General features: G+C 33.5%; 6 protein-coding genes and 1 pseudogene across 6 annotated transcripts; all 7 read left to right on the top strand.

Annotated features, from left to right (window-relative positions):
* The first annotated feature begins 6,028 nt into the window (after nt 1-6,028).
* LOC133293804 (sugar transport protein 13-like) lies at nt 6,029-8,520 on the top strand (annotated as a pseudogene).
* A 2,773-nt stretch (nt 8,521-11,293) lies between these two features.
* LOC133293805 (uncharacterized) lies at nt 11,294-15,498 on the top strand. The gene is made up of 7 exons (XM_061492405.1): nt 11,294-11,665; nt 12,576-12,686; nt 12,800-12,898; nt 13,011-13,121; nt 13,205-13,508; nt 14,439-14,578; nt 14,691-15,498. The coding sequence occupies exons 1-7, from the start codon at nt 11,528-11,530 to the stop codon at nt 15,225-15,227; spliced, it is 1,440 nt and encodes a 479-aa protein (XP_061348389.1). The 5' UTR covers nt 11,294-11,527; the 3' UTR covers nt 15,228-15,498.
* A 10,705-nt stretch (nt 15,499-26,203) lies between these two features.
* LOC133293798 (uncharacterized) lies at nt 26,204-29,344 on the top strand. Its single transcript, XM_061492399.1, has 5 exons — nt 26,204-26,598; nt 26,714-26,751; nt 27,733-28,003; nt 28,267-28,550; nt 28,798-29,344. The coding sequence occupies exons 1-5, from the start codon at nt 26,239-26,241 to the stop codon at nt 29,237-29,239; spliced, it is 1,395 nt and encodes a 464-aa protein (XP_061348383.1). The 5' UTR covers nt 26,204-26,238; the 3' UTR covers nt 29,240-29,344.
* A 5,999-nt stretch (nt 29,345-35,343) lies between these two features.
* Nucleotides 35,344-37,143, top strand: LOC133293803 (probable polyol transporter 6). The gene is made up of 2 exons (XM_061492404.1): nt 35,344-35,605; nt 35,816-37,143. Exons 1-2 carry the CDS (start codon nt 35,344-35,346, stop codon nt 37,141-37,143), a joined length of 1,590 nt encoding a protein of 529 aa, XP_061348388.1.
* Nucleotides 37,144-46,310: 9,167 nt separating this feature from the next.
* On the top strand, nt 46,311-48,073 carry LOC133293802 (uncharacterized). Its single transcript, XM_061492403.1, has 2 exons — nt 46,311-47,410; nt 47,494-48,073. The coding sequence occupies exons 1-2, from the start codon at nt 46,311-46,313 to the stop codon at nt 48,071-48,073; spliced, it is 1,680 nt and encodes a 559-aa protein (XP_061348387.1).
* Nucleotides 48,074-51,368: 3,295 nt separating this feature from the next.
* Nucleotides 51,369-53,146, top strand: LOC133293801 (probable polyol transporter 6). Its single transcript, XM_061492402.1, has 2 exons — nt 51,369-51,615; nt 51,816-53,146. Exons 1-2 carry the CDS (start codon nt 51,369-51,371, stop codon nt 53,144-53,146), a joined length of 1,578 nt encoding a protein of 525 aa, XP_061348386.1.
* Nucleotides 53,147-55,799: 2,653 nt separating this feature from the next.
* LOC133293800 (uncharacterized) lies at nt 55,800-56,504 on the top strand. Its single transcript, XM_061492401.1, has one exon. The coding sequence runs from the start codon at nt 55,800-55,802 to the stop codon at nt 56,502-56,504; it is 705 nt and encodes a 234-aa protein (XP_061348385.1).
* The last annotated feature ends 9,696 nt before the right edge of the window (nt 56,505-66,200 follow it).

Raw genomic sequence — 66,200 nt, 5'->3', positions numbered from 1 at the left:
CGTTTTGTATTTATGTAATTAAATAATGTAATTCGTTAACACGTGATAACTACGTAATTTATCACAGATAGATACATTTTTAATTAGTGCTCTGGTCGAGAGGTGGAGACCAGAGACACATACCTTTCACATGACCCAAGGTGAGATGACGATCACCTTACAAGATGTGGCAGGCATCTTGGGCTTGCCGACCGACGGTACTGTCGTCATCGGATCGACCTCTGAGGATTGGCATGCTGCTTGTGCTGGTGTTTTTGGACATGTTCCAGAGGCCGGTGAGTTCCATCATTCTGGCGACCTCCGCATCTCATTCTTGGATCGACATTATACCCGGTGGACTGATCATGAAGGGAATCATGCTGCCGAGATCTACTTCACAAAAGCTCACATTGCGCGGATGTTGGGGACTTGGTTGCTGGCGGACAAGTCTGGAGGTAGCAATTTTGGTTGTTGGCTTGTCCCGTTGCTAAGTGGAGGATTTGAGGACATTGGCCGATTCAGCTGGGGATCTGCAGTTTTGACACACTTGTTCAGGAATTTGTGTGAAGTGACAGATGCCCGTCGAAGCGACATGGGTGGTTGCCATATTCTCCTTTAAATTTGGGCATGGATACGATTCCCACCCATTGCTCCACCCCTTCCTCCTCATCCACAGCCGGGCACACATTATGGATGCCGGTATGATTTATTTACTTCATTTGATTTCGATAATGTATGGTTAATACTGTATGTACTAACTGTATACTTCTTGACTTTGGACGATTATGTATGGTTGATAATGTTTTTGATTAACAGGTTTAATGTTGTACAAAAGTTTAAACCTCATGAGGTCACCCATTATCGGGCAACATTGGACACACTCTGTAGAGATGAGGTTTAGTGTTAGATACGTACGGTGTTGTTATTTGTCTATGGGTTTATTTTTTTTTTGTAACTCTATATATTGTTTCACATTTTGTTTGTAGGTGGTGTGGCAGCCGTATATACAATATGAGTGGCTTGACGTGACTCCAGAGCAGCAGTATCTGTGGCTAGCTCCCACACCTATTATCTACTTCCACACAGTTGAGGCATGTCAACCGGATAGGTGCATGCGATAGTTTGGTCTTAATCAACCCATCCCAGAAAAATCTAGAAAATTGAGAGGAATACATGATCATACTCTATGGGGGAAGGTTGAAGAGAACTGGAGACGTAAGCTCAGGGCTCACATTGATCGATGGAATACTAGGATTCAACATATTGTACTGCCACCTCCATTATATGGTTTGATGTCACCTAATCATGAGTACATGGAGTGGTTCAGAGAGAGGGGAAAGCGCTACATATCACAGAGGGCGGCAAAGATAGGGCGCATGGTGAGTTTTGTACTTATTTTACATTTGTTTCAAATTACAACTAACATTTTTTCGTAATATTCAGATTGACGGTCTTGAAATGCTGTATCATGCAACAACGGCGGAGGAGTTTCCTCGATTTGGACTACAGTATATCCACGAGGAGATAGGCCGAACTATTGGGATGTTTCGTGAGAGTTCACGAGTTGATGAGCCTGGACCTGAGGCACCCCCGTGCAGACTCAGCCTGATCCTCAGTTGATCGTGGATGTTCCTCGTAATAGACGGGAGGGACGGGGATTAGGACGTACACGTGAGAGAGTTGCTGCTGAGCCTGTCCCGATTATAGCACCTAGACCAGTGGTCGAGACTCAGGGATGGTTTAGACCTCCAGCATTTGGTCCTACTTACGGGTCACAACCGATTTATCATCACAGATCGCAGTATGAGGCAAGTCCTAGTTAGGCGGCGTCTGAGCACCCTTACATGAGCGGGCAGGAGCCAGTTTTCCAGGCTAGTCCGATGGCTATGGCAGGAGCGGATCCGGCATCCTCACAGCCTGATTTCCAGCCCTTTTCACAGGGACTTGATGCCGATTACCCCTTTTGGTCTGCAGAGGACACGATGGAGTTGTATCGCTCTGTAGGCCTTGTTGCAGAGCCATGACAGTGGGGAGACTCTAGCCACGGATTCTCACAGTCAGGGACACACCCCTTTTGATGTGCCGGGCAGCAGTGCAGGACCATCAGATGATTTCATCCGTGCGGCGATGGATGACTTCCACACTCCACCTCCACAGGACCATCAGGGGAACCCAGTCTGGGACAGACGTATACTACCAGATAGGGATGCACGACATAGGCCATGGCCACCGTGGTCCTAGTTTCATTGACATTTTGTTTATTCATTATGTTGTGGACTGTTTCATATTGTTATTATTTTGTTCTTTTGTATATGTCATATAAGTGTAGCATGTTGTTATATTGTGGACGCTACATTATTATATTATTTGGACTATTCACTATGTTTTGGTTATCGTTCTTTGCGGATTTATATTACGGTAACTAACAGCATCAGCTAATTAATAATTCAAGCTTAAAAACATACATAAACGGAAAGTAAAAAGTCCAACATAACGGACATTACAATTCATGCAATAACATAACCAACAGCAACAATATGAACATAATATGCAAATCATTCGTTTCTCCCACGACTTGGACATCGCCGACGATTATGGCCGCGTTCCTTGCAAAGTCCACACCTGATACGGCTCTGGCTTGTCTCAACTTCATCCATCTCGTTGCGGATGCGAGTTGACTTTGGACGACCTTTTGCACGCAACATAGTACAATCAGGAATAATCTTTGCACCACTAATTTCAGGTATTGCTTCCTCGTTTCTGATTGGCTCCCACGGAAAAGAATAAGCCTCGACCAAGTTATTTATCAAGAAGACGTCGTCAACGTAAGTGAACGCACTCTGCCTAACACTTAACGCAGCAGCAACATCGTGACTACATGGATACTTAAAGGCCTTAAACTTTCCACACTGACAGTATCTCTGTGGGAGGTTGACAGAATATGAACGTTCCCAACCTGCGTCAACCTCGAATACAGTATGTTCAACATTGTATGCACGAACGTGGTGGCCTGTTGCATCTACCTGGTTCTTCTTGACCAATTCAACAACATGTTTGGAGTGACGATGAGCTGATTGAAGTTGTGCAAGAGCATTTGTTCCTCTCTCAACAAAATATGCAACCAATCTGCTATATGTATGCTTAACCAATGCTGTTATAGGCATATTTCTGGCCCCCTTCAAAACCCTATTGACAGATTCAGCCAAATTTGTTGTCATATGACCGTACCTCCATCCTTCAATATCGTAGGCACGCAACCACTTTTCCTTAGGAATCGCATCTATCCACTCAGCAATTTGAGGACTACTTTCACGGAAACTCGCAAGATTCCTTTCAAAATCAACCATTGCTGGAGTATAACCTGCACAAATTGGACATAAACGAATTAAACATAAATTGACAGTCATAATGGAAAGAAATAATTAAGCATTCAGTCAATGAGTATACCTAAATTCTTTAACATCCGCTTCAAATCTTCATTTCGAAACTTTTGATTGAAGTTGCTTGCAATATGACGAATACAGAATACGTGATACGCATTTGGCGGCTGCCAAGTAGGGTTATTTTCCACAGCAGATATTATGCTTCGATGCCGATCGAATATTAAACATATGTTTGACATCGTAGTCACATGAGCACGAATATTAACGAGAAAATAATCTCATGCTTCCAAAGTTTTGCCTTCTACGATGGCAAATGCGATCGGTAAACATTCATTATTACCATCTTGGGTTGTGGCCACCAACAATTTCCCTTTGTACTTTCCATATAAATGTGTTCCATCAATTTGGATGACGGGTTTGGCAAATTTGAACGCCTCACAACACTGTCTAAACGTCCAAAAAATGCGATGAAAAACCTTTTTTCCAGAACCTAAGCTCTGCTCGGCATAAAGATCATTAGTTTGTATATGATAAAATGAACCTGGAGAAAAGCGAAGCATGTATTCGCACCACCTTGGTAAAAAAGCATACGATTCCTCCCAATCACCGTACAAAATTGCCATCGCTTTCTGCTTCGCATACCATGCCTTTATGTACGAAACTTGAAAGCCATATTTAGCAGTTATCCTTTCTTGCACCAAAGAGATTGACACAGATGGTTCAGACTTTATCATCCCTGCATTGAAGAGGATATCAGTGCCTCGATAACATCGAACGAATTTAATTACACATTTGTGGTCAATCACACATTTAAAATACAAAAAGGTACCTATCACGAGATCTGCAATAACGTCCGCATCAAGCTGTCTATGACCCTGGGAAATGTGCTCATTCACACATTCGTGTTTTCCACCCCATCTCGTTATTTTCCAATTTTCACGAAACACCGGTTTGATCGCCCTTACGCGCCACGGACAACCTTGATCGTACGCACAACATTTCATGGACAACTTTGCAGGCGTGCTCTCAATTACAATGGCTTCTTGATGCTCCCTAATAAGGTTGTGCTTAAGTGCCATTTGGACATCTTTTTTGTCGCAAATTCTTGATTGACAAATAACATGTCACCCAGTTGCCACAGACCTTGTATTGAAGCCGATCCAGACACCGAACCATCAGTACATGATTCTTGTTCGCTCTGATAACTCCAATCAATGTAAGAATAATGCGGAATTCCTTCCCAAAAAGGAATAACATCTGTGTCACCTGCAATTGCGGGTTATAATTTTTTAATACGAACTTACTACTAATTCAGGCAACATTAAATCAGTTATTTATTCACGCAGTATACAAATGGGAACAATTACCTTCTTGTGGAATACCAAACGGAGCAGACGCAACGTCATTCAACTGCGGCATTTGTGCGACGACTGGTTGATGGAATATTGGAATTTCAGACGCACCCATCTCACGAGATTCATCTCCTTCTGAAGCACTAGCATCCTCCGCCAGAAGATGTTCTTCCATTGCCATATTTTCATCGTCATCTTCGTCGTGCATTTCCCAAGTCGGATCATTTTCATCTCCCTCAGAAAAGATACCAACTGGAGACGCATGAGCGGCAGGAGAAGCTGGAAGACGGGGAGAATTTAAATAAACTTACCTCACCGGTATGCGAGCATTCTCCGTTGCAACGATGTCGACATACAACTCTAGAAAATCTGTCCTTGACTGGTTGCAAAATTCTTCCATTGTCATCTCCAAGTCTTCATCGTCAAGCACTTTCAAACTAATGTATTTATCACCTTGCCACACCCTTGTCGTGATCTCAGTGATACATTGGTTGTCTTGAAGACTTAACTTCTGCCGAATTCTCTGATGCAATTCGCCAATGGTTGTGTTGCGTTGGATACGTGTCGGCCTTTTTTCACCTTCGAATATGACACCTCGTCGACCTTCTACCTTCCTACCATTGTAATATAACACAACACGAACAGAATCAGGATTTGAACTCATTTTTAAATAGAATTACAACTAAAATTCAAATACTAAATTAAAGATAAAGGAATGTTGGTGGAGAAGAGAGATATGAAGAGTGAGAGAAGATGTGTGAATTGAATGGAGGGGGTGAGGAAATATATAGAGCACACATGTGACGCCAGTTTTGGGCGTCACATGTGACGCCCAAAACTGGCGTCACATTGTGCAGTAGATGTGTAATTTTTTACGAAACAACATTAAATGCGTAATTATTTTATTTAAATACAATATTTTAATTTTTTTGCCAACTTATTGGATATTACAGTTTTACATTAGATATAACCGGTGGAAATTTTTGACCGAATCCAAACTGATCTAAAGATAACGATATCCACTCTGTTATCAACTTGTTGACCTTACCTCGTGTGGCACCTTTACAGCCCCTGTATATATATATATATTGATTGCGTCATATTGTTACAAAAACTTCATCAGAACAGAACCTTTTCGATCTTAATTACAATTCTTAGTTACACACACAATAGCTTTATCTCATCGCCTTTAAGTACGTACTCTCCCTGTTAAAAAAGACAAAGACAGGTCAAGCTACAAAAACCAATTAAGCTGCTACAAAGACATTAGACAGACAATCATTGTAAATTGGGCAAGACATTTAGCTAGCAATCATGGCGGGCGGAGGATTTACATCTGCTGGGAACACCGAATTCGAAGCGAAGATCACATTTGTTGTCATCATTTCTTGCATAATGGCCGCCACCGGTGGTCTTATGTTCGGTTATGATATTGGAATTTCAGGTGCATATATATATATATATATATATATATATATATATATATATATATATATATATATATATATAAGTAAGATTCTTTGACACCAGTGTCAAATTTTAAATTTTGACATTTCATCTGAGAGCTGTTAGATCAAAAAAGATCAACGACTCTGATTTGCAAGCATGTGACACCATTGATCTTTTTTGATCTAACGGCTCTCAGATGAGGTGTCAAATTTAAAATTTGACACTGGTGGATCCTACCTCATATATATATATATATATATATATATATATATATATATATATATATATAACTTAATAACATTCCATATGCAGAGAAGAGATATTCTCACTACCAAAATTTTCACTACCAATTTACTATCTATCTAATCATCATTAAATTAACATTTTTTCTCTCTTCAAAAACTTTTTAACATTCTCTCTCTTTGATCCAATGGTGATGTGATAGGTAGTAAGCCACTGGCAAGAATTTTTGGTAGTTAGAATATCATCACTCTCATATATATTAGATTAAATTAAATCATAAACAAAATCATATAATTTAATGTGTGAAAATTAATTGTGAATTGTATAATTATGTGAATACATGCAGACGGTGTCACATCAATGCCTTCTGCAAAAGTTTTTCCCAGAAGTATACATAAGGACACAGGACGAGCACGAGATTGATAGTAACTACTGCAAATATGACAATCAAAACCTTCAATTGTTCACATCCTCTCTCTACCTTGCAGCTTTGGTTGCAACCGTATTTGCCTCTAGAGTCACCAGAAAACTAGGCCGCAAGCAAACTATGTTGATTTCTGGGATTTTCTTCATTGTTGGAACTGTCTTCAATGCAGTGGCAAATACCCTTCCCCTCCTCATTATAGGCAGGATCATACTTGGTTGCGGTGTTGGTTTCGCCAATCAGGTCCTTATCTATTCTCCTTTTCACTCTACTTTTTGGCGTACAATTTCATACATTATCTTAATTTCTCATTCAATATTTGCTCATTCTTGATGAATTACAATTTTCACGACAGGTTGTACCAGTTTTTCTTTCTGAGATTGCACCCACAAGAATTCGTGGAGCACATAACATCATGTTCCAGCTTAACATCACCATCGGAATTCTCATAGCAAACATTGTCAACTGGTTTACTGCAAAGTAAGTTTAATAATTAATCCTTATATAATTAATAGAAATAATTGATAGGCACAAAGACTATATAATTTTATTTTGATTAACTGAAATTTTGGTATTAGACTCTAATTGTGTAAATTGGAGAATAGGATTGAAGGTGGATATGGGTGGAGGATATAAGTGGCGTTGGCAGGCATTCCAGCTCTGATGCTAACAGTGGGGGCCCTCATAGTGGATGACACTCCCAATAGTCTTATTGAGAGGGGTTTTGAGGATGAAGGAAAGGCTGTGCTCAAGAAGATTCGTGGTGTAGAAAATGTTGACCCTGAATTTGAAGATATTGTTAAAGCCAGTAAAGTGGCTAAAGAGGTCAAGAACCCCTTCACCAACCTCTTCAAGCGCCACAATCGTCCTCCTCTGATCATTGCCATCTTGTTGCAGATCACTGCTTATTTTTCATATTTGTCATTAATCGTAAACCAAAAAATATTATTTTGACTCATATACGAGCATATAAATTGTTAGGTGCTGAACTGGCAGAGATAAGAATTTGTTAATTAGTGTCTTGATCAATTTTTTTATTTTGAATTTCCTATTGATACAGGTCTTCCAACAAATGATTGGCATCAATGCGATCATGTTCTATGCTCCAGTGTTGTTCAACACATTGGGATTTTAGCATGATGCTTCACTGTACTCAGCAGTGATCACAGGAGCTGAGAATGTTCTCTCCACATTGGTTTCTGTGTTCTTAGTTGACAAAGCAGGGAGAAGGGTGCTCCTGTTGGAAGCTGGTGTTCAAATGTTTGTGTCTCAAATGGTGATCGGAATAATACATGGGTTAAAGGTACAAGACTACTCAGATAGCTTGAGCAAGGGAATTGCCATGTTGGTGGTGGTCATGGTTTGCACATTTGTGTCATCTTTTGCATGGTCTTGGGGCCCACTTGGGTGGCTAATTCCCAGTGAGACATTCCCACTAGAGGCTGGATCAGCCGGGCAAAGTGTGGCTGTGTTCACAAACATGCTCTTCACCTTTATCATTGCACAGGATTTCTTGTCCATGTTGTGCCACCTCAAGTTTGGGATCTTCTTATTTTTCTCGGCTTGGGTGCTTGCCATGTCATTATTCACAGTCTTCCTAATTCCAGAGACAAAGAATATCCCAATTGAAGAGATGACTGAGAAAGTATGGAGACAACACTGGTTCTGGAAGAGATTTATGGATTATTAAATTCGAGGCCATATACGCGTAGAAGTACATTACTTCGAATATTATTTCATGGTTACTTGCAGCCACGTAATCGACCCCACATCCTACAAAAGTTCAAGTTAGTCTTGGCTTGTACGGGATAAGGCGATATGATATTTACCCAATTTTTTTTTCTTTTGTCCAAAAAAAAAATCTCCACATCAAAATTCTTTCACCATACTTTACACTTTAATTCTTTAGGATAAAACAATAAAAATAATGTATGTTTTTATTGTTTTATTATCTTAAATTTTTTGCGTATATAACATTATATAATCATTTTATTTCTATAATTCCGTACATAATCAAAGAATGAAAAAGATTCTACTAGAGTCTCAAGTCCTAAAAGTGAATTACTACTATTATCCTCGTCATCATTAATTATAATATTTTTTATATCATTATTATCATCTTCATCATCATCATTGAATTCATATAAAAAAATTAAAAGCAAATATTTCAACTATTTAATTATGCTCGAAAGAATCATTACCTTTCTTTCTTGTTTTTCAACTTGAGCGAAAAAAGAGATAGACAGAGAGAGAAACATGTTGTGCTGCCTGTCGCAACAGAGGTGGATTCGCCACCAAAGTTTTTTTAGGAAAACATTGGAAAAATTATTTTTTGTTTGGGAAAATTAGTCTTTGGAAACAGAGGTGGATTCTCGAGTCGATTATGTGTAGGGAATATGTTAGCACCCTACACTATCCATTAAAAGAACGGTTACCTTGTATTAAATGTGCAAATTGTTGGAAAATTTTTAAATATTTGTTTCACTCTAAAAAAATTAAGATTGGTTATTGAAAAAGAAACTAACATTTAAAAATTTATTTTTGAACTTGACGGGAAGGGTTCCGCTCCGACGTATCCCTCGGTGCAATAGGGAACTCAAAGCTTACATTGTTCTGTAGAAAATATTTATGTGTTGATTGATTTTAATTTTAAAAATAGTTAAAGAAAAACATTTAGAAGTTGGGATTTGATGGTTTTGGACTATCAAGTTGTCGCAGTTAAAATAATCTGAAATGATAATTGTACGATTAACAAGCTATCTCAAAACAGCTAATCCTATTAAAATAAATTTCATGTTATTATTTTCATTATTATAAATTTTACGATAAATTTAAATGAATTTTTTAAACATCAAGTCATCACGGCTAAAATGAACCAAAATAAAATACGTGAGGTTAACAAACCGTCATGGCTAATTTGGTTTAATTAATTTTGCCAACAAAATTTCAATATTAATAGTCGTCATTTAAGATTAGTCACCTATATGTTATCCAAGTTGGGCATTTCAAATATGCATGCTCCAACTTGAGAGGGAGTATTAGAGAAACAAATATTGTTTTGGAAATATTCTGCATTTAATGCATACATAATTATAAGTATAAAATTAGTTTTAGCATAATTAGCTAATCTTACCACCCTGTTATTACAAGAAGGAGGACCCAAAAGCAATGTTTAATAGTAATAGGACCACACCAAAAAAAATAAAAAATAGTTATAGGACCCAAAAGTGCATAACAAAACTCACATGTTCATCTATTAAAACCATATCGATATTGTCTCCCATCTCAGGTCGATGAAAGTTGGGCTGTCTCCAGAGTCTGATAATCCTAATGTTGATCCTCCATTGCTCTTTAGATGGTGTCAGATCACGGATGAGATCAAATCTCGTAGTCATTTCAACAGATATCGAAACACAAAGTATGACCAGCGAATAGATGGATTTTTCCTATTTAATAAATAAGAATGAGTTAGCCATGAGTCTAGCCCATATCATGAGCCCAACTTGGGAAGGAAAACTTCAGCTATTGCTGACTCATTTAGTTTCTGTTGTTTATTTAGTTTTCGTTTTTCATTTAGCTTCGTTTTCTCATTTAGCTTCCATTTTTCATTTAGCTTCTATTTTCATTTAATTTTTGTTTTTCATTTAGTTTTCGTTGTTCATTTAGCTTCCGCTTTTCATTTAGCTTATGTTTTTCATTTATTTTTCAATTAATTTATGTTTTCATTTAGTTTATATTTTTCATTTAGCTCCTATTAAGGGTATATATTACTATTATTCTTATTAATTTATTATTGCTATTGTTATTATACGATTAAGTGTGAAAAGAAATTTGATTCGTGCATTTTTATCCTCTTGTGACATAATCTTTTCTAATAATAAAGATTATTTTAGCGCATAAAGAACAACATATTAAAAACTTTTTAGTAAATAAATTGTTTAGATTATTGAGATTAGAAATATGTTTGATTTGATGATACATTTTTATTTTTTTTTGGTTTCCCAAGTATCTTCCAGCCGACAGCTGAAGACTAATCCTTTTAAGGCGGGAGATCACATTAAGTGGGTAAACCTCTCCCAACAAAGCTTTTTCCATACATACGGTCAAGAATCAAACCCTGTCAGCATGCTTAAGGAACCCAGCTATCTACCAACTACGCTGGGCTTTGTTGGTTGATTATACATATTTTTTCAAATGCAATTGGCAATTACTAAAGTTTGTTCAAGCAATTAAGCTAGGAGGTAGGAGGAAATATATTTAGATTATTGATATTAGACCATGTTTGGATGTATTTTTTTTCTAATAAAACCTTTGATTATAAATTATACTAAATATAAAATAAGTTAATCTAAGAATACATTAAAAAGATAAATCATTACATTATTAGGGAAGAAAATATTAGGGAAGAAAGATAAAGGAAGAAGGGAAGAAACGAATGGAAAAAGCAAAGCACTAAAGAGCAGTGAAAAGAGAAAGAAAGAAGATTGAGGAGGCGCAAGAGTAGGAAGCGGGGAATGCTGAACGCCAAAGACTCAAGCCGAATATTTAGCTGAAAAAATAAAAAAACACACTTTCTTTCTCTCTCTTCTTTGTCTCCACACTTCAATTCAATCTTGAATTGAACCATTACTCTCTTCCCATTTTTATTTTTTATTTTTTTTCTTGTACCCTTCTCTTTCTTTTCCTTGGAATTCAGCATGAACAGGTCCCAAGATCAACGGTCAAGACCTACCAAGCCAGCCACCATTCATGGTTGTGCCCTTTCTGGGGACCTTGTTGGACTCCAAAGGCTACTTCGAGATAACCCTTCTCTTCTCAATGAGAGAAACCCTGTTGTAAGATCTCATTTATTTTTTATTTCTACCAACTGGGCATCTTAAAAAATATGATCTTTTTTTTATTGGTGGTGTCTGATCTTCTCTAACTTTGAAATATGGATCTTTTATTTTGTTGTGTTTGAGGAAAGTTTATGTTTTTGTTAGTGGGTTGATGTTATTTTTTAATTCTCACTTTCTTGTGAATTGAGGGTTTGGAATTATGTGCATGACATTCAGATCTACTTGGTCAAGACTCGTGATTTGATGGAAGGTTTGTCGATTATCTTATGAAAGAATAGGCTTAGTGGGGTTGTAGGAAAAGATGACAACTTTAGATTAGCTTGATTATTAGTCTAGCTAAATCCTCATTTTTTAGCTATAGTAGTACCTTTTCTCTGTTCAAAATGCAAGCTACAATAAGAGTCAAAAGAAAATTTTGATACAAGCATAGTGCCTTGGGTGTTGAATATGCTAGTCCCAACGGAGATTTCTCCGGAGGGTAAAGCTTACTGGCAAAAAACTTTCGCCCTTTTTTTGGTCTAATTTGGTTGAAGAGGAATTGGGTAGATTTTCAGGGTGAAGACTATATCTTTAGACTTGCACGGGAAAGAATTATTTTTATGGCTTCTCTTTGCTGATCATTTGTATTTGTATTTTTATTTTTTTTGCTTGAAGTTTATGTGACAAATATGTCAGGGGATTGGATGGCATTAATATTATTGTATTGATGATCTTTTTCTCCAATTGCTTACTTCTGGGTTTCTAGTAATAACGTTTTAAAAAAGTGGTGTGTACTTCATTAGTGGGTTTATTGCATGGCTTGGATATATCCTGGCATTTTAATTTCGTATTTTATAGGATTTCGTATGATTTTTATGAAATTTTATTTATGTTATACGCCTGAAGATCTAAGTTGTTTTAAATGCAGATGGCGCAGACACCACTTCATGTTTCTGCTGGTCACAATAGGGCTGAGATAGTTAATTTTCTTCTTGGATGGCAAGGACCAGATAGTGTTGAGATGGAGGCCAAGAATATGGTAGGTACTCCGCAATCTTTTGCTGAAGTTATTGTTTGAGTGTAAACATGTATGATCTATATTCTAGTAAGTGTCTTGTAATCCCAAAAGGTTTCTTTGTATCATTGTTGCAGTATGGAGAAACTCCGTTGCACATGGCAGCAAAGAATGGGTGCAATGAAGCTGCACAGTTACTTCTCGCTAATGGTGCTTTTGTTGAAGCTAGAGCAAATGTGAACTTTCTTGTTACTTCATCTGTCATTTAATTTAGTGTAAACCAAGAAAAGATTCGTTTTTATGCATCATCATCCATGTGAATGTTTGTTCCCGACCTTTTACTTGCAGAATGGTATGACACCTTTACACCTTGCTGTTTGGTACTCACTACGAGCAGAAGAATTCTTAACTGTGAAATCATTGCTTGAATACAATGCAGATTGCAGTGCCAAGGACAATGTAGTAAATTTAATTTCCTGTTTTTATGTTATTTTAACATTTTCAGTGAAATCATAATAAATGCTCAAACCTATGAATTGCAGGAGGGAATGACTCCTTTAAATCATCTTTCCCAAGGCCCTGGAACTGAGAAACTCAGGGAACTACTACTCTGGCATCTTGAAGATCAGAGGAAGAGACGAGCTATTGAAGCATGCAGTGAAACCAAAGCTAAAATGGATGAGCTTGAAAAGGAACTATCAAATATTGTGGGTCTAAATGATCTAAAAATACAACTACGGAAGTGGGCAAAGGGCATGCTTTTGGATGAGAGGCGTAGAGCTCTTGGTCTGCATGTTGGCATGAGAAGATCCCCTCATATGGCCTTTCTTGGCAATCCTGGAACAGGTTATTGGTGACAGATTATTTTTGTAATATAGTGCTCATACTGTCTGCAACAAGTATTGGCAAGATGTCTCATCCTGCACTTAATTTCATTGTTTTCCATTTACCATCCGTGCTAGAAAACTTGTTATTGTTTTTTCATTTTATTGAATTCTCATGTTTCTATTAGGAGGTCTTGGCTCAATCTTCCCTTTGTATATAGACATTTGCATGACCACTCAATAATTGGTATAGGGAAATGTTACTTAGTTCTGAAGTTAATTTATTGCAAGCATCATTGAGTTTTCATGCATCCCTTGGCACCTCACTTATACTAATGCCAAGATTTTTTGAACTTCTATCCTTTTCTCATGACTTCCACAACTAATGCAGCATTACAACCTAAGCGTTTCGCTCCTTATTGGTTTAGATTGATGAAAGTGCACATTCTGATTACGCACTGACGTAATTTTGTTTTTATATAAAAATGAAAATGCAACACCATCAATCTTGACTGCCTTCTTTTTCTTTTCATTCAATTACTTCATGTCATCCCCTACTGAGATTTAGGGCCCGTTTAGATGGGTTTTTTTTTCTTCAAAAGCTGTTTTTTTCTTGAAAAAAAGCACTTTTCAGTTTTAGTTCATGTGGATGTCTGCTTTTAAAAAAGCAGAAGTCACAAAAAAAGCCAAAAAACTACTTTTTCCAGAAGCTAAAAATTTTAACTTCTAAAAAAAGTAGAAGTCAAAAGCCAAATATTTTTTTCAAAAACTAAATATTTTTATAAAAATATAAATAGCTTTAACTTTTGTAAAAAGGACTTCTAAAATAAGGAAGAGATAAAAGTTATTTTTTTTAAAAGGGGAAACAAACGGGCTCTTATTACTTGTATTTTTTGTGTTTTGTCTTTTTAATATCATGTACATTTGCTAAGTTGACTTCTGTTTTTGATAGGCAAAACTATGGTAGCGCGGATCCTCGGAAGATTACTCCATATGGTGGGAATTCTACCTACAGATAAAGTGACAGAAGTTCAAAGGACTGATTTAGTTGGTGAATTTGTTGGTCATACTGGTCCAAAAACCCGGAGGAAGGTATGTTGTTGGCTTTGGAATACTCCTCCTTCTACATGTGCTTTAGCTTTTAGAAACCTAACATGATTGTGTTGCTTAACAAGTGAGTTCAAACTTCAAACATTGTATACAGATCAAGGAAGCAGAAGGTGGAATTCTTTTTGTTGATGAAGCTTATAGACTGATACCAATGCAGAAGTCAGATGATAAGGACTATGGTTTGGAAGCCTTGGAGGAGATTATGTCAGTCATGGACAGTGGAAAAATTGTAGTAATATTTTCTGGGTATGACGAACCAATGAAACGAGTAATTGCTTCTAATGAAGGTTTTTGTAGACGAGTGACCAAGTTTTTTCATTTTAATGATTTCAATTCAAAAGAACTAGCGGAAATCATTCACATTAAGATGAATAATTTAGGAGAAGATAGTTTGCTATATGGATTCAAGTTGCATCCCAGTTGCAGTATAGAAGCTTTAGGGGCATTGATAGAAAGGGAAACAACAGAAAAGCAGCGTAATGAGACAAATGGTGGTTTGGTAGATACCATGTTGGTTAATGCTAGAGAAAATTTGGACCTAAGGCTCAGCTTTGACTGTATAGATACAGAAGAACTTCTAACCATCACACTGGTAGATTTAGAAGCAGGTCTTCGGATATTATCACAGTAATCATTCTTTGGCAATGTGTTAGATATTTTGGAGAGATTCATTTCAGCTTCCCTCAGTGTTCACCATTGAATATATTTGCATGTTTGCAACTGCACAATGAGGAGCTTGTCATGAATAAGTTTGCCACAGTAGGTGGATCCTTTTATGGGATTTTTTTTTTTGTTTTTGTTTTTATTAATTGATAATGTTATTATATAGGTTACATTGATGCACTTTTCTTTATTTATTTTTTATGTCTTTCATTGTATTCTTTGTATGTTATTCATTATTGTAGGGCAGTAATAAATCTACCATTTTGTGACTGTCCGAAAATATTTCCATTATTATTAACCATTAACGGTTTGTTATTATATAGACATTTCCTGTTTTTTTTTTTTTTTCTATACCTATGTATGATATACTGAATGACTGTTGGATTTTATTTAAATATTTTCTGAATAATGAGAGTTTATCAAGCTTTTGGTGTTTGAATATTGGTTTCATTTATTTTTTTTAAACGACTTTGCACGGGACTGAAGGTTAAATTTTATTGTAAATTATTTTAAAAAAAAATTAACTGTAAATTGATTTTGTTTTTAGAATAATATTCCATATGTTCTCACGTGGATACTTTTTACGAGTGGTTCACCTGTTACTTTATTTTTTATTGTATCATTTAAAGAAAGACGAACACAACTCTCTTATATGTAGAATTTGGATGTCTTCCTACAAATTAATATTTATATGTATTTTTCTTAACATGACAAGTTGATCTAAAATTCTCATGAAAAGATTGAAATATTCTTTGTCAACTTGCACAAACTGCTGACAGAAGTTATGGAATTCATGTAATAAGACAAGACATTCAGTAATACTTAATGATGGAAATAAACTGAATGTATTATATTCTCCACTGAATAAGCAAATTCCTCTATGCATAATATTCTATATTTTCTTGTTAAACCCGTTCAATTTAAAAGTTGAAGTAGTTTAAACGGTTAAGTGATTGTTTCAATCACACAATAATTTATTGAACTTGAAGAAATAATAAATTTTGTGCTAATAAATTTTATAATATTTAATTATTATTTTTTTAATAAGGTGAGGAATTTTATTTTTTTGGAAAAATAAATAAAAGAAAACAGAAAAACAAAACTAGCTACACAGCCTTGGCCACACCACGTCACCCACTTTTTAACTATATTTTCTCAGAAGAAAAAAAGAAAACAAAAGAAAACTACATTGCAGAATCTACCTCCGCAACTTGAAGCATAACCCGAAATATGTCATCCACTTTTCTCTTGAACATTTTACCCTTACTCAAGGAAACCTTGTACCCGAAGGCTTTGTTTGGGAGTTGGTTTTAGGAGGGAAAGGAAAGAAAATGAAGGGTTTTAGTAAGCCCTTTTCTTGTTTGTGAGTTTATAAAAAAGAGGGGAAGAGTTTGGGGATTTTTACTAAATCTTCCCAAACTCTCCTTCTTCTTAAAATTAAAGTTCTCCAACTTTGGAGGGTTTTAGGGAAAATATATTAAAAATTACTTATCTACCCTTAGCATTAAAATATTAAAACTATATAATTGTGAATCATTTTTAAATGCGATATTATTAGAAAAGTCTCAAATATAGACGGAATTTATTGACGAAAAATATTTCGTCAAAAATAGTGATGAAATTTTTGATGAAAATCATATACGTCAAAAAATTTCCGTCAAAACTAAAGACAAAATTAGAGACGGAACCAGATTTTGCCATACTCACTAACATAAATTTTGTACGGAAAAAAAATATTCAGTCAAAATTATTGATAGAATCTAAATTCCGTCGAAACTTTTAACGAAAATATTTCCGTCCAAAATTTTGATGAAACACATTTTCATCGAAAAGTTTTGATGTAAAACAATTACGTCAAAAAAATTTATGAAAAATATTTCCATCAAAATTTGTGACTAAAAATATTTATATAAAAAAATTTGACGGAAATTTTTTTTTGTCAAAATTATTTACGGAATCTAAATTTTGCCAAAATATTTCACAAAAAACATATTCATTGAAATTTTTGACGCAAAATATTTCCATTCAAATTTTCAACGAAACACATTTTTATCGAAAATTGTTGACGAAAAAAAATTTCATCAAAATTCTTAACAGAATTTAAATTTCACCAAAAAATTTCAACGGAAACATTTTTGTTAAAGTTTTTGGCAAAAAAAATTTCTATCAAAATTTTTAACGAAACACATTTTCATAGAAAATTTTCGACAAAAAATATTTTCGTCAAGATTTTTGATAAAAACTATTTCCGTCAAGATTTTCAACGGAACGCATTTCTGTCAAAAAATTTTTGACAGAAAATATTTCCGTAAAAAACTTTGACGAAAAATATTTCGACAAAAAATATTGACGGAAAAAATATTCTGTTAAAACATTTTACAAAATCTAAATTTCGTCGAAGTTTCGAATGAAATATTTACCTCAAAATTTATAACTAAACAATTTCTGTTGAAATTTTCGTCAGAACACATTTCCATCGAAATTTTGAACGAAAAACGTTCTGTCAAAATTTTTTACGGAATTCTTTCTTCGTTTAACACATTTGATGGAAACTAAATTTCGTCGAAAATTTTGATAGAAAATTTATTTTTGTAAAAATTTTCATCGGTTGAAAAATTCCGTCGCTTTTTGACGAAAAAAATTAATTTTGTGATAAAAATTTCATCGTTTGCAACGTAGAAATTTCATTGAATATATGATCTTTTTTGGTGTTGTGAAAAGTACATACATGATTTTGTTACAAATTTTAAATTTAATTTAATTTTTAAATATAATAATTATATTAATTTAAAAGAGAGAGTAAAATCGTAAAAATATCTCATTAACCCTCAATTTCTTTCCTTTATCATTTTTTTAACTCCCAAATAAGGGAATACCCTTCAATTTTCTTCCCTCCCTCACCCTTGGATCCCCTTCTTTTCCCTCCCCTCCAAACTCCCCTGCACCAGAGTCTTTTCTTCTACGCCAATATTAATGGATTCCAACATGATAGATAAAAGACCATTGCTGTCTCCTTCTTTCTTAAAATTAATGGACATGTCCATGACAGTAGAAATAAAAAAATAAAAAAAATAAAACCCATTATATTTTAAAAAAATTTGTGCACGGGGGTAGCAATTCATGTTATTGCCCCCACATAAAAATTGTATACTTCCCTTATGCGCAGCTAGATGCATATCTCTATCACGCGACTACTTATAATTAAAATTAGATCACATAATAAATTCACAACGGTTGAAATAGAGGTAATTTTTCATGTTATAGAAGATAAATTTATTTCATATATATAGGGAAAAATATTTCTACAATAACTTTAGATAAAGTTGTCTACAACTGTCCCTTTTTCACTATGTACGACCGATCGTACTTAGTTATAACAATAAAGTTGTTTTTTTTTTCTCTTTCCTCAGACATTGTCGGCTGACGTGGCGGAGAGAGAAAATGCAATTTTAATGTACGACCGGTCGTACTTAGTGAAATAGGGTAGTTGTAGACAACCTTATCTAAAGTGGCTGCATAAATGTTTTCCCCATACATATATATATATATATATATATATATATATATATATATATATATATATATATATATATATGAGGCATGATCATTTGACACCGGTGTCAAATTTAAAGTTTGACACCTCATCTGAGAGCAGTTAGATCAAAAAAGATCAATGGTGTCACATGCTTACAAATTAGAGTCGTTGATCTTTTTTGATCTAATGGCTCTCAGATGAGGTGTCAAACTTTAAATCTGACACTAGTGTCAAAGGATCCTACCTCTATATGAGGCATGATCCTTTGACACCGGTGTCAAATTTAAAGTTTGACACCTCATCTGAGAGCCGTTAGATCAAAAAAAGATCAATAGTGTCACATGCTTACAAATTAGAGTCGTTGATCTTTTTTGATCTAATGGCTCTCATATGAGGTGTCAAACTTTAAATTTGACACTAATGTCAAAGGATCCTACCTCTATACGAGACATGATCCTTTGACACTGGTGTCAAATTTAAAGTTTGACACCGATGTCAAATTTAAAGTTCGACACCTTATCTGAGAGTCGTTAGATCAAAAAAGATCAATGGTGTTACATGCTTACAAATTAGAGTTGTTGATCTAATGGCTCACAGATGAGGTATCAAACTTTAAATTTGACACTAGTGTCAAAAAATCCTATCTCTATATGAGGCATGATCCTTTGACACCGGTGTCAAATTTAAAGTTTGACACCTCATCTGAGAGCCGTGAGATCAAAAAAGATCAATGATGTCACATGCTTACAACTAATTTAATCACCGTTGATTTTCGTCAATCTAACGGTTATAATTTTTAAGAATTAATAATTAAGTAATAAGTACAACCCAATAATTTCCAATAAAGTATACCGTTAGATTGACGGAAATCAACGATGATTAAGTTGATAGTAAGGGTGGCAAACATTTTTTGTGGTAAGTATATCCTTCCCTGTATATATATATGGGAAAAAAGTATCTAATGTTACTTTAGATAACTTTATCTAATGTTCATCGAAATGACGTCGTTTTGGGATTGAAAAATTAAAAAATTAGAATGATAAAGACTATTATAACCCTGAAATAAATTAAAATTACAAAAATACCATGATTTCCGCCCAAAACGATGTCGTTTCGATGAAAATTAGATAAAGTTATCTAAAGTAACTTTAGAAAAAACAAACCCTATATATATATATATATACAGAAAAATATTTCTGCAGTTAATGCAGATAAGTTATCTGCATTTACTTCCAAAACGACGTAGTTTTGAGATTGAAAAATTAGAAAATTATAAGACTATAATAGCCCTGGAAAAAATTTAAATTACAAAAACACCATGATTTTTGCCCCAAAACGACGTCGTATTGGGCTTACTACAGATAACTCATATGCAGTAACTGCAGAAAAAGTGAACCTACATATATATATATATATATATATATATATATATATATATATATATTTATATATATAAGTATTTGATACCCATATGGACTCATGTAAGAAGAAAGAGAAAATATAGGCCACAGACATTTTTATGTCGGGATATTCACAATCTGGATTAGATCGATTTTAGAAGCAAAAATCATCTGATTTAATCGATTTAGTTTGGAATTTTTTTCAAATCCGATCCAATTCAATCCAATTTTATTCGATTTGGATTGGATTAGTTTTCGATTTTTTTAAAAGTCTAAAATTTGTATGATGATTATGATGCAAATAACATATCTTTTATATGTATTGACTTTGTAAAGTTTGTATAATGGTTACTATGCAATCTAGAAGTATTAGTAAACGATAACTATAAAGAAAGATCTTAAACTTGGTTTGGTTCTAATTATTTATTTGAGATGAGTCAGTTCTTGGTATTCCTACAAACTTTAACTATTTGATGTAGTTATGACAATAATTCAGAGTAGGGACTTAATCACAAAAATCCACTTTATTTATGTAAATGTGATAGAAATTTTTTATTTTATTTTTTTGCAAAAAAAATAAAAAATTAAACCCATTATATTTAAAAAAAAAGTTTGAGCACAGGGGTAGCAATTCATGTCATTGCCCCCACATAAAAAGTTTGTATAATTTTTAATATAGTACAACAAAAAGTCAATAAATTTGGTTTCAAGTATCTATCACTTATTGGATAAGAAGGAAAATTAGACAATAACAAAATAAGAAAAAATAATCTCAATTACTAATAGAGAGATCTTAAAACAATTTTTAATTTCAAATTTTGGCTCATAAGTTATATAGTAGTATCACATTCATGTAAAAATTATAAAATTAAATAAAAACAAATCATTAACTCAATTCAAATGCTATATTTATATAGCAAAAACTTCATGATTTTGTAGTATCATATCCAAAAGTTGAAATCACCATGACCGTAGTAACAAAAACTTGCTAGAATGTACCAATAAATTTTGTTAGGTTTAGCTGTTGGGTTAATGTGTTTTTGGGTTTAGAATTTTTTAGACTATGAGGAATAGGCCCAAGTAGGTAGAGAGAATTAATATATTGGATCGATTTGGATAGAATCGGTTTTCACCAACCAAACTGGAAATTGATCCAATCCAATTAAGATTTGATATTTTTTATTTTTTATTTTTCAGTTTTCGGTTATCGAATTTTTGGTTCGATCACCGTAATTTGAATTGATTTGGATATGTTGATGAATACCCCTATTTTTATATATGTATAGAAGATAACTTTATCTCATTAAATCATGTTCTCTTTAAATATGTTGAATTAAATATTCATATAATACATATCATATTTATAAACTATTATTTAATTTTTTATTAGTATATATCAAATTTAAAATAACATACACTTTTGAAATATATAAAAATAACAACTATTTTAATAAGATAAAAATCACATTTTATATGAAATTATACTTTCAGTAGCTACTAAATGAGTAGAAAATTCAAGTCATATGCTCCTATAATAATTTTTTTTAATATTTCAGTTTTTACTATAATTTTTTTTTATCATATTTACATAAAAAAATGAATCATATTATAAAAAAATATATATAAGTGATATAAATCCACTCACTTTTCCATAGGTGTGTGAGTAAAATTTATTCACCAATAAAAGCAAAATGCAAAAGAGATTACAAATCTCGTATTAGAGAAGACTTGTTATCTCATTTTTTAAATATAAAATATGTAGGGCTCATTTTTTAAAAGTAAATAAATAAATATTAACATAATTTTTAATGAATGAGTAGGAGGATTATGATCTTCTCGATCTAATATAGAAAAACAATACAACAATGGTGAACACAAAATTTTCTTATACAAATGAACGTAGAGGTGAGTGTTACTGTGTTAGTAAGGAACAGTGATCAAGATTACCAAAAAAAAAAAAACAGTGATCAAAGTATTATTTTTTGACAAATTTTTTACTCAAATATCACGTGAAGAGTACTTTTTATCATAAAGTCATGCCACAGAACGTAATTTGTTATGATAAGTAACAAACTTCATCATCTATTTTTTTTTTTTTTGTAAATATCATCTATTATTTTTTATCATAAGTGCGCTGTTACTAGTAACAGACTTCGTCTCAACAATTTTTATTTTTTTTGCAAAAATGTGATACATATCATAAGATTATTAATTCGCTATTAATCATAACGAATTACGTGTTAGTATTAAATGTTATCTGTAATAACCCAAGGCAGCAGGGTCGGTTTTCGGTGACTGGAAAAATAAAAAATAAAATAAAAGTCTTCTGGTTATCCAAAGACCCTCTAATCTACTTTATCTTTGTTTGTGCCTGCAGAGCGTTGAAGAATAATGGTGTTAACTTCAATTTCAATAATCTCTTGTTCGTCTTCATTTCCTTCTGATTCTCCTTCTACTTCCACTCCACTGCCACCAGAATCAGAGCCTTCACTCCTTCAAACTCAAACCGAACCCTTTTTGTTGGGTTAAAAAAAAGACCACTTTCAAATGTACTCCTCAGAGCCTCTTCTTCTTCTTATGGTTCCATCCAAGAAGAACAAGGTGGGTCACCGGAGCAGTTCCTTCAGAACAATTCCATTGCCGATTTCATGCGGTTCAAGCGTGGTGTCGATGGTGGCAGTGGCGAATTGCAGACAGCTCTTGTGGCAGTGTCGACGAAGCTTTGGTGATAAAAATAACTGAATAGATGGGTGCTAGGGATATCGTAGATATAAAAATTAGACGGAAAAAAATATTAGGGGAAAAGGAGAATGATTGAAGCGCATGTGAGAAGTTAGGTTAAGAAAAAAAGGAGGGATAAGGGAAGAATAAGATAAAGATTAGGAAATAAGAGATAATTTGAAAATAAGATTTTGATTTGTTAATTCATTGATTCCTCTCGTGATTAATGGACTATTTATTTATAGATCAAGTAAAATATCCAATAACATAATTTGAAATGAAATAACTAATTCTGCTAATGAGATAAGATCAGACAAACTTAAAACTAATTAAAATAAAAGATAAATTAAATATAATTTGAATTTTAAATTACAATTGCTACAGATATTGTGGATATGGATGGAATCATGGAATAATAACCAGAACTCCAGCATCAGGAAAAATTTCCGCAATTGCAACTACAAAGGAAGCAAGGATATGCTGAACGTTTAGATTGGCCCGTCATTACAAGCACTTGACATCATGTCTCCAAGCTAATGTTTTGATTGACCCGTACTTGGACTATTAACCCAGTGATTTGAATTTCATATCTTTGTTTTACATTTACGATCTTCTACAAAAACAAGGGTGGATTGGATTGAGATTCCAAAGGATTTTAATAGATTATTTTTGGATAAAAAAATTCGTTGATATTCGGTTAGAATTTTAATGGATTGAAAAAAGTATTTGATTAGATTTTAAATGATTATTTTAGAATCCGTCCAAATACGTTGATATTCAATTAGGATTTTAAACAATGGAATAATTGGTGTTGAACCTTAAATTTGGAGCTCTTCTATTATTCATCCTAGCATTTGTCTCTAGATTTAGTTATGGCATCATTGTGTGAGGATGAAGTGTTTCACATATTCTCGTGGCTTCCCGCAAAATCAGTTTGCAAATTAAAGTCTATTTGCACCTCCTTCTTATATTGCGGAATCTACCTCCACAACTTGAAGCATAACCCGAAATATATATGTCACCCACTTTTCTCTTGAACATTTTACCCGGAATCTACCTCTTGCTAATGGATGCACATATTTTTATAGTGAATTTTTTTCACCAAATTTACATGAACAATATAACTTGATAAAATACATGATATATATCATGCAAAATATAAGATTAATATATCATGCAAAATATAAGATTAATATATATAATTTTTATTGGTTATTAGTGCAAGCTAAAATGATATATTTATGTCCATTAAATCAATAATAATTATAAATAAAAATAAAATTATTTTAATTGAATGATAATTAAATATAGAGTAAATAGATATTTGTCCCTAAAAATTTATTGTTTTAAAGTTTTTGGTCCCTCAAAGAAAATTTATGTTAATTTCAAATATTTAGCTGTCTATTCATGTTAATTTCCCCCATTTAATTATAATTAGCCTATTAATTGTTAGTGGAATGACTGAGTTGGTATGCTAAACTCCAATAAGGAGTTTAATTTGGCCCATCCACGAATCTCACCGTACCATAGTCCAATAAGATAAATTGGTAAGAAATATCCATTGAAATATCTACACATATTCACCAAAAAACTTGGTTCACAGCCAAACCTGACTAAAATATCAACACATCTTTAAATATTGTTGAATTAAAATGACAATGTAATTTAAATTAAATTAATTATATATACTTTTATTTATCACAAACAAAAAATATTTAGTTCAACCTTGGTATTTCTCAAAATTGAGCCACTTAAGTTTTTTTCTTCTTCTTGATATAGAATTAGTATGAGTTCGAGATAACACCGCCTCTTATGTTAGTTTGAGGTTCGAATGAAAAAATTTCGAATCATATTTGAGTTTAATGCTTCTATTTTTCCTGCTAATGTGAGTGGGTTTCGTTATAAAGGGAAGAAATTTTTTTAATCAAATCCACTTATTTTTTGGGTTTTTTTTTTACCATTTTATCCTTCATTAATTAATTAATAATCATTTTATCCCTTATTCAAAACTATTTACCAATCTGCCCCTCTTTAATCGATTAACTTGAAGATTTAATCGATTAAATGGTTAAAACTGACAAAAATAGTTGATTTAAAGATTTAATCGATTAAATCTTTAACTTAATCGATTAAATCTTCTTGGGATAGATAATAATGAGTACATGTATTCAAATGCAATAAAAATTCACTTCTTGATTGACGTCCGATTTCTCCATCTGAACAAAAACTTTAGACCCATCCCTTTGAACACTAGGCTTCCTAAACGATGAACTAGGCTTTTCAGCTTTTTCACCCTTTTGTTCCTCATTAATTATTTAATAATTATTTTGTCATTTATTGTAAATTATTTACCAATCTGCCCCTCTTTAATCGATTAAGCCAAAAATTTAATTGATTAAATGGTCAAATGAAAATTTAATCAACTTAATCGATTAAATCTTCCTCTTTATCAGAAGAACAACCTTATGCATGGGAGATTTAGTCGATTAAATAGGGAGATTTAATCGACTAAATCTTCAAGTCAATGATTTTTGCCTATTTTGATCATTTAATCGATTAAATTTTTGGCTTAATCGATTAAAGAGGGGCAGATTAGTAGATAGTTCTAAATAAGGGACAAAATGATTATTAAATAATTAATGAGGGACAAAAGGATGAAAAAGCCAGGCTTTTTCTGAAATCCTTTTAAGAAAAAAGAGGACTTTTTCCACTTCCTGATGACAAAACTTGATCCATGTAATGTGCGAAAAGAAGCACCAATACCCATATGGATTACAAATCTCTATAACATTACACAATCACTTTTTCTACAACATAATTCTTATAAAACTTATTATTTTTTAACAAATTTTTCATTTAAATGCCACGTGAACAGTACTTCTTACCAGACAGTCACATGACGTAATTCGCTATGACATGTAGCAAATTTTGTCGCCTATGATTTCGTGACACGTGACTACATTACGTACCAAATTCTCTATTATTAGTAGCGAATTTCGTCTAATCATTTTTTTCTTTAAAAATGTTTCACGTATCACAAAATCATTAACAAACACAATTCACTATCAGTCATAGCAATTTATGTTATGTGATAAGCTAATAATAAATATTATTCACATGATATTTGGATAAAAAATTTATCCAATAGCGATGTTACCCATAGTATTAACTATTAACTGTAATAACCCAGAGCAGCAGGGTCGGTTTTCGGTGACCGGAAAAAATATAAAATAAAAAATAAAAAAAATAAAAGTTTTCTGGTTATCCAAACACCCTCTAATCTACTTTATCTTTGTTTGTGCCTGCAGAGGCGTTGAAGAATAATGGTGTTAACTTCAATTTCAATAATCTCTTGTTCGTCTTCATTTCCTTCTGATTCTCCTTCTACTTCCACTGCCACCAGAATCAGAGCCTTCACTTCTTCAAACTCAAACCGAACCCTTTTTGTTGGGTTAAAAAAACGACCACTTTCAAATGTACTCCTCAGAGCCTCTTCTTCTTCTTCTTACGGTTCCATCCAAGAAGAACAAGGTGGGTCACCGGAGCAGTTCCTTCAGAACAATTCCATTGCCGATTTCATGCGGTTCAAGCGTGGTGTCGATGGTGGCAGTGGCGAATTGCAGACAGCTCTTGTGAGCTATAGGAAAAAGTTCCCTTGGTCCCTTTTGAATCCTTTCCTTCAGGTCACTTTAAAGTTTGTTTCTTTCTTGTTTTTTCTCAAATGGGTTTCTGTTTTTTTTTTTTTTTTAATTACCATTATTTATTTTTTATGTTCTGTTGTTTCTTATGGTGTTGTAGGTTGACTTGGTTTCAACAATTCACATTGCTGATGAAGAGTATGTATTGTATTTCTAGGCTTTTTTTTTTTTTTCTTTTCGTATTTTGGATTTGGTAGTTCTCAGAAGCAACTTAATTATGCTGGCAGTGTTAGTTGTTGGAGGGTGAAGAAATGGGAAAAAAAAAGGAAGTGAAAAAATTCATGGGGTTCTGTTGGTGATGAAGAACTAGGGAAAGTCTTTTTGGGGAACAGGTGGGATGTTGGAGACTGAAGTTCTGAGATGAACAAGGATAATATGTCACAACCAAAGTTGTACATTAGTAGTTTTATGAGGATGCTTTTACATATATGTGCAGGTTTGGAAAACCACTGGCTTGCAGCCCTTGTGATTTTGGACAAGGTCAATGACATTAAATATTAATTATTGAATTCCTACATTTGGTTAGGATTTGTCAATGTGAACTTCCATTGATATTATTGATGATGATGGGTGGGGCTTATGTAAATGGTTTGTTTAATGATGTTGCTGGATAGTATTTGGCTTGCAGTCCTTGTGGTTTTGGACAAGGTCAATGACATTAAGTGTTAAATGATTAAATTCAAACTTTTGGTTAGGATTTGACAATGTGAACTTCCTTTGATATTGTTGGACGTGATCAAAGGGGTATATATAAATGGTTTGTTAAATGATGTTGCTGATTAGTATTTTCCCACCCAAAATATGATAGTTCATAATAAAATGGATGAACACAATTAATATCATTACATTCAATTGCAATGGGAAGAGAGAGAGATTGATATAAGCTGTACCTTTGGTATGTTTTGCTAAACCGCACCCCAAACTAATGATAACACACTAGCTTTTGTGAAGTCATTAGTAAAATCGCTTTTCTAGTTTTGAACATTCTTTAAGATTTTGTTTTGATAAGTACAAGTGCTTTTCGTTGCACTGACTTCATTTTTTTTATTTGTTTCTTTTACGTTTTATATTGAAGCAGAAATAACTTTTAGTTTGGATGATCCTAATTTATATAAGCAGGTATTTTCTAGCTCTCCAAAAGGAACTTGAATCCTATGATTGTGTCCTTTATGAAATGGTAGCTAGCAAGGAAATTTTAGAGAGTAGAAGAAACCCTACTGCTACAACAAGGTTAAAAGGTTCACGCACCAGGGGTTTTAACATTTTGGGATGCATCCAAAGACAGATGGCTCGCATTCTTATGCTTGATTTTCAATTAGACTGTCTCAGTTACCAGTCTGCGAATTGGTACCATGCAGATCTTGATTATGAGACCTTCAAATTACTTCAGGTTTTAAACTGCTAATTTTTCTGGCTTAATTCAATGTGGTGGGGTATTCTGACTAAAACAACTGGAGATTTGCAGTTCTTTCAAGCCAATATATGATTCCATACATTGCATTTAGTGTCATTTGATGGCTTATATGTAGCAACTTAATGATCATCATTTGGAAACCATCAAATATATGAATGACTTCCACTGAAATTTGAGCGCTTGCACTTTAATTATTTTAATTGTTCCGATCTAACTTTATTTTGCCTCATTTATTTCAGCTTGAAAAAGGTGAAAGCCTCTTTTCTTTTGCCAGAGATATGACTCTTAGATCTACAAAGGCAATATTGGAGCCTACTATTCCAGAAGATCTTGACCCATGGAGATCCAAGCTTTTATGGGCTTCACGTGTACTTCCCATGCCACTTGTTGGTCTTCTTATCATTGGAAGCGTTTGTGCAGATGTGGGAAGTCAAGCATCAGATTATCCTGAAATAGAGGCATTGTCAAGGCTTGATTTGGGTGCTGCAATGAAGGTCTTCCTTGCAAAGAGATTAACATCCGAGTAAGTTTCTGTCATTTATTTCTTTTAATCCATCCCTCTTTCTTTTTCATTTTAGTCCCCTAGAAATTTATACAAACTCATGTTCCTGTAGGTTTTTGAGTCATGAGCATACTCTTTACCTTGTCATTTGAAAGTTTAGTACAGGACATGCACTTGTAGAGATTTCATTAACATAAACCATATTAATTTTCTTGTGTTGAGTCACTATTATCAACTTGGGTATTGATGATAAAATATTGTTGTAAAGGTTCACACAGCTGACAGCAGATGTAGAAGAGGAATCTGTTATAATTGGTGAGAGAAATAGAGTTGCCATAGAGACACTCAGAACTGTAATGGAGAAGGGATACAATAGGATTGCAATACTTTATGGGGGTGGCCACATGCCAGATCTTGGGAGAAGATTGAGGGAGGAGTTTGATTTAGTTCCATCAAGTGTGCAGTGGATAACAGCTTGGTCCATAAGGAAAAGGGACCTAAATACTAGTTCATTTCCATTTCTGAAAACAATGGCAAGAGCCTCAGGTTGGCCATTGAACCGCTATCAGACACTGGCATTGCTCATCTTTTCATCAGTCTTAGCATTGGATCTGTGGTTTTGGGAGCTCTTGTTTGGCACTGCAGTGGATTGGGTCTCTGAAGTGGGCTCAGAACTTCTTCAGTATGTTGATAATTCACAGGTGATGTGATCATTGAACTCAGAAAATTCATACTAGTTACTAAGTAGGATGAAGAAATCTTGCATGTGTCAGTGTAAATATGAAAAGCTTTATTAACAAATATAAAATTCCACCTGTTATTCATTATTCAATGAACTTTAGCCGCTAAACATCTGTTTCATTGGCTACATATTTAAGTAATGACTATTGCACGTGACTCGTACCATCCTCGTGTAACAAGTCACGTGCATGATGTCGGAGTGGTCCACTATGTAAGACAAGAAGATATGATTGCAATATAAATTGAGTAGAATAATAGCAACGATTTAACGTTTCCTTGCCATAAAAATTTCAAATTTATACTTAAGAAAGCACATGTTATGTAGCATAAGCAAATCGTGCTATGAAATATGAACCACATGATTTGCTACCCTGTTAGGCTGGAACAGTAATGTGAACTATTAAGTGTGAAGTGTGAACTTGATTCTTTTTTATAGGCTTTGTATTGTACCGAGTGAGTGCTATGACTTATGAGTAGTAATTCACCATGCTCTCTAGAATGGAGTGGTCCACACCAAGCTTGTCTAATTATATTGCATGATGTTGGAGTGGTCCACTATGTTGATTCGGTTCACATTTTGACATTCTAGCTTAAGTAACTAACAATGAGTCCATCATTCACTATGATAATTGAATTAATCGTATTCGACCTTTCTAATTTAAAGGCTGAGATGTCAAAATATAATTACAATCTTATATGGTGTTCCAAGAACAAGCCATAAATTTTCCTTTGGCTGGTTACTATGACAAGTGTTTTTTTTTTTATAATTTAAAACCAGGACAGCCTTTAAACTAGTAAAGGAAGAGGTTCAAGATTTCTTTGATTTAACTGAGGTCGAATTAAAAGTTATATATATATATATATATATATATATATATATATATATATATATATATATAATCGTGGAAAGAAACACAGAAATGTTAACGTGATTAAATTCATCTATGAGGAAAAATTCAATACATTACAAATGTGCACAAAATTATGATCATGAAATGATAAAACATCTAACAATTTAGAAAATCGAAAATCCAGAAGTTAAGAATAAAGTATATGGAATAGTAACTGTTGTCATATGAATATACGAAAATATATTATTATATATAATTTTTTGTACATATGTTTATAAACATTTTATTTATAATATATAAATATAAAATATATATGATAATAAAAATATTTATGCTTAACTTGCACATGATAATAAAATATAACATAATTAAGAATTTTGCTAACATTTTTTTTAAGAGTACAAGTTAAGAATAAAATAATGTCATTTTGGGATTTGGAAGAAAAAAAATAAAAAAAAACTTTTAGAAAAATTCATGTTACAAGAAAGAAATAAAATTCTCAAAATATTTTATATTTGTTTTAAATCCTAAAACGACATTGATGTAAAATAATAGGAGATAATTTTTCTTCTTGTTACAAGAGAAACACTTTTTCCCTTTTTATTTGATATTTTTATTTTTGACATTTCAACCTATATCCTAATAATAAATTTTTTTGTTTGAACAACTATCACTGATATGTTGAGGATTCATGTTCAACGCTCAGCCATCGAATTTACAGCTATGTGTATAAATTATCATTCTTATTCTTATTATTATTATTGGTCATTGTAGTGTCTACTGTCTAGTATGTATCTAAGTTGATCTAGCCTGGTCATTCATGCCAAATTGCCAACTTAGGCAATCCGCCTTGTTTGGAATTATTGAAATAATTGATTTGAATTAATTTAAAACGTATTTTATTGTTTTTCAATTTCATACATGGAACCAACCGCGGACGCACGTTAGTGCTAGTGTCTGCACTTGCAGACACAAAATTGGAGAATATTTTTTTGTCACATGAGATGGGTACTTCAAGTCAAGTAAAAAGAAAAAGAAAAAAAAAAAGAAATAAGAAGATTAAAGAAAAAAAAGTAAAAATATGTCCAACCTAACCAATCCCTACAATTAAAAGTTTAAAGCTTAAACCCTAGCTCATTGCTTCGGTTTTTTTTTTTTTTTTATATATAAACCTTATTAGCTCCAAATCTTAATAAACATAACATTCATGAAATTCAATCTTCATCAAGTGACAGAGAATCTCACGTCATTTTTCACGTTTTTTGTGTGAAACAAAAGTGGCCAATTTTGGATCAAATAGACATCGACGAATGTGAGTTTTTGATCGATTAACTCTTATAATTATACTATATTTTACAAATGTCTTTTTGTGGTGTTTTTTTTTTAATTATCATTATCTATTATTTCTTTAAAACTTTGGTTGATTTACTAAAACTTTACTTTTGTAGTGGAAGCAAAAATTGAATCATGATCATGATCTTTAAAATAAAAAATAAAAAATTTGTACAGACATAAAGAAAATATCATGGGTCCGCCACTGATGGAACTCATTATAAAATAATCTAGGTTACTTCGACAATCAATTTCCTGGTTTGAAATGCAATATTAAAGTTGAATAAATGTTTTCTATTTTAATAGATTTACTTTTTTTTTAGAAAATATATTTACTTTATTATCTTTACTTAAAATAGGTAAAGTAGTTAATATATTAACGATTAAATTGTTAATTTAAAGAATTAAAATAATCCAAATCAATTCAAATTTATATATATATACAACTACATTAAAATGGATTTCAAAATTAAATACATTCTTATTTTATAAATTTCGTGATTCTAATCAAACTCACATGAACCTTTTTTTTTTTCCTTAAGTGGCACACTCATATCAACTGTTATGAGGCTAAAAACCTTTTTTTTTAAGTGGCAAAAGAATTCTGAAAACAAAGATTTGGTCCTTGATTTTCACACTTGTGTGCTAATAGATCTGACAATAATGGACCTAAGCAACTCACGGCTATCTTAAAGAGGTACGTTTTACTATTTTATTTATTTTTTGTATACGAGGTACCCTTTATTCATTTATCGAATATGTAGATTGATGTTATAAATTCTATTATAACAATCCTGGAAAAAGATTTGAACTTGTGAAACTAGTTGTTGGGTACTTGGCGTTGAGTGACAATGATAATTATGGCAGCTAGTACTAGAGGAACTCCTTTTAGTCATTATGTTTAACAGTAACAAACAAAACATAAATAATTTTTTTTTTTTTTTTTTTTTTGGCTCAGCCTCATGCCCCTTTTCAGTTTTTCTTCTTGTATTATTACAAGTGACAACGTGATTAATAACTTGAATTTCTCTATTTACTTGGGCTAACAGCCTGTAATTTTTATTTATTTTTATATATCTAAATTCACGTTTGGATCTATATATTTTTATTTTTCTGAGAAATATCTGAAACTGCTTTTGTCCTTATGAAATTAACTGGTCCCCGTTCAAAGGAATAATCCTAGTTGCCTCTTGACCTTGTTAACAAAATATAAAAAACATAATAGGAGAAAATTTAAACTTCCTTTGAATACCTCAATGGCTAGTCTATGATTTTGTATAGGGATATTTCTTGGAATGCATGTGGTAGTCAGATATATTATACATGTCGTATTTATAAAGCCAGTTAAATAATTAACTATGGAGAATTATTGAATATGATGGAAAAAGCTGGTCGGAGTAGGACACCCTTGTCCCTCTATTTTCAAGGAATCATGCATGTGTTGGGCGTGTGAGATATACGATATGACGTGTATTCAAAAAATCATAAATATTGGTCAGAAGTTGGACCTAGGGTTATTATTATTATTTTTTGATACATATGTAGGACCTAGTGTTCAAGTTAATCACGTTAAGATTTAAAAAAAAATGTACAAATTAACATCTCTAGAAAATCCTAATGAGAATGACATTGATTGAGGCTTTATTTAAGCTTCAACGGCGTTTGATATTTTAAACTTGTAAGAAGGATTTGTAGAACACTCATTGCTTCTATATAGGACAAGCGGTAATAGAAGTAACATAGTTGACAGGCTTCCTTTTTGTTGAATTAGTATTGTGTGTAATATAAAACCAAAGGAATATCCCTTCATAGATCTGTGTTTACATTAAATTAAAGTTTGTCTTCACCTCGTCCTCTATATGAAACAGAAAGGATATTACTCTTACAGAACCAAATATTCGTTTTTTGCTTTCCACTTCTTCTTTTTTTATTTTCTGAAATTTTATATATTATATCCAACTTTCAACAATTATAAACAAAAATCTTATCCCTAATAGTTGGTGTTGTTGCCGTATAATCTAGAGATTACTTGTATACACAAGACCGTCTACCATACACTATCTACATAGAATTGAAGCTTTATAGCACTATTTTTTTTTTAAACTGAGCCTACTTATCTCTTTGAGGCGAATCAGAACCTCGGTATCTCCACAGGTTCGACTCTTTGAACCGCCCATGAGACTAATCCAGAGTTCGGGTGCGAGTCCAAGGATTACAGTACTTATGCCCCTCCCCAGATAGTGTTGGTGGAATTTGAACCGAGATTCTCTCCCACCACTCAGTCCCCATGCTACCAACTGAGCCACCATTGAGTCTATTTTTTTTTTTTTTTTGAGCTATCAATTAAACTTTGAGTATTTATGAAAAATTGTCTTACATTTTGGTTTTTTACCCCTTATATTTACTTTGTCTTTTGTTCTCTCTCTTCATTAAAGATAATTGTTGGGGTTATAAAGCCTCGTAATTTTTTCTGTATCCTCATAGGACTAACCCCTAATAATAGATAAAAAAAAAATAAAGTTGTGCTATGAAAAATAATTATAAATTTTGGATTAGATGCTTAATTCTAAAATTTGGTATCAGAACAATGTAACGAGTTGGATTGTATGATTAAGGTTCCAGTTGCAAATTTGGACAAAAAACCGAAAGATATTTTTAACTTGATAGTTGATACCACTGAATTGAATGATTGAGGTTCAGATGGATGCACACCTTTATGATATGGTTTCCTTACATGTAAATACACAGCCACATGAACAATATAGAGACCAAGGAAAGCCATAAATTTGCAAGTGGTTTTCTGATGTGTCCTTATAAAGTGTGTAAGACAATAGGATAACTATACTTCTCAGCCAACTACTATTGCAACGCGTGAATCCTGAGCATTTTCTGCATTGTCATGCTTCATTATAATATTAATATTGTAGAAATAGGTCCAAAAGACAAGGTCCAGAAAGTAATGGAAAGCTGTTAGCAACCCTTACGGCTATCATTTTTTTTTAGTAGGAGGCTATTTTTTATTTTAACTACAGACAACAATCACCAAATGGGCAAGCCTGGGCCCTTTTCTTTAAGAGAAATGCCACTTTTAATTTATAAATAAACGACAATAATATTCAGCATTACAGATTTTTCTCTTCAGGGAGGGTTTAAAGCCTTAATCCTGAACCCGTTCTGAATTGGATTAATCGCGAATTGATGAACCGATGAAATATTTTCAAAAAAAAAAAAAAAGCATTACAGATTTTTTCTTTGGTTAGTTTTTTTAAATAATTTTTGTTGTCTTACTCTCTCAACCTTCAAAGTTATCTTTCTCTTAGGGTAAAAAGATATAAAAAATTGACAGACGTGTTATTCTTATATCGGTATAAAAATAAAAAAATTTATACCAAATTTTGATTATTAATTTATTTGTATTTAATGATTTACATATTTAATAAATCAAAGCTATTAAATATGAATAAAATTAACGGTCAAGATTAGAAATATAATTTACACATGTATAAAATAAGAAAAAATATTTTCTCATGTCGTAGAAGAGTTATTTTCTTCTATTAGTGACCATTCGATTTTCGTGCAATTTTTTTTTTTGCTTTTTTTTTTTTAATAGATATGGGCCCCACATAAAATGCGTCTACAACATAACAAAATTTTCTCCTGCCGTATAAAAAAATCTAAATCCATAAAATAATTATTAACCAAATTTAATATTAAAATGATTAGCGTAGCCTTAGATTTAGACGAGTTATCCGGAGACAAGTAAGTTGAGAAGGTACTCTTTGATTTGAATGCATTTATTATATTCGTATAGTTATCTTATATCTTGTGTTGGGCACGTTTTGCAATTTTCTAAAGGCCATTCTTGCCGTTCTGCATTTCTTCTTTCAGAGATGCAAGACAATTCTGCACAGGAAAAACAGATGAAGTCCCATTATTACTACCCACTTCCTGATTCAGATTCTTCTTCCACAAAAGCTGATCTGAGGAATGAGGAAAAACAAGGAACTTGTGCACATGAGGCTCCTGAAGCTAGCTCTCACAAGCATAACATATCTGAGGATTCTGTTTCATACCAAAGCAAGTCTCATCTCAACAAATATGCACTTGCTGGTGCTATTTTGGCTTCAACAAACTCTATTCTCTTGGGCTATGGTGAGTTTTACTAAAACCTGTTCAAAATTTAATGCCTAATGGATTTGCATCTATTACCACAAGTTCTCAGATCAAATCCCCCCCAACAATGTGAAAAAAGAAAGAAAGGAAAAACAAAATTGAAGAATTTTACAAGTTATATGATTGCTTATGCAAAGTTTTAAAGCAGTACTTTTTATTAGGGAAATTGTTGTGTGTTTGTGTGTGCAGATATTGGGGTCATGAGTGGTGCTGTGCTTTTTATAAGGGAAGATCTTAATATCACATCAGTCCAAGTAGAAATACTTGTGGGGTGCTTAAATGTGTGTTCATTGATTGGATCTCTAGCTTCAGGCAAGACTTCTGATTGGATTGGAAGAAGGTACACAATAATTCTTGCTGCAGCAACATTCTTAATAGGTGCTGTGTTGATGGGGCTAGCACCTTCATTCCCATTCCTAATGGCTGGTCGTGTAGTTGCTGGCATTGGTGTTGGTTACTCTCTTACGATTGCCCCAGTTTATGTAGCTGAACTTTCACCTACTCTTACAAGAGGCTTCCTCACATCACTCCCTGAAGTCTTCATCAATGTTGGCATTCTAATTGGTTACATTTCAAACTATGCTCTTTCAGGCCTCCCAAAAGATATAAATTGGAGACTAATGCTTGGTCTTGCAGCATTACCAGCACTTTTTGTGGCAATGGGTGTGCTAGCAATGCCAGAGTCACCTAGATGGCTTGTAGTGAAAGGTAGGTTTCAGGAAGCAAAACAGGTTTTGATTAGAACATCAGATAACAAAGGAGAAGCTGAACTTAGGCTTGCTGAAATATCAGAAGCTGCTTCAATCACAAACCAGGACAATGCAGGACATGGTCAAGGTGTTTGGAAGGAGTTGCTTTTCTCACCCTCTCGCCCTGTCTTAAGGATTCTTGTTGCTGCCATTGGTGTTAACTTCTTCATGCAAGCTTCTGGGAATGATGCTGTTGTTTATTACAGCCCAGAAGTGTTTAAGGAAGCTGGGATTCAGGGTGAAAAGCAGCTTTTTGGTGTTACAATTATCATGGGAATAACCAAGACTTGCTTTGTTTTCATTTCAGCTTTGTTCTTGGACCGTTTTGGGAGGAGGCCCATGTTGTTGTTGGGCTCATCTGGCATGGCAGTGTCATTGTTTATACTGGGCTTGGGCTGCACCTTGCTTCAGTTGTCTGATAATAAGCCCGGATGGGCCATTGCTTTATGTGTGGTTTCTGTGTGTGCTACAGTTTCCTTCTTCTCTATTGGGCTTGGGCCCATAACATGGGTCTACTCATCAGAGATTTTCCCTATGAGGTTAAGGGCCCAAGGTTCCAGCTTGGCCATTTCTGTGAACCGTTTGGTGAGTGGGATATTGTCCATGACATTCCTTAGTATTTCAGAGGCAATAACATTTGGGGGTGTGTTCTTTGTACTCTCTGGGGTAATGGTGGTTGGCACATTTTTCTTTTATTACTTTCTACCAGAGACCAAAGGCAAGAGCTTAGAGGAGATTGAAGCTTTGTTTGAAGATGATGCACATTGAGTCTAATAGTAAGCTCAATGACATGTCCTTGCTTAGGACAAATCCTACCTGTTTTATACAAGTATGGTAATCTGATTACAACATTGGTATATTTGTGAATATAGGAACAAAGATAAAATGGTGCTGTTTTATAAGAGATTGGCACATAAGTGCAATTTTTTTTTTTTTTTTGGTTTAAATTATTGTTTTGCAGGCATGTAATTGGATGAATGTTAGAAAAAAAGGTTACAGGGGTTGATACATTATTCCACATGCATTGGATAGATTATAGACTAGTACAAAATTTTACATGTCCTGTTGCCCCTGATCATGTTGGTGTCCACAGGAAAATTTGCTTGGAATTGAGAGCTTCCCAATTTCAATCGATAATGTATCTATTTAAGTACATGATTTTTTTATTTTTTTTCTGTGCGAGTGTGTATCCATAAAAGCAAATGCATTTTGTGACCCTAATATTAATAATGTTAGTGTTAAGTCACTTCAGAGTGAGAGATAAAAAGTCATCATGGTAATGAGCAATAAAGTTTTAGTACATGACATGTATTTTGTGATATGTATACGAAAAAATATAATATCATCTAAAAAAAAGTTGATGATGTGATATTTTTTATCCGCATGTCACAAAATAATTGAACAGATATACTGAATCTTCAATACATTTGATGCACTAAAGATTTATTCGATAAAACCATTGAATGGTTCTTTGGTAATATTGAAAATCGACAATCACACTCAAATTGAAAAATAAAAGAGAAAAAGAAGAGAGAATTTTGACACGATGATTTATCTTGGGTCACTCAATATAGGCTACGTCCTACTTGTTTGTACTATATTCATCTCACCACCACTCATTATAAGTCACTCGATTTACTAGGAGAATATAAATAGAATTAGAAAATCTTAAAAGTAGTTATTCATGGGCCCAAGTCCAAACTAATAAGAAAAAGAAAAAAATTATAATAATTCAGAAGCCCACAACAGTACTTAGCCTCGACGAGCCTGGGGGCAGCGGATCCCGCCGGAACGACTTTCTCGGACCCTCGCCCGCTCACCTGGGAGTGGGACCCCATTTTCCTTTTTACTAATCCTAATAACAAGGGCCTTCATCAGCATGCGAAATATGAGTCATACCAACATGTAAGCTTAAGGGAAAAATTATTTTCGATAGAATCTCTGAGCCACAACCCACTTGCCAACCTCTTCGACCTGTTAACAAGTAATCGCTCCATCAACACCCTCCGGTTGCCAAATATAAATATAATGTGGAGGATAATTATTTAGAAAAATATTTTTTTATTCGTGTACTTCAAATAAAGAATTTTTTTTTTAATTTTTTATATCTGGGTAATAGGTTCATTATCTAAAATTAAAAAACAAATTGATTTTATCAAATATCGTTTTAAACCATTTTTGTTTCATAGATTGAAAATAAAGAAAACTTATTTTTTTGAAAATATTATTGAACTATTGCGGATTGGGAGCTAGGTATGTATTTTTTAAGGGGTATAGTATCTCAATATGTGATGCTCAAGAAGATAATAATATAGACCAAAACTCAAACAGAGTCACCGTAAGGGCAATTGCAGAAGGAGGCTGCGAGAGAGGATGTGTGTAGGACAATTGTGACTTTAAAATCCAGCTTATTAACAACTCATAAGAATGCAAGATAAAGTGTGCATCCTCTGTTCGAGATGGGAAATTTATATAGGTGGGAGAATATTCCTTAATAATAAAAGATTTTGACTAAGCCAAAATCATTAATTAATACCTCAACTTCGCAATGAGATGTTGTTTCACCATAATGGGCGTAGGATGGTGAGCTATGCATAAAAGAAGGAAATTCCCTACTATGAGAGTCATGTGTTCATCTATGGGATGCTGATCAATTTGCATCTTTGGATGACTTACGCAGTATATTGAGCTTGCATGGTCACCTAAAACAATTATCATGTACCACTGTTGGGTTTGCTCTTTTACTAAAGCCCAAATGGGCTATTAGTATGAGAAGAGTCCAAGAAACCTAGAGCTCAATGAGCTAGGATTTCTTGGAATCCATATAAATAGTATCACTTAAGTCATCAGTCTCTAGGGGATTTTTTAGAGAGAAAAGAGGCAAGCTCAAATCTGATTTGTGCCCACACACTTCCCCTTCCTACTTGAGAGATAGCTTGGAAGGTTTACCACAACAGTTCGTGAGTTCGTGCTGTGACGCAAAAGACTCAAGCGTGAGGAACAACATCATCTCACATCTGCGCCATCCAAGAGGTAAATAATAAAACCATGATGATCCTTATACATCCAAATCACAATGGTCTCATACGCTTCCGCAGATACAACTGCTCCTACAATTGTACGAAATTCTTTTTGGATATATTCCTTGATATTGGTTATCAAAATAATCTGATTGGCGATTTGAGCACCCATTATAGGAGACTCTAGTTAAAGAGAAATTTATACTTTTATGAGAAAGAAGAATATAACTACTCATCTAAAAGAAGGGTTAGGTTACCGAAGGGAGCCAACTCGTCTCAAAGATATAATTAGGGTTGGGTAACTCCAAAAAAAGAAAAGAAGGGATAAGTTATTCTACCTATTATTTTTTCTGCCTACCTTTGTCTATTATCCTACAACACCGTTAGGTAGGCAAAAAAAATGGTAGGTAAAATAACCTATCCCCTAAAAGAAAAAGTAATACTCAAAGATTTAGGACTAGGATGTATAGATTTTTTTGTATCGACCGAAATTTGCTTAAAACAATTAAATGTAATCACACACACAAGATGAGATCCATATAAATACTTTATAAGTGCAGATGGAGGGTAGACAAAACGTAGACACATTAAAATTGATTAAGGATTGAACCCCTGATTAAGTGTATTTTAGCGAAATTGAATGTCTCAAAATCACATAGTTATTATCAGCAAATGCTTAAATCTCTTGATGAATATAAATTTGGGGGGAGAAAGGAGGCATAGACAGCCATGTGTGTAATCAATCGTACCCGCAAGAATTCTTCACGAGTATAAACTGTAGACTAATTAATATCATCTTCCTAATTTTCCAAGATAATATCATCCTCCAAACTGTGGAGATGCGTGACCATTTTCCATTAATGCTCTAACGTGCTTTGCAGGCTACGCTATCTATATCTAGTTTGTTTTTGATTTAGTCTTTCTCAGCTATAAATCCTTGCCATGCCCAGTGGCCAATGCATAGAAAACTTTTATTCATTCATTCATTCATTCCACCCCTAATTACTATATCCCTCACAATATTTATTTATCCTGCTCCTTAATCTTATGGACTATGGTAGTGGATTATGGAGGTGCGTACATGAATAAATATAGTAGTAGAACATCGAAGTTAATTTAAGTAAAAACATATATACATATGGCTATGACTGGAGCAACTTAACAGGAGATCAGCCAATACATAGAAAACTTTCCATCAAGATAATATTAAATGGGCTTATTTTTTGCTGCTTAATCATGCAAATTGATAACATGAAAATGACGAAAAACCTTCATATAAATTTATTTATGGTATTAGTGCTTCTTATGTAAATAATTTTATCTCCTATACATACATAAAAGTGTGTGGGCTAAGGGTCCATGTGAAAAGAAGAGAGAGACAGAAAGAAAATATAGAACCCACATATTTTTTTTTGGTAAATAAAACCCACATACTTTTATATGTGTATAGAAAATAAAATTATCTCGTACAACATAAAAAATATTAATCCCTTTATTTTATAGCATTTTTAAGTCTTTTTAAAATAAATATTCTATCTATCATTTAAAAAATAAAATAAAATAAATGAAGATTCAATCAGCATCCAAATCAGCCAAAACTAAAAGCTAACAATTACCATAAACAAAATAATTTCAAGCATATAAAAGGGGTTGATTTAAATAGTACATGCTTAATTTTACTTAAACAAGATCTTGGTTTTAAGTCCTTGAAAATGTAAAAAAAAATTTTTGGAAGAGTTAACTTCGTCATGAGCAGAATGTTTTCAACTCGAATAGAATTGCCTTCGGTGAATGATATATATAATTTATAAAAATAAAATAAAATAAAATAATTTCAAGTAGAGGCACTCGAAGAACCATATCTCTTAGGGCATGTTTGGTGCATAGTATATGATAAGACATGATAGTATAAGACCTGATAGTATAAGGACTGATTGTATAAGACCTGATTGTATAAGACCTGATTGAATTTTAATACTATCCAGCGTTTGACACGGTATTGTATAAAATAATATATTGTATAAGATAATATCATCTAGTATTTGGTAATGCACTGTATAATACTTTTTTTTTTTTTTGGAGTTACCCAACCCTAATTATCTCTTTGAGACGAGTTGGCTCCCTCCGGTATCCCCACGAGCTTCGACTCTTTGAGCCGGCTATGGGACTAATTCGGAGTGCGGGGGAACAGTGATGGCTAAAGGTTCAGCCCCCTCCCCAAGAATGCATTCAGCGGGAATCGAACACATATCCAACCCCACTAACTCAGCGCCAAGTTACCAACTGAGCTGCACCCATTGGGTGCACTGTATAATACTATATATGACAAAACTAAATATTTTTAATAAAAATATCCTTTAATAAATAATTTATATAATTATTCAAAAAATGTCGTATGATATTAATTTTTATAAAAATTTATTGATCAGTGTGTCCAAAATATAAATTAATTTTTATAAAAATAAAAATATTCAATATTTTATAAAATAAAAGAATTGAAAAATTAATTTTTGAGAATTACATTGGTTAACGATGTTAATACATCAATCTCTTATCAAACCTTATCCCTCACCCTTAGGCCAGATTAAGTTATACATTAAAACGTTAATGTATTAAGGGCCTGTTTGGTGTGACGTATAAGGCCTGATAGTATAAGCTTATACTATACGTTATGATATTTTTAGTTGTTTGGTGTGACCATCGTATAGTATAAGCTTATACAGCAGGATCCCTTAATACATCAAAACGATGTATAACTTAATCCGGCCTAAGGAAGAGGGATAAAGCCTGATAAAAAGTTGGTGTATTAACATCGTTGACCAGTGACCAGTGTAATTCTCAAAAATTAATATATTATTTTAATGTTAATATAGTAAAATAAAAATTAATTTTTCAATATATTAATTTTTAAAATATTGAATATTATTATTTTTACAAAAATTAATTTATGTTTTGGACACACTGATCAATAAATTTTTATAAAATTTAATATCATATGACATTTTTTGAAGAATTATATAAATTCTTTATTAAAAGATATTTATTTTTATCCTATATAGTATTATATAGTGCATTATCAAATACTAGATGATATTATCTTATACAATATATTATTTTATACAATACCGTGACAAATGCTGGATAGTATTAAAATTCAATCAGGTCTTATACAATCAGACCTTATACTATCAGGTCTTATACTATTAGGCCTTATCTTATACTATACACCAAACATACTCTTAGCAACCAAAAAAAAATAGTGTTTGTTTTTATACGTATCAAACTGGGTGCTAATTGTTGCGTTATCAATAATGAAGTTGCGGGTCCGAATTCACGTGTGTAAGACAAAACATGTCTAAGACCGGAAATAAACAAGGAGGAGAATAGCCATATTGTCAAATGGTGTCTATTAAGACAGGTTGTTATCGAATGATTTATTTAGTATATAATGAAAGGGGATTGAATTGGTCCTCTTATAGGACAAATCCCTTCCAGCACATACACAAAAACCATCGCTGCCATGCTTTTCTGTTAGTGCAAGAAAAACATTTAGAGCTCTGACATAATAAATCTATTCCCCATAATATGAAATTACTGTTAACAGATCATGCTTCTACACATATATATAAATAAAAAGAGGGTTTTTTTTGGCTCTAGATTAAGATGTAAAAATCTTATTTCCCATCTTAGTTATTAATAGACAGAAATTAATGCTTATAATTTTTAGTGAAATTAATAATTAATTAATTAAGATACTTTTCTAAATTATAACAGTAAGTCTTACTTTGGAGTTAAAATACTCCCCCCTTCTCTCTCGATAGATAGATAGATATATATATATATATATATATATTGTAAATTATTAATTAATTAATAAGTTTGAATCAATAAATTCAGATCATTGATTTATGTAACACCCCGTTCTAGAACCGGTTTGTTAACATTGCTTTATGATATTAAGCGCAGTTACAATCACATTGGTTCAATTAAAAACCTGGATAAATTTTTCGTTTTCTTTTTTAAAACTTACTTGTCTTTCCTTTTTAACAATGCCGAGTTTGAAATAACCAATTGCGTAACCATAACCTTATACTTTGCGGAATAATCAAAACTAAACTTAACATCATATCATTATTTTGTTCGAGTTCAATACTAGACTCTCTACCCTTTTTATTAAATTGGAATTTCTATACTTACTTTATAGTTCTCATCTTCCAATATGTTATATATCTCTTCGTTATCAACGCGTAGGTTCAAACCACACTCAATTCGGAGCACCGTAGCCCAAGTTATGAACTTTCTACGTAACGAGTGCTGAACCCACTGTTTCCGGCGCGATTAGCGTGAAACAACAGAGTGTTTCACTGTATTTGGCGCGGTTAGCGCCGGGAATACGTTCCCTCTCTGTCCCTTGGCGCGGCTAGCGCCAACACGACGCTAGTAGCGCCAGATTTCTGGGGACAACACCAAGCTTGAGTGTTTTAACCCTAACTAGAGTTGTACACATCCAAATTACACAATCTTGGTCTCAATGGAAAGCTAAGAAAAAGATCTACCACTTCCATTAAGACTCAAGGGTCCAAATCTATCATATAGGATACGAAAATTGGACAACAAGACAGGATATCTTTACTTTTACTTGGATTTTCAATCTAAAGGTCTTCTTTCACCTAATTGACAATCAAGGAAGCACCGACACCTTGAAAAACAGGAAGAGTCGGGTCCGACACGATCCGACACGGCGACACGCTCCGACACGCTCCGACACGGTGTCAGACACGTTGACTTTTTTTCCGACACGTTGACTATTCCGACACGCGAATTTGACCGTGTCCGACACGGTCCAATGGCATTTTCGTAAAAAACATGATATTTTAAAAAAAAAAATATTTTTTAGAAAAATTAAATATATTTATAAAATTAAATATTATTAAAAAAGCGTACACTAACCTGGGAAAGTAAAAAACGTAAACCTAATAACATTATATCTTTCTCTGATCTCTCTCTGTGTCGCCGCGTCTCCATCTCTCCCTGCCGTCCGTCGTGTCTCTGTTGCTGAGTTGCTGAGTGCTCTCATTCATCCTTTTCTCTCACTGTGAGTGTGAAGTCTGAACTCTAAACCTAATAAATTTCTTCGATCTACTATTACTTAAAATAGCTGTGGTGGTCAATCTTCTTTGCTTTACTCTTTCTTGTTTCTTTCTTTTTTGGTATTTTTTTTTTACCTTTTTCTTTTTATTATCGTATTGCTCTTCCTTTTATTCTCGATCTACTTTGCTTGATACTGTCACTTCATATCGCCAATAAATGATAAGCATTATTGAGCTTAGAGATTAATACGACTTGTTGAGTAGGCTAGTCTTTTTGGTTGAACTTTCCTGGTCGTAACAGAGATAAAAGAAATGCTAGTTTCTAATTCAGATTTAATTAACTTGCATAAATTGATTGACTTGAATATCTAATTCATTATATTAGCAAACACAAGACCTCTCAACTGCCCAGGGTATATTTTATATGCTAGTCTCAAGTACAAGAAATCGAAAATGAGCCATGGTGATTTCAAGCTATGTGGCAGAATGATTATGCATATTGAAATAGCTGGAAACTTGTACTATTTTCTATATTGAAATAATTAAAAAATGGTTGAGGCTGTCCTTGAACTTGCGCTTAAGAATTTGAATTTGAAGATCATGTTGTGGACACTGGTTACTTGTGTTTTTCTATATTTATGCAAATCACCTTAATCTCAACACTTGAAGAAGCTATTTACTTCATTAAATGGAAGCAGGTTTATTGTAAAACACTTGTTTTACAACTTTCAATAATAGGCTCTTGTGGTTTGGCAAGCATGAGTTCCACGGGCAGAATGTTTTTTATACTGAGTGTTACCAATTATATTGAGATGTTATTTTACTCCCTTAATTGGCAACCACTCTTTTTTCTTTCGTTCAATTATACTAAGTGTTACCAGATTGCATGATAAATTGTTAACCAAGTTGAATAATTATAAGGTAATTGTATTTTCTACTGAATGATAAACTGTTAACCAGATTGCATGATAACCAGATTGAGGTAAACTGCATATATTTTCTATTGAGGTAAATTGTTAACCAGATTGCATGATAACCAGATTGCATGATAAACAACTTTCAATAATTACTCTTTTTTCTATTGAGGTAAATTGTTAACCAGATTGCATGATAAACTGCATATATTTTCTACTGAATATGTCCTCCACTTTTCAAGCCAATTAGGAATTGTAAGAGCTATGAACTAAAACAGCACTATGAATTTGCTTGTTATATGCTCTAATTTACTTGTTTGACACTGAGGCTCTGTGTGGTTTACTCCACGAGCAGGCCTTATTTTTGTTCAGCCTTGAAATTGAGATTTATTAATACTACATGCTTTTGAACTGGTGGAATTTGTTTTTATATAATTATTTTGTTCATAGTGTTTAATTTTATTTTTTTTAGAATGGATTCAAGTATTGCAAGTAGTGGAGATGATGAATTTCTAAGGAAGCCATTATGGAAATATGTTACCAAAGTAGGCACCACAACGGAAGCAGGAGGGAATTTATCTTGGAAATGCAATTTTTGTGAAAAGGATTTTAAAAGTTCGTATACTAGAATAAGGGCTCATTTGCTTAAAATAGCAGGCAAAGGAATTGCAAAATGTTTAAATGTGGAGACAAAAGACTTGCTAGAGATGGAGAAATTAGAATAAGAAACTAGTGAGAGATTGAAGAGTAATGCACCCAAAAATGTGCCTTTACCCCCTTCTAGTTTTTCCGTAGAATCAAACTCGAAAAAAAGAAGAAGTGGAAGTGAGGGTGGAAGTTCATCTAGAAATCCTATTGAGAGGGCATTCAATGTTGGTGCGCGAGAAGAATTGAACCACTTGATTGCTAGGATGTTTTATTCAGCAGGATTGCCATTCACTTTAGCAAAGAACCCATACTTTCAAGCAGCCTTCACTTTTGCTGCGGATAATAATATCAGAGGTTATTTGCCACCAGGATATAACTCCTTTCGTACCACTCTTTTGCAGAAAGAGAAGGAAAATATTGATAGGTTGTGTGCACCTATTCGAGCTGGGTGGAAAGACAAGGGTGTTAGTATTGTGAGTGATGGATGGAGTGATTCACAAAGGAGGCCACTTATTAATTTCATGGCAGTATCTGATGGTGAAGCTATGTTTTTGAAATCAGTTGATTGTTCAGGAGAGACTAAGGATAGGCATTTTATTAGGATGTTGTTAAAAGAAGTAATTCAAGAAGTTGGGAATGAAAAAGTGGTTCAAGTAATCACGGATAATGCTGCAAATTGTAAGGGAGCAGGGCATCTTATTGAGCAAGAATTTCCATCTATTACTTGGACACCATGTGTTGTTCACACACTGAATTTAGCTGTGAAAAATATTTGTGCTGCAAAAAATGTGGAGAATAATCAAATAGCATATGAGGAATGTAGTTGGATTTCTGATATTGTTGGAGATGTTTCTGCAATAAAGCACTTCATAATGAATCATTCTATGAGACTGTCAATGTTTAATGAGTTTGTGGGATTGAAGTTGCTTTCTATAGCTGAAACCCGCTTTGCTTCCATGATTGTGATGCTAAAGAGGTTCAAATTGATAAAATGTGGTCTCCAAAATATGGTAATCAGTGAAAAATGGAGTTTGTATAAAGATGATAATCTAGGACGGGCAAGAATGGTTAAAGATAAGATTCTGGATGATCTTTGGTGGGATTCAATTGATTATATACTTGCTTTCACTGCTCCTATTTATAATATGATCAGGATTTGTGACACTGATAAACCTTGTCCTCATTTGATTTATGATATGTGGGATGACATGATTGTAAAAGTGAAGAAAGCTATATACTTTCATGAATTGAAGAGGATGGATGAGACCTCAACTTTTTATGAGGTGGTGCATGGCATTCTTGTGGATCGTTGGACCAAACATTCAACTCCACTTCATTCTTTGGCACATGCTTTGAATCCCAAGTAAGCTTTTAATTATGAATAAATTGAATACTTCTCTTATTTGATATAATTTGTTTAATTGTTTTTCTTTTTTTTTCTTTCAGATACTATAGTGAACAATGGCTTAATGAAGATACTAGTCGAGTTCCTCCACACCAGGATTTAGAGATTAATCAAGAAAGACAAAAATGCTTAAAGAGATACTTTCCTAACTTGGAGGACCGAAATAAAATAAATTTGGAGTATGTGGATTTTGCTAGTATGAGTGGAGGTTTTAGAGATTATGATGCCATGCAAAATCGATATTCTATGGAGCCCAAAGCTTGGTGGGTGCTTCATGGTGCTTGTTCACCTATGCTTCAAAAGATAGCATTGCGACTTGTTGCACAACCTTCTTCTTCATCCTGTGCTGAACGTAATTGGAGTACTTATTCTTTTGTACATTCTGTAAGAAGGAATAAGATGACTCCAAAACGTGCTGAAGACTTGGTTTATATACATAGCAACCTTAGGCTCTTATCAAGAAAGACTTCACAATATACACAAGGGAATAATAGAATGTGGGACATTGCTGGAGATACATTTGATACATTTGAAGATGTTGGAATTCTTGAAGTTGCTACTCTTTCACTTGATGAGCCAGAGATGGAGTCAAATGTTATTCTAGATGAAAATGTTCCATGAAGATAATCTATAATCTCCATGTTTTATGTTTTTCTATGGATATGCTATTATATTTGCTTTAGATCAATATAACGGTATTATGGAAATGATTTTTTTTTTGGGTTAAATTGATGGATATTATTAGTTTAGTTTTATTTTTTTGTTAAATTATTGAATATTAAGTGAAATATACACTATATAAATTAAAAATATTATTTAATATTAAAACGTGTCGGAACGTGTCGGAATTCATATTTTTTTAAGATTGACGTGTCGGAGTGTCGTGTCGTGTCGTGTCACGTGTCGCGTGTCGAGTTGGTGCTACATAGTTGACAATCATATAATTCTTTCAATACATGAATTCTAGTCTTTCAAAGTACTCATACCCTAAGAGAAGTATGCATAACATTTCCTCATACATATATCTCCATTAATTACAACATTACAATACGTCTTAATTACAATTCATGGGACTTAGCTACAAAACATTATGATCAACTCCTTGGCTCCCATCAACAAAAGAGATACTAAAGGAGATGAGATAAGCTAAGTCCACCCAAATAAAACATGACATACATACAACAATTAGCTTTCAAGTGTAAATCCTATACATAGTATTACTACATGTCATGTATAATCTAAAAGAATGCAACTTCTTTATGCATCTACTAATCCAAATATGGCCACTTGCCACCAGAGGCTCCTGCAGCATCTTTACCTGAAAGGGGGTCCCCACAACACGGGGTGAGATATACGAATATATCCAGTAAACCAGGGGTCCTTGGAGCATCTCTCCACCCCATAGTTCCAAAAATAGTGTAATAGCAATAACAATAATAATGCAATAAATACATATCCATGCAGTGTGTAAACAAACATCTCCAGGAGAAATCCCTCGAGCTCTCAAGCTGTCCTAAAGATACTCAGATGCAAATAGTCCTACTGGCCAGCTAAACTACCAAGTATGATTTACGCATCGTCATGCAACATACCAACATAGGGAAACACCATCCTATGCCACACCAAATGCATACACATACGTATAACAAAGCATTAAACTATTTCATTGCATTTATATACACTATCACAACCACTACCCATTCAGGACTTGGTGGAACAATCAAGGGAATTACACCCAAGGTCCGAAGGCTTACCTCAAAACTTCAGTTCAACCTTTTGTTCACCACCAACATGTTCTACAACCAGTCAACTTTGATTTCAACTATAACTTGCAAAGTACACCCCTACAACAAGGCGTCACAACATCAATCATACATTCCAATGAATATCTATATATCCATCAATACCACAACAACACTACATTATAAATTAGCATGAGCTTACCTATTCCAAAGAGCTAATCAAGCTCCATAGCTTGCTCCAACGGTTGGTCTCTCAATGTTAGTCCAATTGCCTCAATCCTAGACAACACAAGGACACAATCAATATCCTACCAAACCCAACCATTGATCACAACTGCAAGGAAGTCCAACATCAAGTATTCAATCTTGCAATTTTCAAAGTATACGCCAATGACTAACTAAGCTCATTTTCACCGATTAAATGTCATTTCTAGCATTTTTCATAACATCCACTAAGTCTTAATCCTCCTAGAACATAGCCAATCTACTCACATTTTCATAAAACCCTAAACACTATTCATCATCTTCCTCAATCATGCAATCTCCATGAAAATAAGGTTCAAGGAGTAGAATCTTACCACCAATAGTTGCACAATGAAGGAGTGATGGTTCTTCAAGCTTCCAAGGAGCCAAATGCTCCCTAAACTCCTTCAACCTTCAAAGGGGAGGATTTTTTAGAGAGAAAATCTCACAACACAAAGCTCCCCACAACAAACCTAGCTTGGATTCAAGAAGAGAGAAGGATTTGGAGTGGTTTAGGCTTTTGAATCAACAAAAACGGTTAAGGATTGGATGATCTAGGGTTTCCCTCTCCTTTCTCTCTTCTCCCTCTCTTCTTCTTCTTCTTTCTTTCCTTGTTCGACGGTTTTGGGGAGGGGAAATATGTTTTCTCACTTTTAAGTCACTTAACATTAGTTAAGTTGTTTTGAGCGGATATTAGCTCATCTATCTATTTAACTCCATTCACTATCAAACTTTACTCAAAAGTCTGGAATATTTTTCTAGGAATATTTCCACTTTCATTTTTATATTTTGGGTGCTTTTGCCTACACCCATTTATACCCCTTAATTTTTACTGAGTACATTTTTTACCTCGAAAGTGACCCCAATTCACTTAATTAGGTCCTATACTTAATTTTACTCACTAATACATGCTTAATTATTTAATTACATGTAATTTACTAATTAATTAGGTTAGGGCTATTATAATTTACGAAAAGGGAAAAATGTTTCTGCAGTTAATGCAAATAGATTATCTGCATTTATTCCCAAAACGACGTCGTTTTTGTATTAAAATCTTAAAAAATTATAAATATAAAGACTATTATAACCCTGAAAAAAATTAAAATTACAAAAATACTATGATTTCCGTCCAAAACGACGTCGTATTAGCTTACTGCAGATAACTTATCTGCAGTAAGTAACTGCAGAAAAAGCGAACCCTTACGAAAATCAATGATTAGGATCTAAAATAACATAAAATTATATCCTTTAAAATGATAAACGTTTTTCTCATATATATTTATGTCGCTGTAAGTTAAAATTTTATATCAAAATATATTTATAATGTCATAATTATTTTACACCGATATAAGTTACATTTTCAATCTTGACCGTTGATTTTATTTATATCTAACGGTTTTGATTTAATAAATGTCTGAGTCGTTAGATACAAGAAAATCAATAATTAAGATTTAGTATAACACTGGTGTAAGAATAACCTATTTCATATTTATATTTATTTTAATAATTTAAAAAACATATGCACACAATTTATTAAACAATCCTGTGAATTGATGATAATTAATATAGTAAAAATCTGTTAAATATGTTGATTTGTAATAATTTAAAAGGGTTGGAGGGAATTAAGAAAGCTGGGTTGGGGTGGGTGGAAGTTGAGGCATTTACGAGTTTTACACCATGGGACTGGGTGCAGAAAGCTGTGCAAGTACCATACGAAAATAGTTAGCTCACGTGGTGTTTTTAATATATTAAATGTTATATTATTTTAAGTATTTTTTTTTAATCTTCTGACAAGTATATTTAGGATAATGTTAGCTGGAATCATCGTTATATTTGTAGATACTTATATTAGATCTTTCATTTGTGGTGTTGTCGTGTCTCGTACAATTTTCTAAAGGCTTTCTAGCTGTTCTGCATTTCTTCTTTCAGAGATGCAAGACAATTCTGCTCTTGATCAAATAAATCACCATTATTATTATCCACTTCCAGGGTCAGATTCTTCTGCTGCAAAATCTGATCTTAATAATGAGGAAAAAGAAGGAACTTCAGCACAGGATGCCTCTCACAAACATAACATATCAGAGGATTCTGTTTCATACCAAAACAAGGGTCATCTCAACAAATATGCACTTGCTGGTGCTATTTTGGCTTCCACAAACTCTATTCTATTGGGTTATGGTAAGTTTTACTAAAACTTGTTCAAAATTTAAAGCCTAATAGATTTGCATGTATTAAACCACAAGTTCCCAAATCAAATGCTCCCCCACAATGGCAATATCCTATGCACCCCAAAATCCATGTAAAATTGTGAAAGAACTTAACAAGTTATGATGTAATTCATAGCAGTATTTTTACTAGGAAAATTTGTGTGTGTGCAGATATTGGGGTCATGAGTGGTGCTGTGCTTTTTATAAGGGAAGATCTCAACCTCACACTAGTCCAAGTAGAAGTCCTTGTTGGGTGCTTGAATGTATGTTCATTGATTGGATCTCTTGCCTCAGGCAAGACTTCTGATTGGATAGGAAGAAGGTACACCATAATTCTTGCTGCAGCAACATTCTTAATAGGTGCTGTGTTGATGGGGCTAGCACCTTCATTCTCATTCCTCATGGCTGGTCGTGTAGTTGCTGGCATTGGTGTTGGTTACTCTCTTATGATTGCCCCAGTTTATGTAGCTGAGCTTTCTCCTACTCTTACAAGAGGCTTCCTCACATCACTCCCTGAAGTCTTCATCAATGTTGGCATTTTACTTGGTTACATTTCAAACTATGCTCTATCAGGACTTCCAAATAACATAAACTGGAGACTAATGCTTGGTGTTGCAGCTGTGCCAGCAATTGTAGTGGCACTAGGTGTGCTAGCAATGCCAGAGTCACCTAGATGGCTTGTAGTGAAGGGTAGGTTTCAGGAAGCAAAGCAGGTTTTGATTAGAACATCAGATAACAAAGAAGAAGCTGAACTGAGGCTTGCAGAAATATCAGAAGCTGCTTCCATAAGAAACCATGGACAAGGGGTTTGGAAGGAGTTGCTTTTAACACCCTCTCGCCCTGTCTTAAGGATTCTTGTAGCTGCCATTGGTGTCAACTTCTTCATGCAAGCTTCTGGGAATGATGCTGTGGTAATTTATAGCCCACAAGTGTTTAGGCAAGCTGGGATTCAGAGTGAGAAGCTGCTTGTAGGTGTTACAATCATCATGGGAATAGCCAAGACTAGCTTTGTTTTCATTTCAGCTTTGTTCTTGGACCGATTTGGGAGGAGGCCCATGTTGTTGTTTGGTTCATGTGGCATGGTAGTCTCATTGTTTATGCTGGGCTTGGGCTGCACCTTGCTTCAATTCTCTGATGACAAGCCCGGATGGACCATTGCTTTATGTGTGGTTGCTGTGTGTGCTACAGTTTCCTTCTTCTCTATTGGGCTTGGGCCCATAACATGGGTATACTCATCAGAGATTTTCCCTATGAGGTTAAGGGCCCAAGGTTCCAGCTTGGCCATTTCTGTGAATCGTTTGGTGAGTGGATTAGTGTCCATGACATTCCTTAGTGTCTCAGAGGCAATAACGTTTGGGGTTGTGTTCTTTGTGCTTTCTGGGGTAATGGTAGTTGGCACAGTTTTCTTTTATTACTTTTTACCAGAGACCAAAGGCAAGAGCTTGGAGGAGATTGAAGCTTTGTTTGAAGATGAGGTTCATCAAGGACAAGTCCTTGCTTAGGATAAATCTTTCATGTCTAATACAAATGTGGTGATATGATTGCAACATTGGTCAACACTCAGAAGTTGAGTACATTTGTGAATAAAGAGAAAGTGGTTTTGTTGTCAAAGAGATTGGCACATAAAGGCAATTTTTTTTATTGTTTTGCTCTCTATGACACATGACATAATTGGATGAATGCTGGAGAAAAGTTCTAGTTGATACTTTTTACCACATACATGCATTGTGATAGCAGATTCTGATTGACTTTCAATAATCAGAAATTGAATGCTTCCTAGGTAGGTCCGAGGGACAAATTATAGGACCTTGTCCCTAATGTTTCCACCACCACCCTCGAGTCACAGGTGCTGAATCCTTGATGCATATTTACATTATATATTTTTCTCTAAGAAACAACGATACAAGTGCCTATATAAAAGAAAAAGTATTACTCACATTATATCTAAAATTGATTATATATATACACAAAAAACATGTTCTGAAAGAAAGACTTTAAAAGTGAAGATGGAGAGTAGACAAAACGGAGACACATTAAAATTTATTAAGGATTGACATAGTGAAGCCGAATGTACCTAAATCACCAAGTTATTATCAGCAAATGATTATATCTCTTGATGAGACAAAAAGATGCTGAGGGGGTAGTTGTGGTTGAGAACACGTGCAAAGAAAAGGGAGGCATAGAGGGCCAAGTGTGTAATCAATGGTATCCTTAAGAATCAAGCACGAGTTTAGACTGTTGAATAGCATCGTCTTGCTAATTTTCTGGGATGCAGACTGGTTCCAAACTCTAGAGACACGTGGCCATTTTCCATTGTTGCTGAAACTTTCTTTGGAGGCTAGCTCTTTGTTACTATCCTTATCAGATTTGATGTTGTTGTTGGTTAGTCTTGGTCAGATGCAATATCCTGGCCCTGGCTAGTGGCCAGTTGTTCTCTTTTCTCAATCATCTTCTACTATTAGGTTCTTGGTTACACATAACTGGCTACTAGCAACTACCTAGCTGTTATATAACTATCTTCCTTATGTATAGCCCTACTATTTCTATCCTACCCCAAGTCCATCACCTATTTCCATGTATTTATTTATCCTACCCATCAATCTTATGCACTATGTATTGTAGAGATATAATATAAAATTATTAATGTGATCTTCATCCGATCGTTTAAATTTTTTGGTTGAATTGATTATTTATATGGTATTAGAGTCTTAATGACAAAGTTTCTTAGCATAGGTAAGCAGAGCCCGTATATTGTCTATCCTTCAAATTCAATGGACTCTTGTATAAGGGGGCGTGTTAAAGAGATATAATATAACATCATTAATGTACCCTTCATCTAATAACTAAAGCTTTTGGGTTGAATTGATTCTTTATACTGTGATGATGGATTATGGAGGTGTATACATGAATATTTATGGTATTATGCTTTGCTGCTTAATCATGCAAATCTATAATATTAAGCGATAACAACCCACCATATGAATTAAGTTATGTAGTATTTTTGAGCCTTTCTAAAAGAAAGATTCTATCAATTAGATCAAAAGTAAATAAGTAAATAAGTAAATAAATAAAGATTCTATAATCATCCCAAATCGGCCAAAACCAAAAGCTAAGAATTAACCATGATTAGAGAAATTTCAAGAGGCACACTAAGAACCACCTGTCTAAGCTGGAAAGTAAGAGAAAGGGACAAAAAACCCCAATGGGACCTAAATCTAACACAGTGCTACTTGCTTGCGTTGAACAAGATCTGTAATGAAATTGTGGGTTCAAATAAATAGTGCAAAATAGCTGTAGTACCATTGACCAAATATGTAAGACAAAGCATGTCTAAGACCGGAAATAAACAAGGAGGAGAATGGCCTTATATTATGAATGGTGTTTATCCAAGCCATGACAATCAGTTAAAAGAAAAGATTCTTTACAGCAAATACTGAACCTCAGATTAACAAATACTAGTTAATTAAATGTTCCACAAGTAATTTTAATTAGGAGAAAATATGCCGCAAAATATATTAAGGCAAGAAGTAATGTGATTAGTGATTACTGACTAGGAGAAAAGATGCCACAAAATATAGAGGCAAAACAGTAATGTGATTAGTGATTACTGAATAGGAGTGATTACTGAATAGGAGAAAAGATGCCAAAAAATATAGGAACATAATAGTTCAAGAAAGACACAATTCAACAACCATCCGCACCTTTCATTTTCCCAAAGAGGCTACACACCAACTCCACCATCAAAAGTAAAAGCAACGAAACTTACAAAAACTTATTTATAATGGAAAAGAGTCACAGTCTTCCATGTTTGGAGGTTGTGGGGTCCCAGTTAGGAAGCAGAAAGAAATTAGAGACAACACAGGAGCGTGTGAAGACAAAAGAGAAACAACAAAAGCAAAGGAAGCCGATGATAGAAAAAGTGAACTCCATTGATCATCCAAAGTGAAAAGCCAAAGTCCCTTTAATGGCTCCTCTGCCTTCTGTCACCTGTATAAAGAAATCTTAGTTGAGATCATCACCAACAACAACCTAAAAAGAGACACATTTAACATTCTCAACAAGTAGTAGTCCCTTCTCTGCACCAAAAGCACCCACCAGAAAAATCTCATCCATAATTAATTCTACAGGAAGTAGTAAACATCATTGCCATCACCAATGCTTCTAAGAAGCTCTATTTCCAGCACCAAGAAGTTCTTCCAAAAGACTCTGAAGAACTTCAAGTCTTTCTTCTCCCCAGGATACCAAAGACTTCCAAAAACTCCTCCCCACAATCACTTCTCTTATTCTGTTGCTACAACCAATGTCATGGACATGAATAGCAACACCAACACCAACACCAACATCAACACCAGTTATCATGACTTGGAGAAGTTGTATACTGATTTCACTGACCAATGGGAGTCAGAGAAAGAGAAAACAAGGAGAAGAAGCAAGAAGAAAGCTGCACTGTCATCTCCAACAAAGCAAGAGAATGAGGTCTATAATGGAAGCTTCATTAACTTGTCCAATGCAAGCCCTTCTTCTCAGAAGAAGAATCAGGTGGAGAAAAGAGAAGAATGTGAGAACAAAAACAATATGGGAAGGCAGCAAGATTCATCATTCAATTCTATGGGAATGAAAGAACATAGATATTGCATGGTGGAACAGAAGCTGAGGGAATTGGAGAAGTTGGACATGAGCAATGTGGATTATGTACTTGATATTGAAGAGGTTCTTCATTACTATTCTCGACTCACTTGCCCTGCATATCTTGAAATTGTGGATAAGTTCTTCATGGAAATGTACTCAGACTTCTTTGGTCCAGCATGGCATGTTACACCTCGCAGTGTAAACTCTAGGCTGAAGCTGAGATATCAGTGAGAGGGTGCCTTTTAACGTTTTCTTGAGTTGATTCTCAGTGTTTATTGACCTTATTATGTTCATGGATGATAAATTGATAATAGCTGTTTGTGTTTGGTGTGTCTAAATAATTCAAATTTATTTTGTTCAATTATTTCATTGATCAATGTATTAATTTGGTGTACAACTAGACAAGTTAGTTCAGAATGCTTTCTGGAAATTGCTGTGTTTCTGAAAATAGTAGATATTTTTTAAGAATGTTCTTGAGATATAAGATAAAATATTGTGGACTTTTATATCTGCTCAGTCTGTAAGAATGGTAGGAACTTGATGAAAAGCATGTAGGCCTTTTTTTGCTCTTGTCTAATGTATAAATATAACCACCCGAGGCTTTTATATAATTTTTTGGTGATTCTGAATCCAAAAATTTTGTTCTTTTCCATATGATTCTTTTGTTATATTTTTGTTAAAGGTAAAACTTTTTGTACTTTTAAAAGAGCAGAAGTTGTTTCTTTTGGCTGCTTACAACTATGTGATTAAGGAGTACATAGTTATAAGCAGCTAAAATGACACAACTTTATACAAAAAATAAAATAAAAATGACACAATTTATCTTCTTTAAAATCACAAACCATTTTTCCTTTGTTAAAAAGATATTTTATCTACCTACATGGAGTCTTATGTGGGGTAAGCATTTTACGTGGATATTGTAAAGAATTAATTCAACCCAAAAATTTAAACTATTAGATAAAGTTACATTAATGATTTTATACTTCCCTAACATATATAATGGATGTTGAGGTGGACATTAGACTAAAAAAATGAGGAATTAAGATTAAAAAAATATTTAGAAGGATTGATTCGTAAAATCATTATATTTAGACAGAATAAGTACATATTTCATTTGTAACCTATTCAAAAGCTTTATCCTTGTACATAATTTTCTCTTAACTCAGAAACCTTGTCTTTAAAGACAATTTTCCTCAACTCAAAAACTTTGACCTAGAATCCATTACCTTGGCTCAAGGTGATTATGTTCAAGGTTGATGATTTTATGAATTTTGCCGCAGATACGAAGGTAGGGAAATTTTTGAGGGCTCATGGTAGTTGGTATTATTTGGTGATGTGGAGGGATAAACTCAAGGTGCAATGGGTATTACCGCATTGATACTTGTTGTTTATGGCTTATCATTAGGGTCACAAAACAGCGGCACACAAAGTTCACAATTGTGGTGGTTTTATTGCGTGAATGTCATAAATCTATTTACTAGACGGTAAACTTTGATTATGGTCTACAGAGGTTGTGGTAAGGATGATCTTGATGTGTGATGGATCTCAAGTGGGTGGATAGGTAGGTCTGATAATTTAGTTGGATATTCACTGAAAACGAGTTTCATGTGAGTTGACAGGGTAGTATAGATTTTCGTTGTTAGTTTGTATTGTATTTTAGGTGTTAGCGGACCGAGGAACCTATGGTGGGGGAGTAGGAGTATAAATGAGTTCGGCCCTAAACCAGACTTTAACTTAAATGAGTTTTGTCAATTTAAAATATTTTAAGTTTGTCTTGCTTTTTCTGATGCAAATTAAATTATAAATTTGATCTAATTTGTTTTTAAAAAATACAAGACTTGGCCTAAGCTACCAAATCTTCAAAAATGATGTATTGCAATATGTAAAATGTAGATTTTCATTACTTTTTATATTTAAGTTGATGTAAAGTTAAAATAGTATAATAGCTGAAGTTATGCCACAGTGCAAAATATTATTAATATTATTATTTTGGTAACAAAATATTATTAGGCTTTATGTTTGTTATGTTACATGATGGAACATAACAAACCTATCCACACATTTGAGAAGAGAGAGGAGAGAGAAGAAAGGAGAGAGAAGAATCAAGAGATAGGACCCACATAAAATTGTGTGTGTACGAAAGTTATGTTACATCATGTAACATAACAAACATAAAACCCAATATTATTTTACTAAAATAAGAGGTTATATTTACAAATTTTTTATTTACAAATTACACTATGTATTACAGGTAGTACATACTAATATGTATTACCTGTAATACATACTATAGTTTGTAAATATAACTCTGCACTTATTTTATTAAAAAATAATAAGATATTAATTTACTAAAAATAATAAAATATTATTTATTAAAAAATATAGGTCGGACCTAGAGGCTTAGAAGCCTGTCATTCTAAAATAGACTTGTGGCCTGATTTCTAAAGAGAAACCTCTATTATTTTTAAAACGGGTCAAGTCAAGCTAAATGCAGGTCAAGCTATAGGCCTTGACAGCTTGGTGGGTGTAAATGAGTCAGACCAAGCAAGACTTTAACTTAAATGAAATAGGTTAATTTAAAATATTTCAATCTTCTTAGCATGCCAAATTATAAGCTTGGTATGACTTGTTTGTAAAAAGTACAAGGCTAATGTATCAAAAAAATAAAAAATATAAGGCTTGACTTAACTTGCCAATCCTTCAAAAATGGTATACACTTTGTAAAATATAGAATATGGTTACATTTTTTATTTTGCATGTTTAAGTTGATGGAGAGTTAAAATAGTACAATAGCTGAAGTTACTTCATAATAAAATATTAAAAAATAAGATATTATTTTATTAAAAAATAATAAAATGTTATTTATTTAAAAATATAGGCCAGGCCTAGAGGATTAGAGGTCAAGGCTAAAGGTGTAAATGGAATAGGCCGGCTTACAAGGGCCTACGATCTAGCTTATATTAGGTCAGACTTGACCTATTATAAATAGTAAAATAGAACAGACCTAAATTTTTTTTTTTAAAATCTATTTAGAAAACAGGCCATAGGCTTTTTTGTACGTGCCGGGCCTATAAGCCTACAGGTCGGCATATATCATACTTTTTATTTTAAATAAAATTATTATTTTAATAATTTTGAATAATAAAGTAATATTATTTTAGTTATTTTTTTAATTGTTAAATATTTAATAGGCTTAAATAGGTTAACAGGCCTAGGCTAATAATTTTATTTTCTAAATATAGGTCAGGCTAGACGTGTAATTTGAGACATACACAGGCTAATAAGCCAGGCCAGATCCAATATGTTTTCACACAGACCTGGCTTATTTAAGACAAAGCCTAGCCTATTTACACCCCTAGTCAAGGCCAAGTCTTAAAACAAATCAAGCCAAGTTAGGCTAAAAATAGACCAAGCCATAAGCCCTCGACAAGCTGTTTGACTCATTTACATCCCTAGTGGGTAGATATCATTAACGGATAAAGAGACAATCCACTATAATAAGTGGGCTTGATTTCATATTTCAACCCAAAATTTTAAAGCATTATATTTATGGATGCTTCCACTTATATAGTTCTTACTTATTTCATTCCTAATTATTGTGGGACTTCACCACTCATACTTTAATTCTCTCAACATTCCCCCTCAAGTTTGAGTCCCAAGTCCAATATTGGTTTCACCGTCAACCAGAAACTTTTTCTAAATATATATGAGGTTACCAAGAATCAACACTTGGCTTCGCAACATGGGCTTGGGAGAATTAACAAATCTGAACTTCATGAACTATCATATCCAAATACTCACCCCAGCCAACCACATAGGTGGCTTAGTTGAACCATCATATATAATCTCATTGTTAGGTAGGCTAGAGGAGTCCATAATGAGAAGATCACCATCAATGTACTAAATTATAATCCATAGTATTTAAACCACATCATATTCTTGTTTGTATCTATTTATCCATATATAGATGCTATTATCTTTCCAAACTCGAGTCCATAGAGAAAATTATAATCAAAGGTTATTTTAATATATTTACTATAGTTAAGAGTTAAATTATAATTACTTGCTTTGATTATCTCATTGTTAAAAAATTAAGAGTCAATTATAATATTAAAGGACTTTATTATACTCTTAATATTACCTATCAAATGTTATGTGACCCAATTAATTACTGATACAATTGATCTCAAGCATTGATTTGGTATATGATCGGCGAACCTGATTGAAAGTTATGGAATATATATTAGGGATGGTTCTCTTTTCCCTTCAATCCTAATTGTATTCTCTCCATCAGAATACATAGCAAGAAAAGAAGGCTTAGAGAGAGAAACTGTAAGAACCCGCACCGTTAATTAAGGAAATTAATTAATTAACTACGAGATTAATGAAATAATTCCATAATTGACCCTAATAATTATGAGAAGGCTTAGATAATTATGATAAGTGATTAATAATGTTGAAAGTCGCTTTCCTGACGAAAAGTGCAGATACTGATTCTGCTCCACGGTATAAATGCGTACCGATGAAGTATCCCGAAAAATTATGAAAAGTATGTATATGTCACTATAATAATATATAGGACTAGTATAACAAGTTTCAAGTTAAAATAATGAGAACTGCAGAACTGATACATGCTTCGTAAAAGCGCGTAACAGAAAAGTAATGCGAAAAATAAAATAAAAATATGAAAAATCTTAGAAAATGGCTAAGTTCAGAATCCTATGTTTGGGATTAAAATTCTAAGCGTAGCTATTAGCGCTAATACAGTACGATTAAGACTTAAGTGGGCTATAAAAGACCTTGGCACATGATCCTATGTCATTTTTGGTGCCTCTTGCGTGGAGTTTCTAAGTGTGGACTTCTTCCACCTTCTTCCTTGTTCTCCATGCATGTGAAAACCTCCAAGACACTATTTTTGCCTTAGATTCTTCCTCCTTAGCTTTCTTTACACTTGAGGGCAACCTTGTGAGGGTGTGAGTAAGCCATTTTCTGAGTTTGAGGTTCAGTCTTTGAGTGCTTGAAGGCTGACTTCACTATTTTGTGGGGAAGGAGCCATTGTTCCTTGCTTATGTGGCTTCAAGAAGTCACCTTTGGAAAGAAAGGACCTTGCTTGTGTGCCATTTTCGTGTCCTTGTGTGCTCTGAACTATGAGGCTGTTGAGAGAGCTCCTAGAGTCACCTTGTTTCTGTTTTGAAGCTTTGGGTAAGTTCATCAACCTTGATCTTGAGTTTCCATAGTTAAAAATGAAGCCTTGTCATGTTTAATAAGATGAACAAGTAACCAACATGATAACTGGTCTAAAGAGGCTTAAAGATGCATGCATGGACGCCCTTATGTGTTAATGGAACCTTGGGAGTGATATCTCGCCAAATGCAAAAACTGCATTATGTTGCGAAATATCTGGATATGATATCCGGATATGAGGTTGGAAATATCCGGATATTGATATCCAGATATGGGACTTGTGATATCCGGATATGGATATCCGGATATGACCCCAACAAATATTCGGATATTCTGGGAATTTCGAGGCAGTGACTGTTCTGTTCATACAGAACTGTATTTGGGGTTTATGGATAGTTAGCTTGCGAGGTAAGCTTTCGTGTCCTCGGTTTAGCCATTGTTGGTTTCACCATAACCCATGGGGGATGGTTTATATGCATGATGTGTTTTCATGTATTGATTTTGAAATGCTGTTGAGTTGTTATGTGCAAGTGCTTATAATATGCATGTGTTGTTCCACCTAGACGGTAAGCCTATGTATGTATGAGACATGCCATAGGGTGATTATGTGGGTGGGTGTAAGTAGTGACTTGCACTGAATGTAGGTAATAGACGTATGTAAATCCTACATTTCTCTGGCCAGTAGAATAGTTGACACACATGACATGATTATTCTGCTGCATTGCACTAGTTTTGGAACTTATATTATATTACTGCTTTTGGAACTTATATTGCACATGTAAGTGAGCTTGGGGTGGAGAAATCCTTGAGGACCCCTTGTCTTCCTAAGATTTATGTTTAGAGATCTCACCCCACGTTTGGGGCACATATTTCAGGTTCAGGTAACTCGGGGGTTGAGACCTCGGGCGGCAGGATGCCGGAGTTGAGTTAGATATCTGCTGTTTATGATGATGTGCTTGGTTGATGACATGCTTATGTTTATTATGCTGTTATTTGTTGTGAGACTCTGTTGGGCCTTGTTGCCTTATTTGGTGAGCATGGAGGTTGTCCATGCCACATTGATTGACTTTGTCTTATTTTAGTTTGAGTTGTACTAATGTATTAGGATTGTGGTCCGGACTACGTGATGTAGTACCGTGACCTAGATACTCACTTTTATTTATATATCGAGGTTATTCAGTGTATTTAGCTTTTGCAATTTACATACATGCGATGTTTTATGAAAAAGAGTTAAGTAATCAACTTAGTAACATTAATGACGGCATAATCAAAAAGAAAAGTTATTCCGTATTTTAATTAAGCGTTGCTTAATACGATGACATGATAACAAACTGGGTAAACACAGGGTGTTACAAAAACCAATACAGTTGCTGACAAGATGACTTGTTACTTCCTCATTATCGTTTCTTGAGTATGTCTTTATCTCTTATGTACGTGAAAATCATGTATTCCTAATATCTTTTTCATGTTTTGTTTATGATTCTTTAAACATGAATATGTAAGAATTTGCTCACATCAGATCGAGGTTTAAGAATTCATGATTTTCCTTGGATGATAATTGAGATATTGATGAAAACAGAATAAATTTTTGAATATGTTCTTGAAGATTAAAAATAAAAATAAAATTAGGGTTTATCTAATTTGTTGTTTTTCGTTGCATAATGTTTCGATTTCGAATAATGGATTTTGAAATTGAAACCGTAGATTTCGATTTAAATGAATGGAAATATCGTTGAAGTTTTATCGATTTTCAATTTCTATTTGAATAAAATCGAATGACTTAAAAATTAAACCATCTTTAATGTCAAACAACTTTTTTTTTTTAAGAATTTTAAATTTCACTGCTAACTTACTACCAATCACATCATTATTGGATCAAAGAGAAAGAATGTTAAAAAGTTTTTGAAAAGAGAGAAAATGTTAATCTAATGGTGATTAGATAGATAGTAAGTTAGTAGTGGAAAATTTTGGTAGTGAGAATATCCCTCCTCATGATTTATAAGTTATAATACGCACACATGTGTAAAAGATGTGTACAGTGGCTACTTTTCAAAGTAAGACGCTTTTTTTAATATCAAAAGCTTATATGTATATGTAAATGAATGTTTAGATTTCCTTCAATGTAATGGATTTCATTACGATGGATTTAATAGCTTTTGTATATATAAAGTTATGTATGATGTGACATACTTTTGATTTGACATTCTTTTAAATTGCAAATATATTATTATTATTATAATATTATATTGTAAACTTTTGTTTTATGTTAATTACCGGACCGTGAATGATTGTCTATATGAATTTGAATTGAAGAAAATATGTGTGATAAAGTTGCGGGTTTCCATGTCCATGTATTAATCTATGTATTAACACTGGAGTTTGGACTTTTGGACTCCTTAATATATGTATTATTTACTATAATTGTTTATATATATATATATATATATAAACACACGGATGAAAGTGAATTGTCATATGAATATAAAATTTTTAATGCCATGATTGAAATTAATATGTAATGGTTGGGGTTTGTTAGTCACCAATATTGCCAAACCAGAATATTATGGCATGCATGAGAATTATGTTTGTTAGTCATCAAAGTGGCCAAAGTAGATTGTGATAGCATGCGTAAAATTATCATTCACCCATTATGTTTATGAAATACCAACTAATGAGATAAAATGGATGAATCGACGTCACTGATGATTAGAAATAAAGGACTTACCCAAAGGTGAATCATATTCTATAGTTAGTGGCATTACGAGGTATATTCATATTTTGGTTAAATATATTTTATCTATCCAAAGATGACATATGTATTTAATTAGAATTGATTAATTACCTACTTATGTTTTGGTATTTACTTATGATAAGTATATGTATCTACCCAAATGAGTGCTTCTTTGTGCTTGTATAATTTTATTTGAATCGCATTTATGATTATTCATGAGCTTTTGTGTATTTTATTTTAATTGCAGCTATTTCCATGAATTTACAAGCTTCATCTGTTACTATGTTTGCTGGTAAAAATTTCTCAGAATGGTATGAACAAGTCAATTTTCACTTAGGTGTTATGGATCTTAACTTGGCACTCCTTGAGGATGAACTTGTTGTTATTACTGAAACGAGTAGTGAGGATGAGAAATCTCACCATAAAGCATGCAAACGAATAACAGGTTAAGCCTTATGTTCATTAAGATGACTGTTTCCAACAACATTAAGTCAACTATTCCACAAACAGAAAGTGCAAAAGAATATATGAAGTTTGTGGAAGGACGCTTCCGTTCAGCGGACAAGTCACTTGCTAGTACTCTTATGGCAAGAGCATATTATTGAGATGACTAATTTTGCAGCAAAACTTAAGACCTTGGGACATACTATTGAGGACTCATTCTTGGTTCAATTTATTCTGAATATGGGCCATTTCAAATTAACTATAACACTCTTAAGGACAAGTGGAATGTTAACGAATTGGCTAGTATGCTCGTTTAGGAAGAAAGACGTTTAAAGAACCATGCGAGTCACTCTGTTAATCTCGTGAGTCAGAAAGCTGGGAAATGATTGAAAGCAAGATCAAGACACTTCAAGAAAAAGAAAGCACATGTGCAAGATAGGCAGGAGAAAGAAAAGAATGAACCAAAGGACATTAGATGCCATTTCTGTAAGAAGTCTGGGCACTATCAAGTTGAATGTCCCAAACATATAGCTTGGTTTGAAAATAAGGGTAAGTATCAATCTTCGTAAGATTCAAATCAAATTTAATTGAAATTCCTAATAATACTTGGTGGCTTGATTTTGGTGCTACAACTCATGTTTCCAACAACTTGCATGAATTTGTTACGATCCGAACTATAAATCCAATTGAAGATCATTTCCTCTTTATGGGAAACAAGAAGAAATCTTCAATTGAAGGCAAAGGAACTTATCGTCTGGTTTTAGATATTGGCTATCATTTGGACTTATTACGCCCTTTTATGTACCGTCATTATCTAGGAACCTTATTTCAGTTTCTATGTTGGATGTTAATGGTTATAAACTTATGTTTGGATCTGGTTGTTTCAATTTATATAAGAATATTGATGTTGTTGGTTCTGGTATTCTGATTGATGGTTTATATAGATTGAAATTGAATGAGTTTTATGCTAAATCATTGCTTAATGTTGTTTACAATGTTGGATTTAAGCGTAAGATAGAGAATGTGAATTTCGCTTTTCTGTGGCATAGAAGATTGGGTCATGTATCCAAAAAAAGAATGATAAGATTGGTGAAGAATGATATTTAGCCAAATTTAGATTTTACTGATTTTGAATTATGTGTGGATTGCATTAAGAAAGATTTAATAGTGTGAGATATAGATTAGCGGAAGCTTAAGACGAATCGAAGGAAATCTATTAACATTGTGGTGGGTTAGACATATTTTTATTTCTATGCTCTAGATGATCTCATTTTAATCATTTCCCGTATATTTCCCTTTATATCTTTCTTTACCATCCCTTCCCCCCTTTTTTCTTTCTATTTTCTTCTCTTATTTATTTTATTTATTTATTTTTCATATGTATTTTTCTCTCTTATTTATCTTTACTTTATTTTATTTTATTTTTAAGTGTTTATTATCATTTTTTAATCTCTAGTGTTATTTGTATTTTATTATCTTTTAATCTTTATTTCTTCAATAGTTTTGTACTTTTCATTTAGGTTTATTGCCACTGATCCCAATTAATTTAGGATAAAAATGATGTTGAT

This window comes from Gastrolobium bilobum, unplaced genomic scaffold (assembly GCF_033153095.1).
Source record: "Gastrolobium bilobum isolate Gb01-03AN ecotype WA unplaced genomic scaffold, APGP_CSIRO_Gbil_v1 utg68430, whole genome shotgun sequence".
NCBI classification, from domain to species: Eukaryota; Viridiplantae; Streptophyta; class Magnoliopsida; order Fabales; family Fabaceae; genus Gastrolobium; species Gastrolobium bilobum.
The sequence above is the reverse complement of the archived record's forward strand: the minus strand, read 5'-3'. Positions and strand labels throughout refer to the sequence as shown.

Coding starts and splice junctions, on each gene's coding strand:
- LOC133293801 (XM_061492402.1), top strand. CDS start 51,369: ATGCAAGACAATTCTGCTCTTGATCAAATAAATCACCATTATTATTAT. Junction 51,616..51,815: donor CTCTATTCTATTGGGTTATG/GTAAGTTTTACT, acceptor GTGTGTGTGCAG/ATATTGGGGTCATGAGTGGT.
- LOC133293798 (XM_061492399.1), top strand. CDS start 26,239: ATGGTGTTAACTTCAATTTCAATAATCTCTTGTTCGTCTTCATTTCCT. Junction 26,599..26,713: donor TTTTGAATCCTTTCCTTCAG/GTCACTTTAAAG, acceptor ATGGTGTTGTAG/GTTGACTTGGTTTCAACAAT. Junction 28,004..28,266: donor AGACCTTCAAATTACTTCAG/GTTTTAAACTGC, acceptor CATTTATTTCAG/CTTGAAAAAGGTGAAAGCCT.
- LOC133293803 (XM_061492404.1), top strand. CDS start 35,344: ATGCAAGACAATTCTGCACAGGAAAAACAGATGAAGTCCCATTATTAC. Junction 35,606..35,815: donor CTCTATTCTCTTGGGCTATG/GTGAGTTTTACT, acceptor TTGTGTGTGCAG/ATATTGGGGTCATGAGTGGT.
- LOC133293805 (XM_061492405.1), top strand. CDS start 11,528: ATGAACAGGTCCCAAGATCAACGGTCAAGACCTACCAAGCCAGCCACC. Junction 11,666..12,575: donor TCAATGAGAGAAACCCTGTT/GTAAGATCTCAT, acceptor TTTTAAATGCAG/ATGGCGCAGACACCACTTCA. Junction 12,687..12,799: donor AGATGGAGGCCAAGAATATG/GTAGGTACTCCG, acceptor TCATTGTTGCAG/TATGGAGAAACTCCGTTGCA.
- LOC133293802 (XM_061492403.1), top strand. CDS start 46,311: ATGTTTTATTCAGCAGGATTGCCATTCACTTTAGCAAAGAACCCATAC. Junction 47,411..47,493: donor GCACATGCTTTGAATCCCAA/GTAAGCTTTTAA, acceptor TTTTTCTTTCAG/ATACTATAGTGAACAATGGC.
- LOC133293800 (XM_061492401.1), top strand. CDS start 55,800: ATGCTTCTAAGAAGCTCTATTTCCAGCACCAAGAAGTTCTTCCAAAAG.